Raw genomic sequence first — 72,089 nt, 5'->3', positions numbered from 1 at the left:
CTCTTGATTGGTCACTATCCATCACCTCCTATCCTCCTCTGCTAGTCCTCGCCCCCTCTCACTCTCTATCTCCGCCTGTCCCCTCTGTCCATCTGCTTCGTCCCTTCTGTCCACTCCTTCTTCCCCTTCTGTCTATCTCCTGCTGCCCCACTAATTACATCTCCTCCTCACCTAGGGACCGATGGCCTTCGTAGTCTGGTCCGTTCAACCCCCCCCCCCCCCCCCACCCCATCACCACCCTCAAGCACACCAAGCCAACCTCCTCACCTCTCTGTTTATCCATTTCTTCCTTTCCCGCTCTCTGTTCATTTCACCTGACCCTCTATCCTTTCCTTCCTCCCTCCTATCTATGTCTATCTCCTGCTTCCCCCTCTGTGTCCGTCCATCTACCCCCCTTTCACTTTCCACGTTATTACCGCCACCCCAAAAGGAGACTAGCGGTTGTTATCCCCACAGTATTCTTACAGATCGTAATTAATATATGTACCGAACTCAATTCAAATAGCTCCAGGTGTGTAGGATGAGGTTCTTACCCGTGGCTTTGCTCACGTAAGCACAAGTCATATATACGCTACATATCTTCAACGTATTTCACTGATACTTATACACATGTTTCACTTGTATCTCAAGCGAATTTTACCCTATGTATCGTTTCAAGCAGCGCAATGTTTATGAATTCATATCTCCTGAGCTATGTGTAGTACAACGATACAATTTTGCGGTTGCATCCAGTGATATACATGGATATTATCCGGGAATGCGTTGCGAATAGAGTTAGCAGTAAAAAAGTAATAAACTGAAACGCCATGCACGATGCAGCAGTTTTTCACGTATCTCAGTGTTTATGGCATCATATCTCCTGAGCTCTGTCTCGCACAATGATACTATTTTGGTGCTACGTTCCGTTGCATATGTGAATACTGTGTACAAAATTTCTCGCTAATACTTTTAGTAATAAAGAATCCATAAATTAAAACGTCGCGCTTCATACGACAGTATTACTGCACGTAAAGCGCTCACTGTTTTATTGATCTCCAGAAAAAGAGTTAAATTTTCAGTTTTGGCAAATGCCATGGATTGAAAGCGACAACTATATTGAAGAACTTTAAAGGCACATTTGCGGGATGGGCGTGGATATATAGCAAAAAGAAGAAAAAATAGACGTAAGTTCTGAATATAAATAAAGAACTATGTAAGATATTAATTAGTATAAGCGGTTGTATCAGTTGTGGCGTACAACCGCTGAAACATTAGAATAATTACGCAGTTCAGTTGTCTTGCTGAGAAGACGGTACCTTTTTTGCTATGGAAGCCGTCCCGATCTGACGCTTATCTGCCATCGCTGCAGATAATTATTTGGCACACCGCCATTATTATATATATTGAGACGCAGTCTCACTAGGCGTACTCATAGTTGTACACGGCAAGAGAATTAATGGAAGTTTGTATATGGTATAATTTAGTAAATATTTTGTGAATACAGTGATATTATTTAATTTTGTGTTTCATTTATGTTGTAAGCTATTGTTCCAATTAAACGGCGTCTTGGCGAGTCTAAAGGTTCCATGTTACAAATTATATCAAGATCCAGTAAGAACCAAAGCTTTCGAATTATTTAAACTACGAAGTCCGATATTTTCAGAAAAATCACTCACGGTCAAACTTACAATGACTGGACCTTACGCAAAAAATCATTGTCAAGCGCGCAAAGTTTGTATAAACTGATCACATACTGTTATAATTACTTATTATTAATTGTTTGTTCTTTGATATTCTCAAACCAGACGCGAAAAGCCACGATAAATCAAACTGGCGACTTAGTGTCTGGACCTTTTATTGTATTTGCTACATTATTTTCCTTGTTGCATGGATAATGGGATAATACCTGACGAGCCACTGCCACTGAATATTTGCAAAGACCAAACAAAAAGGACGAACCATTGAGATTGTTGATGAAACCTGCAGTCTGCACTGAATACTTGGATACAAGGTAAGACATCGCATTTTTACATTAGCACGCTAGTCCAAGCGCTTTCAGTAATTGTAGCTTGCTTTCTAGCTTTGTCAAAATTGTCCGTAACCGTAGCAGTCATTTTTGCGCAAGATCGCATATTCGAAATTATTTTTATCGTACAGTTTCTTACAACAATACAGTCATACCATTCCACAAAATGGCCGAATTGTGTCATGTGCAACCCAAAATGGCAACCAGCTATAAATGTTAATTTTTTCACTATTAATTGCAATTCTTGCTCAGTTATACCAACATTGTTGGCATACTGAATTAATTTCATGAATTTATTCTCAAACGAGATTAAAGATTTTTCTTGCAGTGTACATTATGTGTAGCATGGTGGTAACACGTAAACAATTAGCAAAAATGGAACACGGCAGACAACAGACACAAACAATATCCAGCTCGGACATTGAACAAAACAGTGACAGTGACCCCAGAGTTAAGTAGTAACGATCAATCAGCAGTTAACGTGACTAGTGACAGAAATTTCGTAAGTAGGCCGACCTCTATTCCAATAACTACATCCGGCTCAGAGCCCATTCTTGTACGTGACGTCATGTCAAACGACGTGGCGGGGGCAGGGATGTTCGGTTGGCAAATATTGCCAATATGTTTGACGTTATTATCAAGCAAATGGCTGAAAACAAAAATCACACGACGTCAATACAAAATCAGATCACTAAAAACAAGGAAGACGCCGACGAACATACGCTACCAGTATATAATCAGGTGACTGAAAACAAAAAAGACATTGACAGACACATGACAGTTTTAAAAAAGGGACACGACGAGATTAAGGCTGAATTAAGAGCCCTAAAAACTTCTAATGAAACTTTGTGTGAAAGAGTAGACGAGATTAACACGAGACTGAGCGGCCCAGTGTCCGAACTTGACTCAAAATTTTCCATATTGAACTTAGAGCAGGAGAAAACCATAAAAGACGTAAAATTTATTCAGACTGAAGTCTAACATTTCAACGCTACATGCGAAGCTGTTGCCACTCAAGCGAAATCTTATCCGTCAGTTCATGAATCAGTAAAATCACGCACTGCTGTAATTGAAGGCAAAGATAACACTATGGATAAATAACTTACAGACTACAATTACACACTGACATCCATTTTGCCAACATAAATAAAGAATTCCAAGACTGGGTTGATCAGAAAAATAAATCTTTTGACCAATGTATAGAGGAAAAATCACCGACGGTTGTGCACGACACCGTAGCCGAACTTGTTAAAAATAATAATCATGTCATAGCTGAGCCAGCTCAATCTAATGCAGCACGACAGAAACAACTAAACGATGACTTACGACCGGAGTCTAGTAGTATTAATAATCAAAGTGCTCGCTTTGCTAATGAAAACAAATATATGTATGACACGTATCTTCCGTACACAACACACACCTGATAGCAACAACTGTACAGACCCGTGCACATGACACCTAATTACAATCATGACATTTATGGGCAGTACATTCCTTTCCATTTACCAGCCGATCACTAAAATAATTACTGTGAAACCAATCGACATTACAGTGCCAAAGAAGAAGCATGTCTGATTAAACACCGACAATTTCAACATTTCATCCCAGAAAAACGTACTGTACATCCTGCAATTTTTCTGAAAACATTTAGAAATGCGTTCCCAAGAGCATGGAGTGACCGAAAGAGAATTTCTTACGTTGTAGGTTACATCCTGGGTGACGCAGCTGCCTGGGCATACAATGAAGCTGACAGATGCGTGACATATGAGCGCTTTGAAAATTTTGGTCGCAGTCGGTACAAGAACGTCTGAGGAAACAGATTATGGAACCAGAGCCTTTCAATGCTAAACATGGAAATTTGCGCCGGTATTTTGAGAAATATTTAAATATGGGCCACTTTGTTGATGAACCTGTAGCTACGCGCGATATACACCGCGCACTGAACGCCAGATTGCCTTTTGACGTTAAAGAGAAGTTACTGCATATTCCAGACAATGATGCAGAATATTTTCTGTTTGCGCTTGATTCTGATGATATGTTATATGAGGATCAAACAGTTGCGGGAAAACAGTTGCCACAATGTTTACGTCAGTGACATACAAAACGAGCAGACTAGTCAACTTAATCATGGCGCGTCGGCCGCGTCGGTTAGGTAGCGCAGCAGAATCAACGGCTTCCTTCCGCAAACCAATACACTTACCAAAATCGGTAGACACACCCCATTATGAACAATAATCGTAACATATCATACACAACAAGCGACAACCCACACAAGAGACGCCGCAACGATAGTAATGGAAATAACAGAAACGGAAAAGACAAAAACTGTAACAAAAAATAGAAACAATTATTAGCCTGTACAAAATCAACAGCAAAACTGGAACAGTAACTACGGTATGCGTACCAAAGTACTGGTTCACCACCTCAGTACAACATCAACACAGGTCGGTGGCAAGAGCCGCCACAGCCTGTACAAAATCAAAATTGGTCTTTAGCCACCAATCAGCAAGTACATCAAGGTGCTCAGCCACAAAAGCCACAACAGATTGGAGAGTGGAATACACAGTACCCTAATGTAAACATAATACAAGGGTCAAATGAAACTCCACCTCCGCCTGTATCGTCACCTGCACCAATTACAACAACGTTAAATTAAAGACTGTGCCCCAGATCGTGGTTGTAGAAGGTTTGGGGGAGACTTCAATATCAAGTCATTGTTTGATACACCCACTGATAAACAACATAATGATTTTGTAACAAATAGTTTTAAACAGCAACCACTGTTACTTCTACGCTACAATCATGATGAGAGCTTATCTGATGAACTATTGCAGGAAAATACACAATGTCGTTCATCTAGCAATGAAATAGTTTTAGCTACAACTAATGGTATAGCAGGAGGTATTCCAACCAGTGTTTTGGATGCAGGAGCGGCTGTGAGTGGTTGTCGTATAACTTTTATAAGAAAATGAATGCATTTTAGTCTGTACCAGAGTTCCCTGTTCAAAAGTGTAAGATTTTAGCTGCAGTAGGTAAGAAGTCTGGTAGAGTTACGAAACAGGTTTTTCTGTCCGTTAAGATAGGTAATGTAAAATGTAAAATGGCCATTCCTCGTGGTCCAGAATCTAGTTACTAATTGAATTGTAGATTTAGATATGTTATGTGCAAGGACAGTATTATTGGCTTCTCGAAACGTAAATGTTTCCTTAGACATGAGGGCAGTGAAATCACGATTAACTTGGATACTAGGATTCTGAAACATGACAAGTATCATACAGGTTACAAAATTCAGTTTTTGCAAGAGAGTGACGAAACAAACATACAGACACTCGCATCTAACACAGAATATGATGACTTCAAATCACTGATTAGCCATGAGTTAAGTGAAACCACTACTATTACTGGTGATGAACGCAATGAGCTTTATCAAGTATTATCTAAGTATATACAGGTCTTTACTAAACGACCAGGTGTTATAAAATTGAAGTCAAGCCTCACCAAGTTTTCTACCACAAAACCTATAATATACCACTATCTCAACGACCTGCGGCGTAGCAAGAACTTAAACTGATGATAGAGTGGAAGATCATCGAACCTTCCACATCTCCCCACTGTAGTGCATTACTTGTTGTCAAGAAACCTAACGGAAATGTTAAAGTGGTGCTGAACGCATGTGCCATGAATGAAATTATACTACTTGTTTGCGCTAAACCAGAAAATTTAGAGGAGCAATTCCAGAAATTTTTAGATCCCAAGTACTTTTCCTCAATTGACTTAACAAATTCGTTTTGGCAAGTCGCAATAATTCCTGATTCAAGAAAATATACTGTATCATATTCGGGGGACAAACATATAAATTCTGTGTTCTTCCTTTCGGCCTGAAGGTCAGTTCAGGTGTATTTATTACTGCTTTGGATACTGTGCTTGGTGACGAGTTAAATGAGACTGTTAAACGTTAAGTCGATGATCTTCTGATAGCCACTAAGACTTGGAATGAACATCTTGACACCCTTGGAAAGATTCTGGATAAATTTGCACAAGCTGGTGTAAAAACTAATCTAAAGAAGTCAAAATTTGCTTGTAGTGAGATTAGTTATCTTGGACAGATTATTAATGCACAAGGTATACGCCCTGATCCAGATAAGTTGGATGCTGTTAGGAATTTTCCTAGTCCTCACCCTAAAAAACAACTGAAGTCATTTCTAGGACTCTGTTCTTTCTTTCAACGTTTCCTGTCACTACAACTATTGAACAGGAAGCATCTTCTAGATTTACTTAAGAAGAATCAGGTATGGATCTCGTCTGTGCAGTGCCAGCACGATTTTGATAACATTAAGTACGCATTGGTGAAAGCAAACAATTTCGATCATCCAGACTTTATTTTAGATTTTTTGTATGACATATCAAGCATTATGCAGTGGCTTGGTTTGTTGCCTATTTCAAGTAGCTAAGAATGAAGAAGAGGAAAGGCAAAAATCCTTGGATTTGCAAGCCGTAATTTAAGTGAATGTGAACACATCTATTCACCCATCGAACTTGAAACTCTTTCTGTTGTCTGGGCTTTCAAAAAGTTTAACTATTATTTGTATGGTAAACACTCGAAAATTTATAAAGTTCACAAAGGTCTGACATTTTTGTTAACATGTAAGTTAGTTCGTCCTAAATTATCACGCTGGGCTATCTCTGCAGAATTACTCATTTGAGATTGTATACATTAAACATAAACACAACATCATTGCTGATGCTTTGTTCCGTCTTCCACAAGGTATAGAGGATTGAACACTGATCTTAATAATGTGAACGACTACAGACTACTCCTAATGCAGGATAAACAATATTTCCAATGTTACATTGATTTGTGTAGAAATATGGCAGCTTTACAAAAATATGATCCGCACTGGAACAAGATAAGAACTTAAGTCACAGATCAACCTGACCATCCACTGTCTAGCCGTTATCTAATATACAATGTCGTGTTATTCTATCGTCGTCATCCTGATGGCTCTAACTGGTGTGTATGTGTTCCGAAGGACTCGGAACACAACTTAATATGGGACACACCCTTGGTTTGGGGACATTATGGAACGAATAAGTGCCTTGCAAAACTTACCATGTATTGTTATTTCGCTAATATAAGGCATAAATTCACAATGTAGTTAAAAAATGCGTATCTTGTCAGAAAGCTAAACCTCAGAACCTATCTTCAAAGACAGATCTACATTCCATACTACACAGAAAACCCCTGGAGACTATAAGTAAAGACGTAAGTGGCCCACATTCAGCAAGTACTGGTGGTGTGAAGTATATTTTAGCATTTATGGCATATTTTTTAAACATATTATGGCGTACGCAATAAAATCTGCAACTGCTAAGGCAGTCATCAGACAACTCTCATGTGACTACATTTCCCATGTGGGAAAACCCGAGTCAATTTTATCTGACAACGCCACCTACTACACAGGGTACAAATGGCATCAATTCTTAAAGGATAATAGCATTAAGAGCATCTTTATCTCGAAGTTTAGTCCGCAGTCTAATCCTATTGCATGAATTTTCAGAAAACTGAACAGATTCCTGAGGACATATATACCTAAACAGCATTCTAATTAGGTAAGTTATTTCTCACTATTTGAAGAAGTTCACAACAATCTGAATATATATGACACAACCTATACACCTACTGAGCTTATGTTCAACTGCAAAGAATCAAATGAGTGAAGCGATCTGCTGCCAAAGCTTTCACCTCAGCAGCTGTCGCATGATGAAAAGATAAGACAAGTACTAACTTCGCTGACGCAGCATTCTAATGCAAAACACAGATACTACTCTAGTACTATTAAATGAAAACAGGAATTCAAGGTAGGCATGCAAGTACTATTACGTACTCACGACAAATCTTTTGGACTAAATTGGCGCAACACGAAGTGCCATCTGCTGTACGACGGTCCATATGTAACTGCCAACACACCGCATCCTGGTGCATACTTGCTGCAGAACACAAAAACAAATACACTCCTGGAAATGGAAAAAAGAACACATTGACACCGGTGTGTCAGACCCACCATACTTGCTCCGGACACTGCGAGAGGGCTGTACAAGCAATGATCACACGCACGGCACAGCGGACACACCAGGAACCGCGGTGTTGGCCGTCGAATGGCGCTAGCTGCGCAGCATATGTGCACCGCCGCCGTCAGTGTCAGCCAGTTTGCCGTGGCATACGGAGCTCCATCGCAGTCTTTAACACTGGTAGCATGCCGCGACAGCGTGGACGTGAACCGTATGTGCAGTTGACGGACTTTGAGCGAGGGCGTGTAGTGGGCATGCGGGAGGCCGGGTGGACGTACCGCCGAATTGCTCAACACGTGGGGCGTGAGGTCTCCACAGTACATCGATGTTGTCGCCAGTGGTCGGCGGAAGGTGCACGTGCCCGTCGACCTGGGACCGGACCGCAGCGACGCACGGATGCACGCCAAGACCGTAGGATCCTACGCAGTGCCGTAGGGGACCGCACCGCCACTTCCCAGCAAATTAGGGACACTGTTGCTCCTGGGGTATCGGCGAGGACCATTCGCAACCGTCTCCATGAAGCTGGGCTACGGTCCCGCACACCGTTAGGCCGTCTTCCGCTCACGCCCCAACATCGTGCAGCCCGCCTCCAGTGGTGTCGCGACAGGCGTGAATGGAGGGACGAATGGAGACGTGTCGTCTTCAGCGATGAGAGACGCTTCTGCCTTGGTGCCAATGATGGTCGTATGCGTGTTTGGCGCCGTGCAGGTGAGCGCCACAATCAGGACTGCATACGACCGAGGCACACAGGGCCAACACCCGGCATCATGGTGTGGGGAGCGATCTCCTACACTGGCCGTACACCACTGGTGATCGTCGAGGGGACACTGAATAGTGCACGGTACATCCAAACCGTCATCGAACCCATCGTTCTACCATTCCTAGACCGGCAAGGGAACTTGCTGTTCCAACAGGACAATGCACGTCCGCATGTATCCCGTGCCACCCAACGTGCTCTAGAAGGTGTAAGTCAACTACCCTGGCCAGCAAGATCTCCGGATCTGTCCCCCATTGAGCATGTTTGGGACTGGATGAAGCGTGGTCTCACGCGGTCTGCACGTCCAGCACGAACGCTGGTCCAACTGAGGCGCCAGGTGGAAATGGCATGGCAAGCCGTTCCACAGGACTACATCCAGCATCTCTACGATCGTCTCCATGGGAGAATAGCAGCCTGCATTGCTGCGAAAGGTGGATATACACTGCACTAGTGCCGACATTGTGCATGGTCTGTTGCCTGTGTCTATGTGCCTGTGGTTCTGTCAGTGTGATCATGTGATGTATCTGACCCCAGGAATGTGTCAATAAAGTTTCCCTTTCCTGGGACAATGAATTCACGGTGTTCTTATTTCAATTTCCAGGAGTGTAGAATCATTGGGCTTTACGCACCTCGAGACTTAAGAGTATTTCATTCTAAGCAGTAAACGTATATCTGTTAGTGATGAATGAGTAATCTGCATATTTATAAAACAAACATACCTCTCAGTACTACTGCAAGGAAATAAAGTAGCATAAGAAATTTTATTTCAGCTGATCCAGCCTGCAGCAGAAGAAGAAAGAAGAGATTTCCACTTCGCCGAACGAACATAAACATCAGCCTAAATTTTAATGCAAATGTTATGATGACATTTAAGCAAGTGCGATAGAATTATTTTTGAGGCAACATAATTGACTAACTGTAGCTTTGGTCAAGGACTAGTCATGAATGATTGTCGTATACACAAAACCACACGACAATCAAACATTATCACCTAGGAACGGATTATATGCACTTCATAACACAGGTTTATGTGAAGCCAAGGCCATATACACACACTACAGACACTTGTAACGCGAGAATTCTGTGGGTTTCATTGTAGTGAGTTGCTTTAGACATTTGTCCATTAGTATACGTGCGCTTGGGCTTGTTTGCTGATGTATCCAGATGTTGTGTCTAATAATTCCAATTTCACGTGACATCATTGTGTGAATGCAAAATTTGATTAAAAAATCTGTAATGTCTGTAAGATAATGTAAATACTTCTATCCATATAAAGCCAAAATTTGATGTATTTATGTGTAATTATCTATATTGGTGTAAAGCAAAATGTAATATGTTGGTATGTAACTGTGATGAGAATATGTATCAAAATGTGTAAAAACCATTAAATGTATGTGAAAGAGACTGCTTTAAAGATATTCTACAACATCGCAAAGCCTGTAATCGCGATGAAGTATGTGTGCAAAATTGTTAAAACTATTCTTCATATATCGCGATGAAATATTTATGTAAAAATTTGATAACAAACGTTCTTTCTACATCGCCAGATAAACTGTGAGTGCGATGAAAGTGTGTATGTAAAGTGCAATAACATGTGTAGCGCATCGCCTAAGGACGTTTACCGCAATGGAACTGTGCTAAATAAGGAAATGTTAAACCTATGGACCTACGGTCGCGACGCACAAAAGCATTGAAGACAACTCCACGGGTAGAGGAATTTTGAGTGGAAGTCCAAAGAATGTAATGTTCGCGGAATACGACTCTCACTCTTACCTGGACAAATCGAGGATCGATGCCAGCAGTTTGCCGTCCGAAGTCTTGCATCCATGCCTTCACGGTCATGGACTGTGCTGCTGGTCCCGCCGGAGGTTCGAGTCCTCCCTCGGGCATGGGTGTGTGTGTTTGTCCTTAGTATAATTTAGGATAAGTAGTGTGTAAGCTTAGGGACTGGTGACCTTAGCTGTTAAGTCCCGTAAGATTTCACACACCATGCCTTCACGAAAATTATGTCAGGCGACGCATGCCGAGGATGAACAGTGTTATCAGTGAAAAGAAACAGTGCAACGAATGAACATACCCACATATCGGTTTTTAAATCTGTGAACACTAACGTAGATATGCAATAACATTTACGTTGGACAAACTACCAAAACAATGCTCACTTTTGCGCTATTATTGTATATATTGTGTATATGAACTGGAGGACGACACATCGTACAAGGAGAGATAATCTGGAACAGAAATTCATTTTAAATGCTATACTCTCCATGAGAGACAATGACCAATAATGAAATGTATTTTGCTTTAACATATGTTGTAGTTTTAAGATTATTGAACCTGTTTTATATGTTAGTACATATTTCTTGTAAAAACTACTTGGCATGTCCTGTCACAGTGATGTCTTGCGCACACGCACATAGGAACTGTATGTAAAATGTCATCACCGTGTCGCGAGTTCAACTAAACGGCTACTGCCACACTGAAATACACTCGACTGCGCATGCGTGGCAGCCGCAATACCAACAATACTGAAATCTTCTGGACGCACGCGCTTCATTCAAATATTGTGTACCATGAACTGTATTTGGATACATATGTAAATATTGTACTGAATGTGCTTTACAGTGAATTGCTCTCCAGAAGATGCGTTCTTTGGCCTCACAATTCAGAGGGTAATTTAAAGGCACATTTGCAGGATGGGTGTGTATATATAGCAAAAACGTAGATATAAATTCAGAATATAAATAAAGAATTACATAAGATATTAATTAGTATAAACGGTTGTATTGATTGTGGCGTGCAACCGCTGAAACATTAGAATAATTACGCAGTTCAATTATCTTGCTGAGAAGACGGCACCTTTTTTGTTCTGGAAGCCGTTCTGATCTGACGCAAATCTACCATTGCTGCAGATAATTATTTGGCACACCACCGTTATTATATATGAGACACAATCTCACTAGCCGTACTCATAGTTGCACACGGCAACAGAATTAATGTGTCTATATGGTGTAATTTAGTATATTTTGTGAATACGGTGATATTAATGTAGTGTTTCATTTATGTAGCAAGCTATTGTTCTAATTAAACGGCAACCCTAGGGATTCCGTGTTACAAATTATATCAAGGTCCAGTAAGAACCAAAGCTTTGCAATTATTCGAACCACGAAGTCGAATAATTTCAGAAAAATCACTCATGGTCAAACTTGCAATGAGCGGACCTCCCGCAAAAAGCCATTGTCAAGCGCGCAAATTTTGTATAAACTGCTCACATACTATTATCGTTACTTACTATTATTTGTTCTTCGATATTCTCAAACCGGACACGAAAAGCCACAGTAAATCTAAGAACATGCAACACTGGGACTAAAGTTTTCAGGAGAAACTAATGACGCATAGGTGCCGGGACGTATTGCGCATCAGGAATAACTCACATGAAGTAAAGATAGGCAGGCTAATTCGTTGTGTTGGAACTAGCAGGCGTTTTAATTAATCCTGATACAACGCGGCATATACTATTCAACCTGAAGCATTATTAATTTTTGGATGACGCAACTCCCATCAGAAAATATAATCACAACAGAGAAAAAGTACCTTCCCTGTGTATTTATCTGTTGACGGCACGATCGATTCATGCATCGGCACTTCATCCCACTGGCTCTGAAAGCACCAGATGGTGAACCGCCTCTGATGGCCAGTGTGTAAACTTATCTGCTCGCTCCTTACTCCACACGTACTGCAGTGCTGGTATATCAACTTCACGTATGTGAAATAGCAAAACTGGAAATAAAGTAAAATGCGCTCTTGTCTGCAAATAAGTGGAACCCTACAGGCACTACAGACATTTGAATAACTGAAATGTATTCGCAGTTTCGAATATGGACAACCATCAGCCATACAATGGAATGACGACAGTGAAAATTTGTGGCAGAATCAGGACTCGAACTCAGATTCCCGCTTACTGTGAGCGGTCGCCTTACCATTAGGTTATCCGAGTACGCTTCACAGACAGACCTAAGCAACCATATGTTGTCAACCACGTGTATACAACCTGCGCTCGTGTATCCAATGACTATATTCCCATACATGGGAGACATTTTACATGAAATTCGCTCGCCCAGTGTCGTCACATATTGCAGCGCCAGTGTCGTTCAGAAGTACGATGCACTGTTCCCTCGGACAAGAATGTATCTGCAGTCGCCGCAGTGCGCTTTCCTTCGGACAAGCATGAATGTCCGAAGGAACACTGCATTGCCTTCTGAACAACAAATGCTCTGCAATGTTGCATTTATTAGCCGAAGCTGGCAAGCGACCTTCAATTAAAATGTTTCCCCGGCACGACAATATACACTACTGGCCATTAAAATTGCTACACCATGAAGATGACGTGCTACAGACGCGAAATTTAACCGACAGTAAGAAGATGCTTCAGTACGCAAATGGTTAGCTTTGCAGTGCATTCACACAAGGTTGGCATCGGTGGCGACACCTACAACGTGCTGACATGATGAAAGTTTCCAACCGATTTCTCATACATAGACAGCAGTTGACCGGCGTTGTGATGTCTCATGTAAGGAGGGGAAACGCGTACCATCACGTTTCCACTTTGATAAAGGTCGGATAGAGGCCCATCGCGATTGCTGTTTATCGTATCGCGACATTGCTGCTCGCTTTTGGTCGAGATCCAATGGCTGTTAACAGAATATGGAATCAGTGGGTTCAGGGGGGTAATACGGAACGCCGTGCTGGATCCCAGCTGCCTCGTATCACTAGAAGTCGAGATGACAGGCATCTTATCCGCATGGCTGTAACGGATCGTGCAGCCACGTCTCGATCCCTGAGTCAACAGGTGGGGACGTTTGCAAGACAACAACCATCTGCACGAACAGTTCGACGACGTTTGCAGCAGCATGGACTATCGGCTCGGAGACCATGGCTGCGGTTACACTTGACGCTGCATCGGAGACAGGAGCACCTGCGGTGGTGTACTCAACGACGAACCTGGGTGCACGAATGGCAAAAAGTCATTTTTTCGGATGAATCCAAGTTCTGTTTACAGCATCATGATGGTCGCATCCGCGTTTGGCGACATCGCGGTGAACGCACATAGGGAGTGTGTATTCGTCATCGCCATACTGGCGTACCACCCGGCGTGATGGTATGGGGTACCATTGGTTACACGTCTCGGTCACCTCTTTTTCGAACTGACGGTACTTTGAACAATGGACATTACTTTTCAGATGTGTTATGACCCGTGACTCTACCCTTCATTCGATCCCTGCGAAACCCTACATTTCAGCAGGATAATGCAAGACCGCATGTTTCAGGTCCTGTACAGGCCTTTCTGGATACAGAAAATGTTCGACTGCTGCGCTGCCCAGTACATTCTCCAGATCTCTCACCAACTGAAAACGTCTGTTCAATGGTGGCAGAGCAACTGGCTCGTCACAATACGCCAGGCACTATTCTTGATGAACTGTGCTATCGTGTTGAAGCTACATGGGCAGCTCTACCTGTACACGTCATCCGTGTTCTGTTTGACTCAATGCCCAAGCGTATCAAGGCCAGAGGTGGTTGTTCTGGGTACTGATTTCTCAGGATCTATGCACTCAAATTGAGTGAAAATGTAATCACATGTCAGTTCTAGTATAATATGTTTGTCCAATGAATACCCGTTTATCATCTGCATTTCTTCTTGGTGTAGCAATTTTAATGGCCAGTAGGGTACATAATGGACGTGTGAGTGCAGATTGATGGGAAGTTTGGGTCTGGCCATGAATCGTGCTTTGATAGTCTAATTGTAAGGTGATCACTGGCGATAAGTGGGATATCCAGGTTTGAATTCCGATCCGGCTCAAATTTTCATTGTTGTCATTCCATCATACAGCTGTAGATTGTCCATATTTGCAAATGCGAATACAATTCACAACTGGTAATGTCGTCGAACATGTCTCGTAGTGGGCAGCCGCGCATAAGTATCCAGACAATAATAATCTTGTGCCCGTTGGACACTATAGACCGGCAGCATACCCGTGGATATTTTGATTATCAAATACGCCGGGAGAAACTCAAGAATCACATCATACACCTTTACTGGGAGGAAATGTATCGCAGCATGAAGAAATTTGAAAAGTTGCGCCACCGTAGATGTCGTTTGCTAAGTACTCTTGCCTTTCTAAAGAGATGTCGTTCCGAGAATGTTGTTCCAAATGTTGCTAAGGTTATGCATCACATCGATTCTGCAGCAGCTAAGAGAATCAAGAAACGAGCCAGCCTCGCATTGGCACGTGAGAGAGTGCAATTCACCCGCCGGAGCCTTGAGTTTATCTCACAGGAATTACTCAAACTACATTTGCAACTGGCTAGTAAGTTCACTTCTTGTTCCTGGGATTGGATTGATGGTGTCTCCTGGGTGTCAGCTGATTCCGCCCATAAGAAGGCTACGGGACGTCAAACAGCTAAGTTCTCACATCTCCTTGACAAACCATCCCTGCAGGTTCCGTGCAAGACTGTCATCAATTTGAGTGGCATGGTGTTGAGTGATGATGCGGTCTCGGTTTTGCAGAAAGGTCTCAACTTCGCTCCCACCCCCAAGTTCACTCCGGTCGCAGAAATTGTTAGTGCTGTTGAACAGGTTGCAGCTCGACTTCCGCCAGAATCAGCCGAGGAAATACGTCGTGAAACTTGTCGTGCGTTGACGAAATCCAAGCCAATGAAGTCAAATATCAGCAGTAAAGAGAGGGCGGCCATTCGTGATCTGAGGGAGCGCTCTGAAATTGTTGTCTTACCGGCTGACAAAGGCAATGCTACAGTTGTTGTCTCCCATAAGGACTACACTGATAAGATGCAGAGCCTGCTAAATGACGATTCCTACCGGAAGATCAGCGTTGACCCTACAAAGAAGGTGGTGAACAAGACGAGGGCGCTTCTGAAGGACGCAGATTTACCGGAGGGTGACGCTAAGAAATTGTTACCTCAAGGTCCGGTACCGCCTAGACTATACAGACTCCCGAAGGTTCACAAAGAGGGGGTACCATTACGCCCCATTGTCAGCAACATCAGGGCAACTACATATTTGTTGGCCAAATACCTGACGGGAATATTAAGTCCTTATGTGGGTAAATGCCCTCATCACATCCGTAATTCCGTGGATTTTGTTAAACGCCTTGATAGCTTCAGGTTGGATGAGTCAGATATCATGGTGAGTTTTGACGTCGTTTCCTTGTTTACGAGGGTACCCCTGCGAGAGTCACTAGAATTGATTAGTCAGAAGTTTGACGAGAAGACCACTGAACTTTTTAGGCATGTCTTGACTTCCACGTATTTTCTTTTTAATGGAGAATACTACGAACAAACGGAGGGAGTCGCCATGGGTAGCCCACTCTCACCGGTGGTAGCGAATTTGTACATGGAGAACTTCGAGGAGGAAGCCCTGTCGTCATCCGTAGGGAAACCTACTTGCTTTTTCCGTTACGTGGACGACACGTTCGTCATCTGGCCACATGGTATGGATAAACTCCTTGATTTCCTTACACATCTAAACTCCATACACCCCAACATCAAATTCACTATGGAGACTGAAACGGAGGGTAAATTACCTTTCCTTGACGTCTTGGTCAAGAGAAGGGCTGACGGCACCCTAGGTCATGGGGTGTATCGGAGGACTACGCACACTGATCTGTATTTGCACGCAGACAGCTGCCACCACCCTTCACGGAGGAATGGGGTACTTAAAACTCTAGTACATAGGGCGCGCACTATCTCTGACGCAGAGAGTCTACCCCAGGAATTGGAACATCTGAGAACTGTATTTCGAAAAAAATGGGTACTCAGAGTGGCAGATTCAACGTGCTCTCCGCCCAACCACTGCAGCACAACCTGTTGAGATGGATGAAGTCACGAGGGAGGAGATAGGCACTGCATTTATTCCATACACAGGCGCACTCTCGGGGAAAATCGCCCGCATTCTGAAGAAACACCGGGTCGGAACTGTGTTTTGTCCTCCAAATAAAACTCGTGCACTGGTGGGGAGCGCCAAAGATGACCTCGGTTTGAAGAAGGCCGGCGTGTACCAGATTCCGTGTCAATGTGGCAAGTCGTATATTGGTCAGACGATGCGTACCGTCGAGTATCGATGCCGTGAACACCAGAGGCACACTCGACTGATGTATCCGAGCAAGTCGGCGGTCGCTGAACATTGTTTGTCGGAAAATCACGCCATGGAGTATGACCGCACGAGGATTCTGGTATAGACGTCGAGATACTGGTACAGCATTGTTAGAGAGGCCATCGAAATTCGCACCAATGACGACCTCATAAACCGTGACTGTGGCTATAATCTTAGCAAGGCTTGGGAACCAGCGATCGGGTTAATCAAGAGTAAATCGAGCAAACGTATAGTTGTGACGACCACGGCGGACAGAGCCATCACACCGACGTCATCTCAGACGCCGTCGCCGTGGCGTGGGGCGCGGACGGCGGAGGGAGCGCGCCGCGGGCGGAGGGTATTTAAATCGGCCGCCGCCGCGACCGAACCCAGCTCCCTCTGAGCAGCCATAACGTACGGATCTCCGTGCCGGCACGTTCACAGGAGCTCAGTCCGTCAGTTCACCTGATGATGGCGACATGTATGATCGCCGAAATATTGTGCCCGTTGGACACTATAGACCGGCAGCATACCCGTGGATATTTTGATTAATAATAATCTAGTCAGTCCATTTGTTCCAGTTTCAGGATGTCACTCTGGTGTCTCTGCGTCAGATCTTCATGTCTTCTAGATTCATGATCAATGTGTATCTGCGTTCCATCTGTCGAAAGGTTAGTATGTAGACATTTAACTTTATTGATATCATTTTTACAAGAGGCCTTTTAAGGTTTTATTTCCTTTTTCGTTGAGCACCGTAATGGCTAGTCACACTAACTCATTTGAAACTATATACTAGCTTGTGTGCAACGTTGGGTTTGTTCTTGTATGAAGATAACAGAGTAAAAGAAATGAGCAAATACACTTATGTGACAAAACTTATGGGATACCTCTTAATATCGTATCAGACCACCTTCTTCCTGCGTGGAGCAATAACTGTGCGAGCGAGGTGCCGGGGTGGAGAAGAGTTTGTACCTCTTTAACTAAATTTTGCATTAGAAGGAGACATGCGCTCGACACCCTCCTTATCTACCAGCTAATTAATTACGCGCAGAACGGTAATGGAAGGAAATGATGGTGGACCCTGCTAGTTGGTAAAATAAGGAGTGCACACTCACAATAATTTAATAAAAATCGAAATCTACTCAAAAAAAAAGAGAATTTTATCACAATAAACAACAGGAAATGGGACTCTGCATATATCTACGAACTGATATGCGGATTAAATATTACCATGAGATTTATTATACATCAGAATATAAATGCACATTACTGTCGACACAAAAAGTATGTTAAAGGATAGGTGTTGTGGATTGGCAAGAGAGCCAACCCACTATGAGAGGAAGCCGAAAGGCACGCGTTTTAGCTCACGCAGGCTGGCGTGAGGTCTGGAACAGGTCAAGGAAATTATACTAGCAAAAAACGTACGTAGCTGCTGGAATACTTAACTTTAATCCATAATCGGTGAACATAGCTCTTGACGGTACATGTTTTACAACATCAATAGTAACTGGTAATGGCGCCTTGCTAGGTCGTAGCAAATGACGTAGCTGAAGGCTATGCTAACTATCGTCTCGGCAAATGAGAGCGTAATTTGTCAGTGAACCATCGCTAGCAAAGTCGGCTGTACAACTGGGGCGAGTGCTAGGAAGTCTCTCTAGACCTGCCGTGCGGCGGCGCTCGGTCTGCAATCACTGATAGTGGCGGTGCGCGGGTCCGACGTATACTAACGGACCGCGGCTGATTTAAAGGCTACCACCTAGCAAGTGTGGTGTCTGGCGATGACACCACAATAGGGTATACCGAACTATTATGAGAACAAGAGTTGGCTCGAGAACAAGGGGCTCCTACTTTCTGTGATGCAGTAGATTGAAGATAATGACTGGAGGTCCTAATGAATCAAATATTATCTTTCGACTATATAGCAGTATCGCAATTAGTAGTGAGAGCTCAAATGGGATCACATGGAGAAACAAGGAAGGTGGACTTGTAGCAAAGCGAGCGCATGTGCTGCTGAGGGATTCAGTACAGAATTGATAAGGTCCTACAAAACCCTAGCCGCAAAATACTGTACCAGTACTGAAATCTGCAGCACGTTGTCGGTAGGCAGCGTCCTGATGATGTAGGCACCGACTTCTACCATGCAGCAACTCTGTGTCAACCCCTGGCCTCGAAGGCTGTTCGAGAATTCTAAGTTCTTCCGAAAAAGAGCAACCAAGTCGCAAGACCGTCCGACTCCAACGGAGGTCAGATCCTGAATCCTCTGCCCGCGCAACGCAAGAGCGAAGCCAACATTGCTCTGCTCCCTACTCTCTTCGAAAACCACGAATCAGCATTCATTTCTAATTCCAAAATTCCCCCACACTGTCTCAGAACATCATTCGCGCCAATAGCGACCGTTCCCTCCCATTTCGAGCAGGGCTTTATGACGTCAACTAGCCTCAGTTTAAGTTGACCAATCATGCCTCTGCTATTTAGCTGAGGGCACTGAACTTGCCATTTGACCGGCTACGAAAACAACCTGCCTAGACCACCGGCCATCCGGCGCCAGACAGTCGCACCCAGCAGGGCACGGTCCACAAGTATTCTCAGAATCAAGAGGACAATGCAGTCAGCTGGTGCCAGGAATCTTCGTTCCAGACGCGCCGGAACGTTAAAGACTTATGCGACACTCAGCCGTCTCGCAGGTCGTTTCGCCCTGCATACGATAGGCGAAACACGACCGACGTCAGTCGTTCCGCCAGGCGCTTAAACCTACTGTACGAACCCCTCAGAATTCAGGGAAGTGCAGCCCCCAACTGGAAATGCGGTGCGCCGCGTCCTCCAATACTTGCACAGGCTACGCAGGGAAGTAACTAAACATGTATAGGAATCAAGTGAAAACTATTTTTTTGAGCTATCAGTACAAATACTCTCATTAGAATAACCTTATTAGGTCTGTTACTACCATGCAATGACATAGAACATTAATAAAATTGATGAAAATGAGAGGAGACATGCAAAAGAGGGCATGGAACTTCTAAACTGGATGTGACATGGAGTCAACATGTCGTTGGAGGGTTCCTGCAGAAATACTGATCCATGCTGCCTCTATAGCCGACCATAACTGGGAAAGCCGGCTGGAGTGGCCGAGCGGTTATAGGCGCTACAGTCATGGAACCGCGCGACCGCTACGGTCGCAGGTTCGAATCCTGCCTCGGGCATGGGTGTGTGTGTGTGTGATGTCCTTAGGTTAGTTTGGTTTAAGTAGTTCTAAGTTCTAGGGGACTGATGACCTCATAAGTTAAGTCCCATAGTGCTCCGAGCCATTTGAACCATAACTGTGAAAGTATTGCCAGTGCAAGATTTTTTGCTTGAACTGACCTCTCTATTACATTCTATACATGTTCGATGGGATTCACATCAAGTCACCTGGGTGGCCAAATCATTCGCTCGAATTGTCCAGAATGTTCTTCAAAGCAATCGCTAAAACTGTGGCGTGATAACATGGGGCATCGTCATCCATAAAAATGGCATCGTTATTCGTGAACATGAAGTCCATCATTGGCTGTAAATTGTCTCCAAGTAGGAGAACATCCAGGGTACCCAGTACATTTCCTGTAAAAACAGCCCACGCCTTTATGGAGCTAGCATGAGCTTGCACAGTGTCTTGTTGACAACCAGGCATTCGAACCTTCCCATCAACTCTCACTGACTGAAATTGGGGCTCCTTTGACCAGGCCACAGTTTTCAAGTCGTCTATGGTCCAACTGATTCGGTAACGACCCCACGAGAGGAGATGCAGGTGAAGTCGTCCTCTTAGCTAAGGCATTCGCGTGGGTCATCTGCTACCATAGCCCATGAACGCCAGTTTGGGCGTACTGTCCAAACGGATACACTCGTCGCACGTCCCACATTGATTTCTGGGGGTATTTCACACAGTCTTGATTTTCTGTAAGCACTGATAACTCTGCAGAAACGGAGCTGCTCTCGGTCTTTAAGTGAAGACCGTCAGCCAATGCGTTGTCCTTGGTAAAAGGTAATGCCTGAAATATGGTGTTCTCGGAACGCTCTTGACACTGTGTAGTATCGAATTCCCCATCGATTTCGGAAACAGAATATCCCACGCGTCTGGCTCCAACTACGATTCCGCGATCAAGGTCTGCCAATTCACGTCGGACACTTTTTCACTTGACTCACCTGAGTACAAATTACAGCTCTGCCAATGCACTGCCCTTTTATACCTTGTGTGCGCGGTACTACCGCCATTTGTGTACGATGATATCGATAACCCATGAATTACATCGCCTCAATGTAAATAAATGTAACTTATACTAGCTGAATGCAGATAGTAAAACAACGATCAGATTCACTAACCAGAATTTGCCTGAAAGGATGGAATGACATGAAGGAGGAAGTATGAGGAAGAATTCGAAATACGAAAAACCCCACTTGAAACTAACAAGGATTGATGTGATGACGTTGGAGTCGTGGAACGCTGCCTTCCATTCGGGTGAGTTGCAGCGTATGAGCTGCTAACAAACTGTGCTGCAGGTACAGCAGCGGCTGCCAACTGGCTCGCTTACGCCGCGTGCCGAGTACGACGCCTACGGAGGAGCTCTGCACGCTTCCAGGCTGCGTCAAAGGCGCGCCCGCCGCTCGGCTGCCGCAATCGGCTTAGCTCTGTGGCTCACCTTCAGGCACCGCTACATAGCGGAGCGGTGGCGCTCATTAGCACACCTCTAGACGCGTCAGGTGCTCATTACACACGCCACTCGGCCGACACGGCATTCCTGTGCAGTGGCACACTCCGTTTCTTGAAGAACGTTTGAAACTTTTACAGTCAGCTGCAGACGGATTACCGAAGTACAGACTTCTAAGAGCCAATATTACAAGCTTATGCCGTTTCTTATTCAACACAGTAAGCCGTCCCTTTCTCATGGAGCACCTTCACTTCATTCGGTTGGACCAATCTAGGCAGTGTATCTTGGAAGTCCTGAAACAGCTGTGATTATCTACCCCCATGATATGGGTATTTTTGAGGATAAAACGCAGAAAAATAATTTCAGCGTTATTTATCTGCGGCAGGAGGATCAGTTTCAATAACAATGTGCTTTGTGAACTAAGGGATAGCGTTCACTTCTTGTCACATGGAAATCTCCTTTTTTGTTCTCTCGGATTTGTCCATAGAACTATTAAAAACTTTCCTTTGTGCTTATAAATACTAGAACACAGTGAATTAGCCGACAAGCGCTGTCATTAATATAGAGACTACATTAGTGAGCCAAGTTTGTCGTCCATGAAGCCTACGCTGTCCATTCTGTAACACTCGTTCTCGAAAGCATTGAGAGCCACTGTCTCGTTTCGCCATCTTCATTTTATTTACTGGTGCGGTTCCTTCGGTTGCAGTTCACAATTAAATGTCTGGCAGACGATTTACTGAACCACCGTCAAGCTAGTTCTCTACCGCTCCGATTTAGAACAGAGCGCAGGAAAAACGAACAATTAAATATTTCTGAGCGAGTTCTGACTTCTCTTATTTCATTACGATGATCATTTCTCCCTATGTAGGTGGGACTCAACAAAATATTTTTATCTCTGTTAGTCCATTACTGCCAGGGGACATCGGCTGGCCGCACGACAACTACGGTCGCAGGTTCGAATCCTGCCTCGGGAATGGATGTGTGTGATGTCCTTAGGTTAGTTAGGTTTAAGTAGTTCTAAGTTCTAGGGGACTGATGACCTTAGAAGTTAAGTACCATAGTGCTCAGAGCCATTTTATTTAATTCTGAAAACATCTGTTTCCGTAATTCATTTTGCCATCTTCAGGCCCCATACGCTTTTTTCACATCAACGACCTTATCGTATAGCGCCATAAAAGTGGATATCGTGAATTCCAATCATTGTGCAGCAGATTCATACGAAAGCATGACAGCAACTGTCCTATGATCCGGCTGCACAACGATTGGAATTCACAATATCCAGTTTTATGGCGCTATGCGATAAGATCGTTGAATTGGAAAAAGCGTTTGGGGCCCGAAGGTGGAAAAATGAATTGGCGAAATTGGTTGCTTTCAGAATAAAATAAAATATCTTAAAGTGTAAAGCTGTTGGTAAAGTTTATTGAACTGAAAAATATTTTTATATTCGGAGGAAAAATTTGTGACTGACATTTCATTAGAAGATCCTGCCAAAAAGAAAAACGCCTTTGCTTTTTAATGACTGCCACCCCAGTTCGCGTATCATATCCGTGGCACTCTCAAATTATTTCGCGATATTATAGAACGAGCTGTTCATCTTTGAACTTTTTTGATGTCCTCCATCAAACCTATCTGTTCGAATCTCATACCGTGCTGCAGTATTCCATTAATCCACGGACAAACGTAGTGCAGAGAGTATCATCAGTAGGCCTGTTGCATTTTCTGTGTTGTGCCAATAAATCGCAGTCTTTGGTTTGCTTTTCCCACAACATTATCTATGTCATCATTTCAATCTAAGTTCTTCGTAACTGAAATACCTAAAAATTTTGTTGAATTCACAGCCTTTAGATTTGTGAGATTTATCGTGTAACCGAAATTTAGCGAATTCCTTTTAGTACTAATGTGGATGACTTCACACTTTTCATTATTTAAAGTCAACTGCCACTTTTCTCACAATACGGACATCTAAAACATTTTGCAGTTTATTCTAATCATCTGATGACTTTCCAAGGTGGTAAATGACAGCATCATCTGCAAACAATCTTACAGGGCTGCTCAGATTGTCTTCCTAGGGGAACGCCAGATATTTTACTCGATGGTTTCTGTCAATTAATACGAGCTGTGACCTTTCTGACAGTAAATCAGGAATCCAGTCGCACAACTGAGACGATAATCCGTAGGCACACAGTTTGATTAGAATTCGCTTTTGAGGAACGGTGTCAAAAGCTTTCTAGAAATAAAAAAATGGAATCGGTTTCACATACCCTGTCGATAATAGTCATCACTTCGTGAGAATAAAGAGGTAGTTGTGTTTAAGAAGAACGATATTTTCTGATTTCATGTTGGCTATTTGTTAATAAATTCTTTTTTGAGATAATTCATTATATTTGAACACAGTATATCTTCCAAAATCCTAATTGAAATCGTCGTTGTTGACTAGGGTCTGTAGTTACTCCTACTTTCCTCCTCGGCTATTGGTGTGATCCGTTCAGCTTCTCACCTTTAGTTACGGATCTTTCGACGAGCGGTAGTATATGAATGCTAAGTACGGAGCTATCGTATCAGCATACGCTGCTAGCAACCTAACTGGTATGTAATCTGGACTGGAGGCGTTGACTTTCTTGAGTAATTTAAGTTGCTTCGTTACATCCTTGTCTCTTTTCGTAGTTATATTAACTACAGAGAAAAGTAGTGGGTTTTACCAGTAGCATCGTAATTCTAACATACACAAAGTCAACGCCATTTCGCTCTTCATAATAAGCTTAGAAATTGCAGAGAAGCTGCTGCATTTAGAAATTAAGATTTATCTGTTCTGAACATGAAACCAATTTCTGTCTTACGGGCAAGTTGGTGTTGTATGGGAAGTGTCGCGTTATGCTGCTTGTGTGCTCCAGCTTGATACGGCTGCTTATAAAAGGGAAGAGTGGAGAGAATTTAGTTTAAAACTGGCTAAGTATTGTTGGAAAGTAGGATATGCCATCTTACGATGATTGGCTAGTTAACTGTGGTAATAGTCTTTCTGTTGTTTCTGCCAGAGCCTTGAAAGAAAGGTGGTCGTTAAAAATTAAATGACTTTGTAAAATAGGTAAGTGAGGCATAAATCCTTTTAAATAGTAGCAGTGCGTCATGAGTCTAATAACATGAAGCACACTCAGTTTGTTTCATCAGAACAGCAACAAAATAGAAACCACAAAGTGATGGGTCATAAGCACTTCCATTAAACTCTGTTAATCTTACAAAGTGCTGGAAATACCCGCCCTATACTGCAATATACATTTGCAGCCTATGATGATGGGACTTCTGGGCTGACGAAATACCTTAGATATCATTGCGCATGCTGCGACAGGACGCTGTTGTGAATTCCCTTGACCCATCGGAACTTGTGCGCAGACTTCATCTTTTAGTTGATCCCAAAGAAAAAGGCGAACGTTCAGGCCAACTGATAAGTATTCGCGTCCCATCCAAGAATTGCATGATCACTTCGTAGACATAGGCGTATAGTGAGCCACACATTCGTCATGCTTATATCATACATGTCTAAGTATTTCACGTAGTCTTCCTTTTGGAGAGCCGATACAAGTTACGGGTATTTTACCCGTTTCGGTTTCTTCAATGAATTATAGACCAGTCACATAGTCTACAATAATCCCACACAAAACGCTCGAACTTTACTACCTATGGCGCTCAACCTACCTCAGCTAGTGCGAATCCCTATCTGCCCAACAACCCATAATTCTCACATTCACCTTTCCACGGTTTGTAAAGGTAGCTTCATCGGATAGCAGAAGTATTTAAATTGAAACTATTGTCCTGATGTTGCTTTAGAACCAAGCGACAGAATTCCTTGCGTCTTCGTCAGTTCTCCTGATTAATCCACTGGTGATGCGACATTTGGCACGAATGGATGTTGTTTGTACGCAGAACGCAGACAACATTGGGATGAGTTATTCCAGAGGCACTCGCAGTTTCTCTGGAACTGACACTTGCATTATGAGCAACTGCCACCACAACATCTAAATGGGGTTTCACGAGAGACACCAGGGAATTGTCCGTGGCTCACGCGACAAGGCCGCCGCCGCAGCATCCGTCTCCCGCGGCTCAGCCCAACTCTCGTACACTAATCTGCAGCCGGCCGTTGTGGCCGTGCTGTTCTAGGCGCTTCAATCCGGAACCGCGCTGCTGCGACGGTCGCAGGTTCGAATCCTGCCTCGGTCATGGATGTGTGTGACGTCCTTAGGTTAGTTAGGCTTAAGTAGTTCTAAGTCTAGGGGACTGATGACCTCAGATGTTAAGTCCCATAGTGCTTAGAGCCATTTGAACCATTTGAACTAATCTGCAGGTAGTCGTATGCGCGTGCGCTTCCCTTGAGTGAAGTATAAGCAACGTTGCCGTCTGATTAACTTAAGCTTACTTTATTTGCAGTTGATGCTCGAAATGATCTCCCTCTCTTGTAAGACAAGCCTGACATCTCCTGAATACATTAGCAAACACTCGGCGACTTTTGGCTGGAAATGACTAACCGAACCCTGAGTTCCATGTCTTCGAGTGTTTGGAGATTGGTTGCATACAACTTGTCTTTTAACTTTCCCCAAAGAGAAAAATCGCACGGATTTAGATCTGCAGTATGAGGATGCCAGTCAACCATTCTATCATCAGAAACAATTCGTGTTGCTGTCATAGAAGCATTGGCGATGTGTGGTTTTAAATTGTAATGCTTGAAATAAGCGTACATTTCTCGATTAGGCGTCAGTTCACGGAAAAAAAAGATGCAGTATATTGTTCACGTGCCAACGGGCTTGCCGCAGTGGTAACATCGGTTCCCGTCAGATCACCGAAGTTAAGCGCTGTCGGGCTGGACTAGCACTTGGATGGGTGACTACCATCCGCTCTGCCGAGCACTGTTATCAAGCGGGGTGCACTCAGCCCTTGTGAGGCAAACTGAGGAGCTACATGATTGAGAAGTAGCGGCTCCGGTCTCGGAAACTGACATACGGCCGGCAGATCGGTGTACTGAACACATGGCCCCCATATCCGCATCCAGTGACGCCTATGGTCTGAGGATGACAAGGCGGTCGTTGGGTCTTCATGGCCTGTTCGGGAGTAGGTTTTTATATTGTTCACATATCTGTCAGAACGTATTGTTTCGTGATAAAAGATTGGTTCAATAATTTGTCTTGCACTAATTGCACACCACACTCCTGTTTTCAAATCATGCAGAGGTTGTTGATGGGATCCATGAGGATTTTCGGAACTCCATCGTCGATTGTTCTAAAAATTTACGTACCACGTCAAATGCAGATATGATTCATCAGGAAAAAAGTATCTCAGAATCAACTTCCCCATAGTGCACAGACCGTAACAGCCAGCTGCAATAACGACGTCAGGGAACAGTTTCTGAGTTCCTCAGTTGACGCACTACCATTATTTTGTATGGATCAATTTCAGTTTGTGCACAGCTCTGTGTGCAGATGCTCTTGGCACACCAGTCTGAAGTGCCAATTGGTGCAGAGATTTTCTTGGACTTCTTTTGAAGGCCTCTCGTCTAATTTACTTTCGGTTAAAACACAAGGTTCTCTAGAACTTAGTTTTTGTAACACGGATCCAATCTCTTGAAATTATTTTACTAATCTGCGTATCTTCGAATGATTGGGAACACGCACACCGGGCAATTTTCGCACGAATTCAAGCTGACATTCCACAAATGATTCTGTTTTCGCACAAGAAACACTCGCTTGTCCTTAGTGTGTACCATAGAAACTCGACGGGAAACTCAAAAAAAAAAAAAAAAAAAAAACACAGCCGCACAGTATAGAACACAACCGTTTCTGGCTGAGAACCAGGGCTTGGCGCAGTTGCAATAATGACGTCTAGTAACAACATTTGAAGCGATTAAATTTGACAAAAAAACTCAATAGAAAACAGCAGTACACTCAGTCGCACAATGTGGGAGGCACGAGCAAATTATTGGTGTTTGAGAACTAACACGAATCGCCGACCCGTGCCGGGCATCTTCCGTGAGACACACTGTATTTCGTTGACTCGGCTCTTTGCAAGATTTCCCTTATCCCCTTCGTTGTATTCCAGTGCCCCTGCAATAAGAATGTTGTGCACATTCCTTGAATGGCCATTCTTGTAGGACACTGTTTGTCGGGACAGAGTCCGCGCAGGGTACGATGGCCGACGCGCAGTGACCAGTTGTCGTCAGAAGCAATGGACGAGACCGTTCGTTTGTTTTGGAGGGGAGGCAAACATTGTCTGCCCGCTTTCGACCGGTCTTCAACGCGCTGCGATGACGGAGTTGAAGGTGCAATCCCTGGTCTTTACTAAAACCATTCGATGACAAATTTCTTTTTCGCGTTACTTACAGCTTTGCATGTCAGCTTCATGCTGTCGTGCCCATGATTTAGTCAACGGTCTTAGTTATTGTGACATCTGCATTTAACTAAGACACCACTCGAAATTCGCAAAGGGTAAACTTAGGGTTCGCTATGATCTTTCGTTTGGTGCCTATTACATTGGTACGTATGAAATTAAACTGACATATTTAATTTTTCTTTAGACCTGTGTCGAGGTCTCTGTTTATGACCAATCTTGAGAAAACTAATTTGGTATAGCACATACATTTGCGATCGCTCGCGCTAGCGATAAAGCCAGAATGAAATATCCATAACATTCCTAAATTTCGTAAACGGTTTGAGATATCGAAAAGAGATATTGGCAAATAATAGCACGCAAAGAGGAGATTATTTCGCCATATGGTTATTATGTAAAATTTTATTATCTACCGTGTTATCCCATTAATTACAGACTTTTTCAATAAAAGATTGTAATTTTCAAGCGCCATCGATAGCTGGCGAATTGGAAATAGCTAAGGGTTTTGGAAAAACATAAAGACGTTACACGTTTATGGCTCTGAGCATTATGGGACTTAACATCTGTGGTCATCAGTCCCCTAGAACTTACAACTACTTAAACCTAACTAACCTAAGGACATCACACACATGCATGCCCGAGACAGGATTCGAACCTGCGACCGTAGCGGTCACGCGGTTCCAGACTGTAGCGCCTAGAACCGCACGGCTACACCGGCCGGCATTACACGTTTACTTTTGTACCGAGGAAGTGCGAGTAAAACATGTTAGTGAGTGACGTTGTGTAAAACCCGCTGCTTTCGCAAGAAAACAAATCTCAACATTGCAATAAGAGAAATGTCCGTTTACTCAAAATTCTTCACTCATTACGCTTCTCTGAAAGTTGCAAATCGTTAACTAGCCAAGATAAAATAAATCGCTGCTTTTGTTGAATTTTCAGCGGAATTCTTTTTAGGTAGTAACTGAAGCAGAAGTGACAACAGAAATTTTAGATTTGTCACCATGCAATTGTGGGTGCGAGGGGCTGCACCTAATATTTACAAAAAATATGAGTGTAGGCTTTGGTTTAGAACGGCACTTCCCCTTCAGCGCTTCATATTTCTCCTACAGTGCCTGCCCGTAATAGCTCCCCCCGCCGCCCCCCCCCCCCCCCCGCGTTACTAAAACTACCGCTCTCCCCACCCCACACCACGAATGCTCAGCCAACTGGGCATCGCATCTACTGGCCATGTTAATCTACACGCACTCTGCCTTTGACTATACAACTCGACTGTATTCCTTTTGTATCAACACTACTTTATCTTGATTTGTGAAACTTGACACACGCTAACAACACAGACAGTTAGCTACATTTCGTCTGTGCTCATTCGACGCCAACATCGCAATGATGCTACGTATTGTTTTCAACCTATCCAACGTGATGTACACTGGCGTGCAAAACTTAAGATGAATGTACCTTTCTCAAGAAGTCTCACTGACAAGTACCATAGCTAGATGAAGCTTGGACGACACATAAAAAGAACTATTACAATATAGTACAGCAGGTAACTGAAAGAAATAGGCAATGAAAAAAAACAGGAATGACACTTTTATTCAAAGCTGATAACTACACTGAAGTCAGTGTGATATATGATAGATATGTTGCATGCCAGATGAGGCGCAGTGAGCCGTAAGTTACGTGCAAATAAGAGTTTGTTTGGTATTATGAGTCCCAACAAGGATTACAAATAGCAATAAAGTGACCTAAGACTGCGATGCGAGAAGTGTCCAGGTTCATCTGGCATGTTCTACAGTTAATAACACAGCCGTGGCGTCATCAAATGGAGGCCACTTAGCTGGTGTAAAGCCAAAGTGCGAAGAAGTGACCTCGCTGTCGTTATCTCGGTAGGGATTAGGTAAACGCAGCAAGCCGACCGTCCAACTCAGCGAGACTCCGACTGAAAAACTGCTAATGCTAATAGGTGCCGGGTCCCAAGAACTCGAAGGAATGACTGGTTCGATAACTGAGACGGAACTTACGTTCCGTTGTCACGCGCCCCCTCAAATACTATCGTTGCGCACAGGTACGACATAAGCTGTTAGCGGCATGCGGCATCACGTAGAAAACCGTGCCTTGGTCGTGGAGGAGCGCACTACAGGTAGCGGACCTGGCGCCTCTGGTGGCGACTGCCAGAGACTGTGGACCAGAAGTCGGCGATTAGGTTTTCTGGAACATTTGTCAACATACGAGACGACCTCAGATCGATGCTTGGCTTGGAGATAGTTATGCCCGTTAAAGTACATACATACATGCACACAAAATGGAGACTGGCGCATAACTTCGTAGCGTGTTTGTTTTGCATGTTGGTATTCCAGTTGCTATGGGTTTATTTATAGATTGTCGTCCTTTGTGGTTCACTGTTGCTTTTGGAGTCAGTGATAGTGAGTGGAGGTGGGAACGCTAGAAAAGTGAAGTGTAAAAATCGCAATATTTGCGATATATTCTTTTGTTTGAGTTCAACAGAAGGCTGACAGCAGCGGACACAGACACAATCATTTGCGCCACATATGGGGCAACGCCACTGAACACAGCACTCCAAGAAAACTGTTTCGTCGTTTCAAGGAGGATCGTTTTGCCAAAAGTGGCCCCCCTTTTTCAGGAAGACCTTCGGGGCTTGATGAAGATAATTGAAACGCATTATTCTGAAGTGATCCACGTCAGTGAACTGGAAAAATGAGAAATGTGATGAAATGTGACCATTCCACCAACGTGTGACATTTACGTGCAATGTAGAAGGATAACAAAACCGGTGTATAGGTACTGCAAGATCTAAGATAACATAACAAAAATCAGCGAGTGGCCATATGTGCGTCTCTGCTTGCTCGTCGTCAATTGGCTCGTGAACAACACCGACCATTCCTATCCTGTATCGTTAGGGTAACAATCTACATCTACATCTATACTCTTGAAATCACATTTAAGTGCCTGGCAGAGGGTTCATCGAACCACCTTCACAATTCTCCGTTATTCCAATCTCGTATAGAGCGCGGGAAGAATGAATACCTATACCTTTCCGTACGAGCTCTGATTTCCCTTATTTTATCCAGGTGATCCTTACTCCTTATGTAGGCCAGAGTCAACAAAATATTTTCGTATTCGGAGGAGAAAGTTGGTGATTGGAATTTGGTGAGAAGATTTTGTCGCAACGAAAAACGCCTTTCTTTTAATGATGTCCAGCCCAAACACTGTATCATTTCTGTGACACTCTCTCCCATATTTCGCGATAATACAAAACGTGCTTCCTTTCTTTGGACTTTTTCGATGTACTCCGGCAGCCCTACCTGGTGAAGATCCCACACCGCGCAGCAGTATTCTAAAAGAGGACGTACAAGCGTAGTGTAGGCAGTCTCCTTAGTAGGTCTGTTACATTTTCTAAGAGTCCTGCCAATCAAACGCAGTCTTTGATTAGCCTTCCCCACAACATTTTTTATGTGTTCCTTCCAATTTAAGTTGTTCGTAATTGTAATACCTAGGCATTTAGTTGAATTCACGGCTTTTAGATTAGACTGATTTATCGTGTAACCGAAGTTTAACAAGTTCCTTTTAGCATTCATGTGGATGACCTCACACTTTTCGTTATTTAGGGTCAACTGCCACTTTTCGCACCATTCAGATTTTTTTTCTAAATCGTTTTGCAGTTTGTTTTCATCTTCTGATGACTTTGTTAGTAGATAAACGACAGCGTCATCTGCAAACAGCCGGAGGCGGCTGCTCAGATTGTTTCCAAAATTGTTAATATAGATAAGGAACAGCAAAGGGCCTATAACACTACCTTGGGGAACGCCAAAAACCACTTCTGTTTTACTCGACAACTTTCCGTCAATTACTACGAACTGTGACCTCTCTGACAGGAAATCACAAAACCAGTCACATAACTGAGATGATATTCCATAGGCACGAAATTTCACTACGTGCTGCTTGTGTGGTACAGTGTCAAAAGCCTTCCGGAAATCCAGAAATACGGAATCGATCTGAAATCCCTTGTCAATAGCACTCACCACTTCATGTGACTAAAGAGTTTTGTTTCACAGGAACGATGTTTTCTAAACCCATGTTGACTGTGTGTCAATAGACCGTTTTAAAAAAAAGGATTCAAATGGCTCTGAGCACTATGAGACTTAACTTCTGAGGTCATCAGTCCCCTAGAACTTTGAACTACTTAAACCTAACTAACCTAAGGACATCACACACATCCATGCCCGAGGCAGGATTCGAACCTGCGACCGTAGCAGTCGCGCGGTTCCAGACCGTAGCGCCTAGAACCGCTCGGAATAGACCGTTTTCTCCGAGGTAATTCATAATGTTCGAGCACAATATATGTTCTAAAACCATACTGCATATCGACGTTAACGATATGGGCCTGTAATTTAGTGGATTACTCCTACTACCTTCCTTGAAAATTGGTGTGACCTGTGCAACTTTCCAGTCTTTGGGTACGGATCTTCCGTCGAGCGAACGGTTGTATATGATTGTTAAGTACGAAGCTAATGCATCAGCATACTTCGAAAGGAACCTAATTGGCATACAGTCTGGACCAGAAGACTTGCTCTTATTAAGTGATTTAAGTTGTTTCACTACTTCGAGGATATTTACTTCTACGTTACTCATGTTGGCAGGTGTTCTCGATTCGAATTCTGGAATATTTACTTCGTCTTGTTTTGTGAAGGCATTTCGGAAGGGTGTGTTTAGTAACTCTGCTTTGGCAGTACTGTCTTCGTTAGTATCTCCATTGCTATCCCACAGAGAAGGCATTGATTGTTTCTTGCCGCTAAAATACTTCAAATAGGACCAGAATCCCTTTGGATTTCTGCCAGGTTTCGAGACAAAGTTTCGTTGTGGAAACTGGTGTAAGCATCTCGAATTGAAGTCCACGCTAAATTTCGGGCTTCTGTAAAAGATCGCCAATCTTGGGTATCTTGCGTCTGTTTAAATTTTGCATGTTTGTTTCGATGTTTCTGCAACAGTGTTCCAACCCGTTTTGTGTACCAAGGAGGATCAGCTCCTTCCTTTGTTAATTTATTTGGTATAAATCTCTCAATTGCTGCCGATACTATTTCTTTGAATTTAAGCCACATCTGGTCTACACTTATATTATTAAATGGAGATTGTCTCTCAGGAAGGCGTCAAGTGAATTTTTATGTCCTTTTTTGAATAGGTATATTTTTCGCTTATATTTCGAGGTTTTGGAGATTACAGTATTCACTCTCGCTACGACAACCCTGTGTTCACTAATTGCTGAATCGGTTTTGATGCTCGTTACTAACTCGGAATTATTTGTTGCTAAGAGGTCAAGTATGTTTTCACAGCCGTTTACTATTCGCGTGGGCTCATGAACTAACTGCTCGAAATAATTTTCAGAGAATGCGTTTAGCACAATTTCGGATAATATTTTATGCGTAACTCTGGAATTAAACATGTATTTTCGCCAACATATCGAGGGTAAATGGTGTATTTATGCTAACATAAGAAAAAGAAAGGAATGGTTGAGCCCAAAGAAAGCAGCAAGTCCCCGGGAAAAAACTGGCGCGCATCAACGAAAGATAATGTTATAAGTGTGATGGAGTCATCCCGCACCCAACTGATTCATCTGATCTTGCGACACCAGATTTTCACCTTTTTCGCTCTGTATCGAACAAACTTCTTGGAAGTTCGCTTCAAACCAACGTGATTTCTACAGTTGTGGAATCGAAAAGATATCTCACTTTGGCAGATTGTTGTAAGCGAAGGAGAATATATTATTGATGAGTAAAGTCTCTGTTATGTGTATGTGTTGTGTTTATTATTAAATTTATGGAAACATGCTGCGAACTTACGCACCAACCTAATATACAGACATGGCAGACGGACTGTCTATAGAAATGTAGCTAGGCAATGCGTATAGACAGTCTAGAGACTTCGTTGAGTGTTCACATTTAAAGCCTTGTTTCTAGATATTTACTAAACGTGGTTGACCGTGCTGAGACCGCGTTTTATGCAGTGACAGTAACGGATGGTCAAAGAAATCGAAAGAGGAGACGTTGTTGGAAACTTAAACCGTTTGCAGGGAGAACTCTTTTCGGCTGTAAATTACTTTCGATTTTGAAAACAGATGACAGCATGGCATGCGGAAACTTCATTCGTTTGAGTTCAAGTTTCTTTCAAGAACAGCTTCATCTTTTAGGAAATGAAGTCGAGTTAGAGAAATAATTCCACCATCACTGAGATTGGCAGTGTCACTGTATTATCTGGCAAGTGGAGAATCGCTCACGAGCCCAAGGTAATCGTTTAGTGTCTCGAAGCAAGCTATATCACAGATTTCCCGTAATGTGAGTGAGGCCATGATAAAATTTCTAAAGAGATTCGTGGTGGTATGGATAAATAGTCACAAAATAATTACAAATAAACATTTATATATATGAAATTGCATGTAATGCTGAAACCTGGTGGTCAAAGAAGGCAGGATTCGGTTACGATTGTGGACGAGGCCGTAATCAGTTACTATTGGTTGCCTTTTCTTTTAATCACACACAATTTATTTAAAATCAACAACAAATTAAAATAATGGCAGTAATTTAAGAATTGTTTCACGGCTGATGGTCTTAATGGCAATAAATTAAGAATTCATTAAAGTTTCTGTAACTTACAATTACAGTTATTAAAATATAAAAGATCAGTGACCAAGGTATTAAAACTCGGTGCAGAAATACAATTGGTAAATTAAAATTTTAAGACAAGTAACGACACTCACGGCTGAAGGCCTTAATCGCAATAAATTAAAAATTGTTTCACGGCTGAAGGCCTTAATGGTAATAAATCAAGAATTGTTTAACTTGTTGCAATTTCCAAACTACAGTTATTAAAATATTGAAAGCAAATCACCAACATCTTAAAGGTTAACTGCTAAAATACAATTGCCACATTAGAATTTTAAGACAAGTAACGACAGTCACGGCTGAAGGCCTTTAACACCAAGAATGGCAATTATTAAAAAAATTTAACAAACATACTGTCAACAGCAAGGTAATAGCAAAAGTTAATTTAAAAGACAGGCAACTGATCACCAAACATGTGAGACAAAATGATAGTAAACTTGATAGCACAACCTTTTAAACTTGCTGTAACGCTTAGAAACATACAATAAAACAACAAATATAATAACAAGGTTAATTCAAAAGGGCAAGCAACTGATCACCAAACAGGTGATAGTAGCTTGGTAATACAATAATAAAATAGTAACACAATAATAAAACACAGGGGCTAGTCACGGACGGTGCTCCAGGAATCGACCTCTGAGTAGGTCAGGCCAAAAACACTTCCGCGAGCGATGAGAAAGGCAGCCAAGAGTTGCATTCACTTCACAGGATGGTAACTCAGACTAGTGGCAGTCTAACGAATGACTAATGATAATCTGCTGAAGCTACCTAACGTCCGATAACCAGTGGAACACCACGCCAAAGCCGGAACCGGCAGTCAGCACTACGTCCTCAGAATCCTCTGTTTAGAGCGTCGGAAAGGAGAAAGGAACCACTACTACCAGAGTAGAAGAAACACCAACCAACCTACAAATCAAGGAAACTGTTAAAATTAAACGCCTTACCGGACAGCAGCGACAATCACGGATGGCAGTTCAGTGCAGCCCAGATAAACAGTGCATTGCTAGATTGTGCTGGATAAGGCTTATTAATAGTATGTGTGTGTCACATAAGTCCTAAACAAACATTTATTAATTAACATCCTTTTAAGCTGACTCAGACTTCCTTTAGCTTTTGTTTTCAAATCCAGTACCATTGGAATCCGTTTCTCAGTCGCGTCGAGAGGTAACAATGAATCTGCCTCATCATGATCGCCTCACTGATACTTTTGATAATGTAAACAGCTGAAGCGGTCCAACCATAATGAAAAAGCACATCAGTATGTCGTACCTGTAAAAGTGGACCTGTTAAATTCGAAAATATCTTGCTGAAGCAACACTAACACATTGAAAAACATTATATCAGTGATTTTAAATTACTAAAGTGAATGTGTCAAATTTTAAAACATACGATTTGAAAACGTCGAAGGAGGTGGGTTACCTTCTTGCGCTACAAGTGGTATGAAAAACGTCTTATTTATGCTCTCATTCCTAAGCAGAACTTCAGGACCACATCTCTGGTAGAGTTACCTTTACTGAAATCACCTAGAAATATTGCCTATCGTTCGGGAGCACATCAGTTGACATCTCCGCCCAGTCATCCAGATTAAATTTTACTGTGCTGTCCCTAAAACAATTATGTGCGTATCACAGCTTAAAATTCTGTGCATACTGATGCTCTACTTCTAGTGAGCTTCTGGAGTGAATGGAACAGCTATAAAAATACGTAACAACAGAGAGGTCCTGCATGCACTTGTTACGTGAAGTGAGAAACACAGTGAAGAAAGGTAAAAATACAAGGAGCTTCTGGAAGGCTGCAAAATACTTGCAATTTTATGCACTCAAAGGCGACACTGCGAGTTTTCTCGGCGGCCCGCGTGGGCGTGATATGACGTATACGTAGACGGAAAGCTGGAAAATTTTGTTTAGGAGACCTGAAAAGTTTGATATTCACAATCTGAGTTCCTCCTTTGAAGAGCGAAGGCGTGTGGGAGCTAAGTTTGTAAGAAGCTCGTCTGAACAGCAAGGCTAAGGGAGAGGAAATTGAAGCACACGGGGGCACCATAGCTGTCTGAAAGCTTCCACAACGATATGCCAGACGAACACGGTGCTGAGATATTGATAAAAGGCAAAAATTATTTTTCCGGTTTTTGGAAGACATAAAGAAATTAAACAACAAAAACACGTGTCTCCGTAGTTTTAGCTAAAAAACTCAAATGATCAAAATGTTAGTCCTTCCCCTTACCCCTGAAAGAACGCACTGGCCGTTTTGAACCGCTGTAGATGATGCAGGGATGGTGTGGGGCGGTCATGTGACCCTACACACATGACTTAAGTAATGAGTGTGAAGTGTCACGTAGTCGATTGAATGGAATGAGCAGTGTAAGATGTACCGAAGTGGAGACATGACAGAACAGCAGAAGGAAGCTGTCATGTTCGAACGTGCCTATGACTACGATACACCATGAATGAAGCTTCACGATTGCTTGAGATATTATTGCGAATTGGCAAACAGTGAATGCCGGGTCGTCTCAACCAGTTTATGAACTACTATTGCGAAGGGATGGATATGCAATGGACATTTGGATTCGGGTATCTCGCAAAAGACCATTGCTCCCATGGACATACAAAGCTGCAAGGTTCCAATTGGGTAAACAACACGGGAACAGAATACTAGCTGACTGAAGATGTACAGTACGCTACGAGGAGTCGCAGTTTTGCCCCTTTTCAAATAATGCAAGACGTTGAGTGCACACACCGCCGAATAAGGCAGTTAACACGGTGAGTGTGGAGGGTGTAGTTCACGCTGGAGGTGGTTCTATGATGTTTTTATACCATGATTCGGGCGCAGTTGCTCAACGTTACCGTGAATATGAGGCATGATGCTATCAAGCTTCTCGGGTGTACTGCTGAATCCAGTGGTGGACGGTCCAAGACGTTACGGCGAAGAGCGGTTCCTTCATCAGCAGGTTGTGCTGATGGGATTATGTATCTCCTGAGTGCTGTTGGTATTTATACCTGCTGATCCAGAATTCGGGCCTCGCCGATCTCGACCAGTTCTGGGTGTTGAGGGATCATGCTGCTGCGATGGTGGTGGGAAGAGTCCCAATTGCCTTCTCTCCATCTGTCTGGACAATGCTTTCATAGGCTCCCACGCCTTGCTCAGTTGTAAGCCCATGTTCGTGTTGATTAAGTTATCAGTGTGCAAATCACCACAATGCTGTAACGTCTACACACATCAAAAAAGTTTTTCGTCACCCCAGTTCCCAGAACTCCTAAAGATAGACGTTGACTGTGGATATTGTATCTCAGACACAGTCCCTCTGACTATTGGGAGATGTAACTAAAACCGTCAAAAGACGTAAACAACCATGCATGAGCAGCGTCTATTAGACGGAGGGGTCCAACAGCCGATCAGTTCTAGTCATTCCACCAGGAAGAAGGTACACAGCTCGTGCTGTCTGTAGTTCAACCATGCCTAGACGCTCAATACCGCGGTTAGATCGCGTCTGCATTGTTTCTTTGTGCCAGGAAGGGGTCTAGGCCTACGGTGTGAACCAAAGCGATGTTGTTCAGACATTGAGGAGATGCACAGAGACAGGAGCTGTCGATGACATGTCTCGCTCAGGTCATCCAAGAGCTATTACTACAGTGGATGACCGCAATCTACGGCTTATGGCTCGGAGGAACCCTGACAGCAACGCCACCATGTTGAATAATGGTTTTCGTGCAGCCACAGGACGTCGTGTTTCGATTCAAACTGTGTGCAATAGGCTGCATGATGTGCAACTTCATCCTGATGTCCATGGGAAGCTCCCTCTTTGCAACCACGACATCAAGCAGCATGGTACAGATGGGCCTAACAACACGCCGAATGGACCACTCATGTTTGGCATCATGTTCTATTCACCAATGAGTGTTGCGTATTCCTTCAACCAGACAACCATTGAAGATGTGTTTGGAGGCAACCCAGTCAGGCTGAACGCCTGAGACACACTGCCCAGCGAGTGCAGCAATGTGCAGGTTCCCTGATGTTTTGGGGTGGCATTATGTGGTGCCGATGTATACCGCTGGTGGTCATGGAAGGCGCCATAATGGCAGTAGTGAAACAACGTTTGTTCTGGACTATTTTGTTGGTGTGGGTTGCCTACATAAGGGGCAGGTATGAGCTCAGGGGCAAATCTACTGTTGTTTTTTGATTGACAGGAACTTAACCTATTGTTCTACTAAAAGGATCCTTCCTTTTGACTGACAGCCACTTAACCCATTGTCCCCCAACCACCTCCCACTACCCTCCCCCTCAGGAAACCTCACTGCTCGCTGCTACAGGTACAGTTTCAGTAATCGGTTATTGGATACCCCCTCTCACTTTTATCAATTTGATTGACTACTTAATTAACCTCTCCCCATCTGGTAAATCCCACCCTCCTCCCACCCTCTCCCAGAAAATGTAGGGAAGTTCAAATTCAATCAGGACAATGCAACATATCACACCTACATCCACTAATATAGGAAAATGGCGTGAAAAAAGGGCACTTGAGCTACCTCCACTAACCTAAGTGGTCCGACCACCACCTCTTCCTAGGAATTGGTGGGAAAAGGACTCAGCCTGTGCTGGACATAAGTCTTTATTTTCCATCTTTATTTGAACAATTAGAGGCAGTACTGCGAACAAGTGGTTTGCCCTGAGGTCTGGAGTCCAACTGACCTAGTACACAGTACTGCCACCAGAAGGCACTGTCATCCCTTCCATGACAAAATCCAAGAAGGCGGTCTGGTGGTGGAGAGGAAAGATCTCATAACAGGAAATTCAAGAGTTTATTGTTTATTTATAAAAAAATTCAGTTTGTGGATGTTGGATTTCTCTAGCTCATCTTTCCCTACTGTTTGGAAACATGTAGGTCTTGTAAGAAGAAATTACATAGGGCAAACATGTTGCATAACCTAATGTTTTTCACTGTACTCTATGTGTCTTAAAATAATGTTTGGCTCTTTGTCGGCACTTAACCTATTGCTCTTTTAAGTGGTTTTCCATGTTACCCTCATTTCCTTAAACTATTGTACCGCCTTTGATACCAAATTAAGTAATTAGTTATGTTCTCCCACCATTTTCTGGTACAGTTTTCGAATGTCACATGCTTTTGAATACCATTTCTGGCGCATTCTTCTTTTCCACCCACCCCCTTAAACTATTGTACGGAGTTTTACATAAAAATTATGCAAATTAACCTAGCATTCTGCACTTAACCTGCTGTTCTGCTCCATGCCATCCACTCACTAACACCCTCCATTAACCATTGTACAGCTAACATTACCTTCAGACAAAAAAAATGTACACAAAATAATTAAATCGATGTCCTTCACATGTATGTGGTAGTTTTTTAAAATTCACAGCATGCTACTGATCCACAAAATCGATGAACATAGTTTAAACTAAAGACCGCTAGAAAAAAAACACATCCTGCCACTCGATGCCTGACACCAACTCAGCACACGTCCCTCAGGAGTCTGGATGCACCGACAGTCCCCGTGAAGTGGCGGTCGACAGCTGACAAGCGATGCATAGGTGTCAGTTCAGGTGCCGCAAGGATGAGGTGGTGGCATATCTTTCATACTGCACACCTGAGAAATTCCTGTCGAAATACGTGTTCACCTAGGCAATGTTGCTGGCATGATGATGTATAGATGTGGTGTGGGTCCAGGGCCGAGAGAGATGTTCCAATGCTTCCAGGATAGCACAGGGTGCATTGTTCCTAAAGATCCTAATGGGACAGCCTGTTTGTCACTGAATTTACCCATCGAACTACTGCTGCTGATGGTGTGGGAGCACCGTCTACCATTGTTTTCTGCAGATGAGACTTTCAGTGGCAACATTATTTTGTACAGATTACTACATTGCACTGACAAACCCTGCAAAAGTTGTCTACAGATCATCAAAAACACATAAGACTCACAAGAATATTGAGTCAGGAACATATTTGCAAGTGTAACTAAAATTAAATATTATGATTGGTGCTGCATTCTGACACTGACCGATGTACAGGTAATGTCTCTTCTTGATGATTCAAATGGCTCTGAGTACTATGGGACTTAACATCACAGGTCATCAGTCCCCTAGACGGCTCCCATGACCAGGTCCTCCCTCTGGAGGGCATAACTTCGAACAAAGAACACATCTTTGGACGTAAAGCGTGATTGGTGGACCTGCGAGCCCTGTCCCAAATGTAACGTGTGGTGGATCCGCCTCTGAACTTCAGTCTGGATATGTAGTGCTTGGCAGATCCAGACTCGAACACTAACTGAGATGTGGTATATTGTGGATCTGCATCCCAACATCGCTCCATACATTGTGTGTGGCGGATAGACCATCAAATCCCATCCCAGACGTGGCACATTGTGGATCCGCATCCCAACATCACTCTGGGTATAACACACAGTGGATCCACAGTCGAACATTAACTCTGGTCTACAGCAGGTCCTGGGACCCATCTGCCACACATGCACATACACAGATATACAGAAAACAGAGCAGATGATCTGCAAATGTGGAATATGTCTAGTAGATGCAACTGGATACAATCAAGTACAGTGCTATACTATACCTCCAGATCAGTGCATCTGCACTAGGTGTTGGCAGCTGTACTACATTTACAAATAACTTCAGAACATGGAAAGAGAGGTTATGTCATGATCGCATGGGTAGAACTGACGTAACAAATCGATAGAATTGTGGAAAATAATGTATATATTGATGGAATATACACCAAATGCTGTGAAATTGAGAAGGTAGTTGCATGTCTTCTGCTTGGTGCAGAACAATTTGTACATGAGAACAAGCATGTGACAGCAAGAGGTATCTGAGAAAACATCGACATGGAAGTGAAGGGAATCAGGAAAACAGTCACTTTTTTCCGTCGAGGCAGCGTTCTGCTGCATGTCTATTGAGGTAACAGTGATACACGTGAGTTGACTACTGTATTTGACGCTTTACAGGAAGACAGAGAACGATCTGCCCCTAAACGTACTTGCATGTGCGTTAAAGGATGACATTGAGTGGATGGATTGGTCAGTTGAGATGGATTTGTAACGAGGTATGATTTAATGGTAGACTGATGATGCATTCGAGAGAGAGAGAGAGGGGAAGAAGTTGCTGCAGGTCATTTGACCACTTTTTTCCTGATGTTCCATCAGGACGCATCAGTTGTGTGACAGCCAGCCTTCGACTTGTATACAACTGCTTGTTCTGTGTGGTTCTTGGAGCAGTGTCTACTTGCGATCGTTAAAAGTATACCTCTCGGTCATCAGAGGACTTCCATCTCACGTGTGATGAAACGTGACACATTCCTGTAAAACAATGAAGATTTATATGATGTTCTCCATTCCCCTGTCGCATCTTAAGAGTAAAATCGATACTTCAGTTTCGTAACTAAGTTAGCGATAGGTGTTTGTGAGACACTGAAATGCCCTGTGTACACATCTGCTTAACAGTTGTGCTGTTTACAGAGTTAGTGGCGGCGTGACTTGTAATTTCACACGTCGGACACCGCTGCTATGCATTTATCTGTTTCCTTGTAAAAGGTATTCTCTGTATCTAACGATCATTTTATACAGGAATGATGTGAGCATAGTATAATTTCTGAACCATGATCAGATGTGGAGACTAGACGCTATACATCTCTGGAAAGCTATATTGTGCATGTATCACACATAACCACTGTTTTAAGGAAGTAGTTTCCTCGTTTTACAGTTTGATACCATAGTTTATTGTAGAGAAACCTTCGAGAAGGACGTGTGGCATGAGCTGGAAATATATTTGTTACATTGGAATATTAGCAGCGCTGCATTCCACACGACTGATAGGTCAGAAACTCAAATGTTCTAACATTAAAGCCTGTTTTAAGTGCCGGCCTGAGTAGCCGAGCGGTTCTAGGCGCTACAGTCTGGAACTGCGAGACCGCTACGGTCGCAGGTTCGAATCCTGCCTCGGGCATGGATGCGTGTGATGTCCTTAGGTTAGTTAGGTTTAAGTAGTTCTAAGTTCTAGCCGACTGATGACCTCAGAAGTTAAGTCGCATAGTGCTCAGAGCCATTTGAACCATTTGAACCTGTTTTAAGTGCGGAACGTTGTAGCCTTAGGAGTGCCTGTGTTTATGTTCCCTCTTACCAATACCTTCCAGGTACTGATCCTAGACTTTAGAATAATACTTTAGAGTTGATAGCATAGTTGATTTACGTAAAATTCTTCGAACTCCATTCATCTGGAGCTCAAAAAGGATTCAAATGGCTCTGAGCACTATGGGACTTAACATGTGAGGTCATCCGTCCCCTAGACTTAGAACTACTTAAACCTAACTATGCTAAGGACATCACACATATCCATGCCTGAGGCAGGATTCAAACCTGCGACCGTAGCAGCAGCACAGTTCCAGACTGAAGCACCTAGATCCACTCGGCCACAACGGCCAACTGGTCTGGAGATCCATCATGCATAGAAATCACTTATTGTTCTTAACTGTCTATTATTACATCACAACACTTTCCAATCCGTTATTATACACTGATCTGGAAAATTTTTGTGAACTTGGATGGGCGAGGACTCGGCGAGCTCCATTCATTCATGAGACGTGGAATGTAGCGGTCTACTTCTGGTCGGCTGCTCATTAAATCGGTAATGGTGCTGCATGTAGGGCGCTGTCTAGTATACTTCGATGATGTACGTTTTCGACAGTTAACAATGAATGGACGTACTGCACAGTCATCTATCTACATTCGTAATGATACTTGCAAAGTAGAGAGGGGACGGCTTAGCTATGATACTGAAATTGGGAAACATGCTGTCGCATCATTGCTCAGTGTTGAAATTACTGTAAAATTGCTATAATTGTTCCCACCATCAACTGTGATGCTTATTATTAGAGTATATCTCTGGCATCTTTTCCATCCCATCGGTCCACTGGTGTGCTTTTGTTTATCACACAATGATCGACTGACATCGCTTGTTTCAGTTGGAGAAAGAGGTTTGGTGGAGGGACAACACCTTCTGGGGATGGATAGCACCGGAACAGTGATCACATACATGACTGCGGTATGAGGATTGAGTCAAAATGAAATGCAGAGCCAGCAGCTACTGCGTAACTGTCACAGATGAGTTTAATTGTAAAGTTCATCAAGCACTTTTGGACCACAGTTTGGAATCTCTCCACAACGCCGCCAAACTCTTCCAGTTTCCTTATGTTGTAACTGACTTTTATTTAAAATCATCCAGTGTGTTTGGCATGTTATGGTAGCCACAGTAACAACATGAATTGCACCATGCGATGTCTAGTTTTCTGCGGGAGGTAATGGATAAGAATGTGTTAATGTCAGCTTAGAACCTGACACAAAGTCATGGCGAAAATACCAAATGTATGGCAATGTACAAAGCTTGTTACAGCAGAAAAAAAACAATGTTTCGAACAATGACACACTCTCACAGGGAGCGTCCCTTGCGACTCACGGTATGGTCTGTGGGATACGCTCATTCCAGTACAGTGCAGGTGATGAAACTGTAAACTGGTCTGTGCATTGGATCAATACCTGTATATATAATAGGATTGTCAAATGTGCTCGATGCTGGCATGCATGCGGTGTTTGCTTTCCATATATGGAAGCAGAGAGATGCGGTAAAAATCTTATCGAGTTCTCTATCGGATGAAGTTGGTGGAGCTTTTATAGTTCGTAATTTTCCTCTGGTGGATGGTACAGAATGACGATTATAGAATGTTGCGATGATAGACGTGAATGGGCCCGAGGGCCTGTGGGTCTGTAGTACCTACTTGTAGTTTGGAGAAGCACTACAAGCAGTAGCAAAATTCATGTCCTTCCCTCAGTTCCTGTACTGTCTTTTGTACCACCTCATGTTGCAAGAGCAGGCTCCATTTTCGTTGAATGGTCAAAACACAGTTTTGTCACAGTAACTCAGCAGCGCCTGTTTCTACACTTGTTGCAGAAGGTGGTGGATATAGTTTTCTCCGACTTCTACCCAATTCTGACTTACATTGGAACGATCACTTACACAAAGTTGCAGGGACGGTAGCGCAGAGTCTGAGGGGTAGTCGCAAGATGCATAGGGCCTACCTAGAACCATCTTGGAATTTTGCTGTAGCAGGTAGGTACGAAAAAGGTGGCTCGTTTCGAAATATAAGAGTGCCAGAAATATGATTCACTAGTGCCTGTAATCATTAAAGGACTTCTCCATAGGATTCCTACGCAGGTATGTGGTTAAATGGAAAGACTTGATTCCAAGCCATTTCTACCAAAAGCGTAGCACTAGAGCTGTAATAAGCTAGTGTACATTTCTTATGACCTCAATCATCACATCGTCTACTACTGTTTGTCATCCTTCTCAATCAATCATCGCCTATAACACAGTGGATATATCGCAGAACCTCTGACATGACATCGAAACAGAATGCGTTACAAATACTTGAGTAATATCAAGTGGTGGCGCTTCACATTCCCTGTTAACGGTAGGAGTTATCCGAATGGAGAGGCCTGTTAGAGTGTAGCACTGTAGCTCATTTAACGGTGTAGTCCCCTAGACGGCCGAATGGCGAACTAATATTTATTATGGCTTGGATAGCTTTCGTGATCACGTGGAAATTTGAGAAGATTCAATATGGACTTGTGTTTTCACTGTACCATTATTCCCTCCCATGTAAATTGTCCGGTTGACTGTTTCTGCACATTTCGCACATTTATTTAGCTGATGGAATATCGATTGTGGTGTGTGTATTTAGCAGGTGGAAGACACGTTTGCCAGTTCTCTAGACATGAGAAAGACATTATTTGACTTTGTAAATTATAGGGGGGTGGTTTGGTATCTGTTACACCACCGACATTACTATTCACGAGAGGAAATATCAGTTTCCTCTATTTTTCGAGTTCTTACGTAAAGGTCTTCGCAGATAGGATGAGTTTCTAGTTAATTAGTGTTTTACAGCATGCTCCACCTCGCTAAAGTTTCGGGTTTGTAGAGAAATAATTTCCAGTCTATTTCTTCAGAGTTATGTTGCGCAAGTGATCGGTAGGATACTGCCATGTGCTTGATATGTATCGCGTAAATGGTATAAAATTATGGCAAACCATGCGAAAATACAGGTGTTCTTATAACCCCATAGTCTTGAGGTGGGTGTAGAAAAGCAAGCAAGCAAGCACGTCTGGACCAGAAACAGTAACGCGTTTGTACCGACCCAGAAGTTGTGGAACAGTTCTGAGAGTAACTTTGGTCCACTGAGATGGCTCTGGTTACACATTAGGAGTGGATGTCCTACTGGGAAATATCTAGTACAGCGAGGAGTATACTTACTGTGTATGTGCTTCTGCTGTCTGTCTTCACAGTATATGTAGGATTGCCTGTCGCTCGATAGCTGTATGAATGATGTAAAAGAGGTGATTTTGTATGGTGTAGAATACGAATTACATGTTAACTACATCAACACGGTATGCAGTGGTATATTGCCAGGTTGGAAATCAGTTTCACGCTCTAATATAGAAACTCCCGCCCTCAGTGGCAGAGTGGTGTAATTAAGAGACTTTCCGCATTTGACGATCTGTAGGCCACTTTGCAAGATGTCCCCTCATCGGCACCCCTGAGTGTACCCTCGCATTTTCCTTGTTCTATAGATAGTGAGGTTGATTACAGTACGCCAACCCACAGCGGTGATGTCTTTCCAGGCATTACGTCCACGGGTGTGGCATTAATTATCACATGTAGTACCTGACGTCTGTCCTTCATAACACATGTTTGGGAGAATCTTGGCAGGATGCAGCACCTTCCAAAAGCACTGATTCGAAGACTTCGTTTGATAATTTCCTAGGACTGAGGAGAATCGAGACATATAGCTGGTGTGACTGTAGGCATACCATAATTGTTTTGGGCGCTGTACAGATATAAAAAGATAACTGCAATGTATGTGTAAAATGCGTGTATATCGCAGTGTAATGTCACTGTGGCACGACTAGAGAAGATGAATGTGTGGCCTATCGTGAGGGACTTATAGATTCAGCACATTGATAACAGCGAGGGTATGAGAGCGATTCTTACGTGGAAAATTATGTGCACTGTAGATACTGAGAGTCATTACAGACCACAGCTGTCAAGGGCAGAGCTAGCCACTGTGGCATAGATGTGTGTAATGTCCTTAGGTTAGTTAGGTTTAAGTAGTTCTAATTCTAAGGGACTAATGACCTCTGATATTATGTCCCATACTGTTTAGAGTCATTTGAACCAATGATTGGTGTCAGAATGCAGCAACAATCATAATATTTAATTATAGTTACATTGGTAATTATGTTCCTGGCTTCGAATATTCTTGTGAGTCTTGTAGGTATTTGCTGATATGTAGACAACTTTTGGGGGTTTAACTGTCAGTGAAGTGTAGCAATCTGTGCAAAATAATTTTGCTCCTGAAAGTCTTGTCTGCTGGAAACAATGGCGGATGGTGCTCCCACACTGGCAGCAGCAGCAGTTTGACAGGTAAATTCAGTGACGAACGGGCTGTCCCGTTAGGATCTCTAGGAACAATGCACCCTGTGCTATTCTGGGAAGCATTGAAACATCTCTCTCGGCCCTGGACCTGCACTGCAACTACGCATCATCATGCCAGCAACAGTGTCTAGGTTGGTTGGTTGGTTTGGGGAAGGAGACCAGACAGCGTGGTCATCGGTCTCATCGGATTAGGGAAGGATTGGGAAGGAAGTCGGCCGTGCCCTTTCAGAGGAACCATCCCGGCATTTGCCTGGAGTGATTTAGGGAAATCACGGAAAACCTAAATCAGGATGGCCGGATGCGGGATTGAACCGTCGTCCTCCCGAATGCGAGTCCAGTGTCTAACCACTGCGCCACCCCACTCGGTGGTGTCTAGGTAAACATGTATTTCAACAGGAATTTCTCAGATGTCAAGTATGAAAGAGATGCTGCTGCCTCATCCTTATGAGACCAAACTGACACCTGCGTCACTTGGCAGCTGACAACTGCATCGTCACTTCGCAGGGACTGCCAGTGCATCCCAACTCCTGGGAGATATGTGCGGAGTCGGGTGTCTAGTGGCTGTATGTGTTTCGTATTAGTGATCTTTTGTTTAAACTATATATCGATTTCACCAACCAATAGGATGTAGCGAATTAAACAAAACTACTCATACATGTGAAGATCATCGATTTAATTATTTGCATAAATTTTTATATCAAGGTGGTGTTAGCAGTACAGTAGTTAACAGAGGGTGTTAGTGAGTGGATGGCATGGAGCAGAACAGCAGGTTAGGTTAAGTGCAGAACACTAGCTTAATTTGCATAATTTTCATGTAAAATGCAGTACAATAGTTTAAGTGGGTGGGTAACAAAGAAGAATGCGCCAGAAATGGTGCTCAAAAGCATGTGAAATTCGAAAAGCGTACCAGAAACTGGTGGGAGGACAAAACTAATTACTTAATTTGGTATCAAAGGCGGTACAATAGTTTAAGGAAATGAGGGTGACATGGAAAACCACTTAACAGTACAATAGGTGAAGTGCTGAGAAAGGGCCAAATGCTGGACGGAGTGGGTGAGCGGTTCTAGGTGCTACAGTCTGGAACCGCGTGACCGCTACGGTCGCAGGTTCGAAACCTGCCTCAGGCTTGGATGTGTGTGATGTACTTAGGTTAGTTAGGTTTAAGTAGTTCTATGTTCTAGGGGACTGATGACCTGAGAAGTTAAGTCCCATAGTGCTCAGAGCCATTTGAACCATTTGAAAGGACCAAACATTATTTTAAGACACATAGAGTACAGTGCCGAACATTAGGTTATGCAACATGTTTGCCCTATGTAATTACTTCTTACAAGACCTACATGTTTCCAACCCCCGGAGAATGATGAGCAAGAGAAATCCTACCTCAAGAAACTTTTTTTTTTATAAATAAATAATATACCCTTGAATTTTCTGTTATGAGATCCTTCACCTCCACCACCAGACTACCATCTTGGATTGTGTCATGGAAGGGATGATGGTGCTCTCTGGTGACAGTACTGTGTATTAGGTCAGTTGGACTCCAGACCTCAGGGTGTACACATTTGTTGGTGGTACTGCCTTTAATTGCTTGAATAGAGACTGAAACTAACGACTTATGTCCAGCACAGGTTGAGTCCTTTCCCCGCTAGTTCCTAAGAAGAGGTAGCTTTTGGGTGACTTAGGTTATTGGAGGTAGTCCAAGTGCCCTTTTTTCCCGACATTTTCCTAGGTTAGTGGAGATAGCCATGGTATGTTGCATTGTCTTGATGGAATTTGAACTTCTCACAAATTTCTTGGAGAGGGAAGGGAGGGGGTGCTTTACAAGTGGGGGAGGGCTTAATTAAGTAGTCAATCAAATTAATAAGAGTGAGAGGGGGTATCTATTAACTTAGATTTGAAAGTGTAAGTGTAGCAGCGTCGGGTGAGTTTTCCTGAGTGGGAGGGAAGTGGGAGGGGGTGGGGGACAATTGGTTAAGTGCCTGTCAATTAAAAGGAAAGATACTTTCAGCAGAACAATGGGTTATGTACCTCAGGCTACGTTCCATTCAGTAGGCTGTTGCACACAGCGACTGTTATACTGACTTGTAGATAACAGATTTCAGCAATCAGTTGTCCTTTGTAAATTTTATTCGCAGATCTAGATCTCAGCTAGAAACTAGCCATTCTCAATGCACTATCATTTTTGATCAATGTATGTAATGCCTGGTGGTCGGGGTTCATTTACAGTTCATTGCATTGATCAAAAATGATAGTGCATTGAGAATGGCTAGTTTGTAGCTGAAATCTAGATCTGCCAATAAAATTTAAGGAAGACGACTGATAACTGAAATCTATTGTTGTTGTTGTTTTTGGGGAAGGAGACCAGACAGCGTGGTCATCGGTCTCATCGGATTAGGGAAGGATGGGGAAGGAAGTCGGCCGTGCCCTTTCAGAGGAACCATCCCGGCATTTGCCTGGAGTGATTTAGGGAAATCACGGAAAACCTAAATCAGGATGGCCGGACGCGGGATTGAACCATCGTCCTCCCGAATGCGAGTCCAGTGTCTAACCACTGCGCCACCCCACTCACTGAAATCTATTACTTACAAGCTTATGTACCTGTCAATCGTATGAGAGCAAATGGTTAAGTAGCTGTCAAAGGAGAACAATCGGTTGCTCCTGAGTGCATACCTGCCCCTGATGCAGGCAACTCGTACAAACAAAATGGACCAGAATATACTTTGTTTCACTACTAACAGCTGTATGATACATGAATGCGATTCTCCGACTGATAGTACAACTATAATGGCAGCATATTGGCGAGGCATTTGTCTTCATGGATGACAATTCACGCCCACATCTTGCACATCTTGTGAATGACCTTTTTCAGGATAATGACTTCGCCCGACGAGAGTGCCGGGAAAGATTGAAAAGGCTGTTTATGACCCACCAACTTCTCTGAGGGATCTGCACCAAATCGCCGTTGAGGAATGGGACAATGTGGACCAACAGTGTCTGGACCAATAGCGCCTTGATGAACTTGTGGATAATATGCCACAACGAATACAGGCATGCATCAATGCAATAGGACTTGATACTGGGTATTAGAAGTATTGGTGTGTACATGAATCTGCACCATCACCTCTGAAGGTCTCTCTGTATGGTGGTACAACATGCAATGTGTGGTTTTAATGAGTAATAAAAAGGGCGGAAATGATGTTTTTGTTGATCTCTGTTCCAATTTTCTGTACAGGTACCGGAACTCTCGGAACTTAGGTGATGCAAAACTTTTTTTGATGTTCGTAGCAACGCTTTCGACTTACATTGATCAACAGTGGGACATGGACAAATAATACCAACGAGAAGTTCAGCCCTAAGCTGACACAACTTTTTAGCGGTATTCTGATATCGAATTATTTTATTTTCAATGGATAATATTATGAGCAGACCAATGGCGTAGCCATGGAGGCCCCTACTCGTCAGTTGTAGAAAGTTTGTTCCTGGAGTACTTCGAGGACAGAGCACAGGAAACCGATAGCTAAAATCCTCTTCAGTACGTCGACGACACATGTCATCTGACCTCATAGGCCCAAAAATCTACAGAAATTATTAGAACATCTGAATTCCACCCATGAAAATATCCAGTTTGCTATGGAAATAGAAAAATATGGCAAACATTATTCTCTCGGCGTCCTAGTTGTATCCTAGAGTAGACGGCTCGCTTACCCACAGTGTATATCGTAAGCCAATACATACGGATATGTATACTCAAGCCTCCCACTGCCATCATACCCTGCAGAACAGAGTGTTCAACACTTACGGACACAAGAAATAATCCGCTGCAGACGAATAGCGTCAGATGGCAGAGCTGCAGCACCCGGAATCCGTCTTCCAAGTGAATGGATACAGCAACAGACAGATTCGGAATACCCTGCGACATAACCGCCCCAAGAGCGACACAGGGGCTGAAAACAGGGAAGAAGACGATAAGAAGACCGCTTTCATACCGTTTCCTGGCAATGTATCGTCAAAAATTGGCAGACTACCTGCGAAAAAATCATCACATAATGCCAGTTTCCCGCCTGCCAATCAAAATACAAGCTTTATTAGTCAGTGAAAAACGACCTTGGTCTCAAAAAATCAGGGTGTACCAAGTTAAGTGTGAATTCGGAATACTTTATAATGGACAAACTATTTACATAGTCATAGATCGAAATACAGAACACGAGCGCCACACCTGCCTACTGTAGCCCAACAAGTGTACAATACGAGAACACTGCATTGAAAATTGACGTAAAATGAGTTGTCAGTAAATGAAAGCCCTAGCTACCACCGATAAATTTAGGGACTGCATTTTCGAAGAAGCAAATGAAGTCCATGTGACTGATAATTTAATCAACAGGGACACAGACTTCTAGCCGAGCAAGGCATGGCAGCCTATACTACGCTTCGTCAACATCACAGCAGAACGCAACATTCAGACACGGGATGTGAGAGCGACGGCGGATGGAAGGCAACCAGGGGTGAGCAAGAAATCGCGTATCAGTTATAAATCACAGTGATTGAGAAGTCACAGATATTGCAATAACACCTTTATAAAATCTGACTGTGATTTCAGTCACAACTAGGAGTCGCAAGTAGCCTTTAACATTCTATGCCGTGTGCCATCTGTTGGCCGATTTTCGTACTTCTTCCTGTGAACCTTTTGCCTAGCAGCGATTTCAGTGACAAGTCGCAGGCAGAAGTCGCAAGTAGCAACTAAAAAGCGCAGTTAACATTCAACGACTTGTGCCATCTGTTGGCGGAATTGAGAACCTCATCTGTAGCTTCGATTTCAGTGACAAGTCGCAAGTAGCAACTAAGAAGCGCAGTTAATATTAAACGCCACGTACCATTCGTTGGCCGAATTTCGTACTTCTTCCTATGAACCTCTTGTCTAGCTGCAATTTCAGTGACAAGTCGCAAGTAGAAGTCGCAGGTAGCAGTCACAAGTAGGAACTAAAAAGCTCAGTTAACCATGTCCATACTTCTTTCTAAGAACCTTGTGTCTCACGATATGGATGTGTTACATGCTTATGGTCGAAGAATTGAAACAAGAAGCTAATCTGCTCTGAGAAAAATTTTATATTGGGTTGAGAATTGGTGCAGCCGAGAAATCTGAAGACCAAACAAGGTTGTGCTAATATACAAACCTATAGCATAGCCTGTAAGTTTCGTGACATATTTAAACACATTCTTTATCATAAAACCTAAAACTGCACGGTGTTTTCAAAAACAGATAATTGACAAGTGCTGAATGGGCATTTTGATGCGTATTACACGCATACATCGTACATAAGCTACCAAAAATGCGAACTGGTGTCTACTATCTTAGTTTTACCAGATGTTTAACTATTGTATTCAAAAGACGGATATTTTTTCTGACAGTACAATACGGACTTAAACTTTTCTCTGTATTTTCAAATATTGCATTAGTACTATTCCCAATGCCAACTTGTAACTGTGAGATCAGTGTTTCGACTGTTTTCACTTGGACATCACCAACCCTAAGACACGAAACCTTGCTACCTAACCTAGACCTTGGGCTACGCTACAATTCAGTCTGTAATCAAAACGAACATTCAAGGCCGGAAACGTGGTCGAATCAGTATCACACTTTAGCAACTCTTCATCACCAAAAACACGGCAGAAAATTTTGGGGTACACTCACAGTGTAGTTCACATTAATTTATAATCCCTTTCGAAGCAGATAATGACTTGAATGACACACTGTACCAATACTCATTTTGCACACTTATGTTATCAATTATGGCTCTTATACGCAGCGAATTCTTGAAGGATCGTTTTGAATCTTCTTGATTATCTCTTCTAGATGTGGATGAGTACATTGACCAGTCAGGAATCGAAATGGGAACTGTGTCTGGAAAATCACGAGGATTATTATGTTTTTTTACTGCTACTGATTACTACCAATATAATTCACATTATACAACTGCTAATACTTCTCGGAATGAAAGCAGCTGAGTGGGGGAGGTTTCACTCGTTTATTCACGAACTTAGAAACTAATATTATTTCTGATGAAGACGGTGTAAAGACGCTGTGGCAACTTTTCCAGTTCTGTTGGCACTGGTATTTTGAATTACTGCTATATCGAGTGACAGACAATGTGGTTCAGATACTTGTGAACGTAACAACGTGGTTAGAATCCGTATTCTAAACATGAACGTCTACGGTGTTATTTGTGTTACGGTTCTCAATATCGTACTATCAGTACTTTCACACTTGTTCCATTTATATAAAACTGAAGCCAAAGGAAGAACATACGTAAAACATACTTAATACTGACTGTTTTCTTGAGACGAAATTTTTTCTGTGGGTGAGCGTTTCTTTCGTATATTATTGTAACAACTGAGGCAGAAGCGTTGGAAATATTAATAATACCACTTCAGGTAACTTTTTGTCAGTTGGGTTACTGAAAAGTCACATTAGGTCCCCACAAATAATAGCCTATAGAAGCGAGCACATATTTCTCCGTTGCACTGACACAGTTAACTACTTATTGTGCCTAATGACAATGTAACATCTTCGGTGATGAACATCAGATAACGCGTAAAGCGCAGAAATCACAGAAGTCACAGAAATCGTGTAAGTCGCAGAAATCGAGTAAATCGCAGGAGTAGCATAAGTCGCAGAAATATCGGAGGGGTACAAGTTGTGAATTGGCTAACTGCGATTCTTAACTGTGACAAATCGCAGTTAAGATCGCAGTTACCGAAAAGTAGCATTCACAGAAATCTCTAATATCGGGAAATTGCAGTTTAGCCCATCCCTATTCTCCCTAATCCTACACCAACGCATTCCTCTCACTAACACCTCGGAGTACGGCGCGGCGCCGGCGATGGTCGAATTCTAGACCGGTAGGTATAAACAGCACCAGCACTCAGCACACACATCATTCCAGCAGTAGAACCTGATGATGGCAGAGTGGTTGTTCGCCGAAACATCGAGGACCTTCGACGATTAGATGCGGCAGTATATCCGAGAACCTCAGAAGCAGCTTATCCTCTGGGAAGCCTCTGCTCACATGAGCCACGATGATTATTTCAACATTATTGGTGGCCAAGTGCAGCCCTTTCATATACATCTTCATGGGAAGTCTGCTGATAACAACCGCTGGGTTCACAGGCTACAAGCAAACATTAAAAAGTCTCTCTGGGTTTGTTCTGAGTTCTTAGCGGGACTCATCAGCGGACAGTTGTATCTCTGAAATATTGAACGAGTTGATTGAAGGATCCGGCAGAGACTTTCAAGACTTATTACGCCTGGAAAGCCTTAAAGTTACACGCTTGCCTTCCTCATTTGACGCTTGTGCACCTTATTGTATCTCTATTGGCCAGCTAAATCACGTGACCGTAGTCTTCTGGAAAATTTATGGGGCTATTTAGAGCACTGTGTGATACGCACCAATCAACATCCTCGCAATTTGTTTACTGTATGGAATCTACCCATGAATGAGTGCGTTCAGATGCATCTTAAATACCAAAATAAACTTGTGGATTTCCCTCTTCGCCGAATTGACGCCATTATTTTGTCCTGTGTGCTTATGTATCTCCTGTACATTCTTCAAGCACTGTATGTTGTGTGGCATTAGGTAGCAACTATCACTAGCGTGTATTTTTTTTCTGTTCTGTTCAAGAATGGATAGACCACATCAGATGTCTGTCAAGTATGCTGGATAGCGATACAGTGCTAGTGTTATCTCAAGATGAAAACTTCGAAATTCCTCTATGATATCACTCGCGTAGTGTTATCTCAAGATGAAAATTTCGACATTCCTCTGCGATATCACTCGCGGAAGAATTTTAGTGATGACAGACTCTCGAAATAATCCAAGTCCTAACACATGCACTACATGACCACTTGCCACCCAAAAACGCAGCATTCGGTACTGGTACTATGGTTTAGAAAATAATGTGTTCCACTTCTGCATACTGTGGTGTATGCATTACATGTTTGTTAATGTGAATTGGCGCAAATCCCCACACACCTATCCTTGGCGTGATTTACATGTGAAGATGTACTGGTGCTTGCTGACTAACAAGTAGACCACACGGCATTTGTATTTTCGTATATTTTTGTATTTATGGTACATGAAGTTCAGAACTCAATTATCAACCCGCCAAAGTTTTTTGTTTACTGTATGGAATCTACCTATGAATGAGTGCGTTCTCGAGAAAATCAAATTTAAGGTTTGCCAAGTCTTCTGAGCGTCTCTGATATCCTAAAACAAGTTGCTTTTGCGTTGGGTTGCTTGGCTCTGTGGTAGAATGCTTGTTTACATGGTCGTCAGAAGTCCTATTTCCGACAATGGTAAATTTTTAAATAAAGGTGCATATTCCAGCAGCACCTCCGTGAAGTATAAAATACTGAATAAATAAAAAAAATTAATGTTTAATGTTTTATCTTAATTTAAGCCAGCTTTTATAACAGACCAGAAATTAAGAATTTATGTTCACAATGTGCGCGATATGTAATTAGAAATAAGATGTGGAGTTTTCAAGGATGTTACAATTACATACGTGTTTATTAGCATATACTTGATGAGATTCACATCTGGATGACGTAGGTATTCGGTCTGAAGGGCAAAGACCGGAAAAACAAATAATGAGCGAAACGAGACTCGAATCAGCGGTCTAGCAAATACCAGTCTCAAGCACCACTTATTTTTTTGCCTTTATCTATGTTTACCCTCCACAGAAATGCTGGTAGAACATGCACTTTTGTTTAAACATTGGCATGAGTTGGGAATCGAACCTCATCCCGATGAGTAGCAGGTGAAACCTCTGCCATAGAGCCACGTGGCTTCTCGAAAAAAGGTTACATTTCTTTAGAGTGTTAATTACGCTTGGAAAATTTTAGAATCGATTTTCTCGACACCTTGTGAGAGCTGTTTCTAATTGCTAGAGAGAGACTGTTATTTGACTTTTAAATTTCTCTTATCATACAAAAAATTACCAAAATCCGTTTGCCATGTGGTGTCGTCGTGAGCCACGTGAGATGTTGTAGATTACCTGCTTTGACCATTCCTAACAGTATATCAGAGCGCGTCTGTTTTACGCCTATTAGCGTTGCAGTCTGGAAATACCGCGGCCTCAGTTACACTCGCAGACGTCCTGTTCTCCAGATTTCTGACGAAAAGTTTTGAAAGCGGGCCTGCGAGCTCACAGCTTGAAATTCGTACTGTTCAGTGTTTATTATTCTGCGCTCCTCGCGCGAATTCTACAACACAGTAAACCCACACTCAGGAGTGTGACTGTTTATATGGCTTGGAAAGTCTGTACAAGCTATTCAGAACCTCCACTCTGTAATTACCACTCCTCTCAAATCAAAATGCAGGTGTTCCTTCTGTAATCCTTCAAAGTATCAAAAGTTACTTCGAAAGTAACAAACAACATTTCAATTATTTGATACGTGATGCTAATTTTGATGTTTGCGATCCAAATAATATTGAGATGTGTAGCATTTAATATGAAGGACTTACAATAATATTATTTGACTTCTTGATTTATTAATCCTTCTTAAAGAATAATGCCTAATTAGCCGTAGTCTTTGACGATATAACTGGCATTTCGAATGTTAAACTCAACGCCTGTTATTCCACTGTAATTCCACTCAACACAAATTTAATTTGTTTGTGTATGTCCACAATCATCTTTATAAGCGATAGAAATAGTTTCCTTTCTCTGTGGCTTATTTGCGGACACGTGTCTTGGGTTTATTGATGTAGTGTGAATAGTCATTGTGAAACATCTCCACGATGATGGTCAGATAGCGACAACTCTTAATGTAGATGATTTGAACCTATACGTTACAAATAAAGCCAGAAGCCTTTTATGGCATCAGCACTAAACAAAAATAGAAAACTGGATTATGGCTTAATTTGTACGAATTTTTGTACGGGATAAATGAAGTAAGAGAGGAACTTACGTAATGTTAGGAGGCGTAGGTGAAATTGACTTACGCCCTGTTGAGATACCGCTCTTGTAAAAGAATTACGAGGAAGAACATTTATAAACATTATATTACTTAGTTTTTATTTTAAAACGATTTTTTATTCCATGTGTAATAGTGAATAAATTTGGTAGGCTACGAACTGAAAAGGCAGTGTGTAAAAATTACGATGAATTATAGAGAGTTTGTGGCGAGGTTAATGTAGTATCTTCTGTACCTATTTCCTGTGGATTGAGATATGAACCCAGAGTGGGCGGGACTGCCGCCATCTTAAATAGCCCAAAACATCAGCAGACTACTGCTTACCATTGCTTCTTTTTCACATTATTTCTGTCGTGTGCACGAAACAACTGTTTTAAATACTAAAAATTGCAGTGCTTACGTGAATAACTTATTGTCAGGAAGGCAATTTCGAACGTTTTTCTGTTCTCAAACGGATATTTACTGTGACACATTTTGCCTTGTTAATGTAACTTTTGTTTGTTAATATATTTTGAATAATCAAGAAGAGAAGGAAGTGATGTGAAAAGGATGCTTCCGTAATCCACTCAATTCCACTTTAACTGTATTTTTATCGATAGCAAATGAAGCTGAAACTCCAAAAGCAATGCTTGTTTCCTGATTAGTACTGCTTCACTGCTTCTTGTTCATTACATTTTAAGCTTTCAACTCGTATGCACAGCATATTTAATGATGGTGAAAGAGACGGCCGAAGTGGCCGTGCGGTTAAAGGCGCTGCAGTCGGGAACCGCAAGACCGCTATGGTCGCAGTTCGAATCCTGCCTCGGGCATGGATGTTTGTGATGTCCTTAGGTTAGTTAGGTTTAACTAGTTCTACGTTCTAGGGGACTAATGACCTCAGCAGTTAAGTCCCATAGTGCTCAGAGCCATTTGAACCATTTTTTGCTGGTGAAAGAAAAAGAGAGAGAGAGAGAGAGAGACAGAACTTACCGTTGTGTTCTTTGACAGCCCATGAACATGAACAACGAAGGAAGACACAAGACAAGGTATGCTATGGTATCTTGTGCATGTCAACGAAGTGAACGATTATTGAAATGTCTATGAAACGGTAGTGCGTAGAGATGTACCTCCATGCAGGATAGAGTTCTTACACTACTGGCCATTAAAATTGCTACACCACGAAGATGACGTGCTACAGACGCGAAATTTAACCGGCTGTGATATGCAAATGATTAGCTTTTCAGAGCATTCACTCAAGGTTGGCGCCGGTGGCAACACCTACAAGGTGCTGACATGAGTAAAGTTTCCAACCGATTTCTCATACACAAACAGCAGTTGACCGGCGTTGCCTGGTGAAACGTTGTTGTGATGCCTCGTGTAAGGAGCAGAAATGCGTACCATCACGTTTCCGACTTTGATTAAGGTCGGATTGTAGCCTATCGCGATTGCGGTTTATCGTATCGCGACATTGCTGCTCGCTTTTGGTCTACATCCAATGACAGTTAGCAGAATACGGCATCGGTAGGTTCAGCAGGGTAATACGGAACGCCGTGCTGGATCCCAACGGCTTCGTATCACTAGCAGTCGAGATGACAGGCACCTTATCCGCATGGCTGTAACGGATCGTGCAGCCACGTCTCGATCCCTGAGTCAACAGATGGGGACATTTGCAAGACAACAACCATCTGCACGAACAGTTCGACAATGTCTGCAGCAGCATGGACTATCAGCTCGGTGACCATGGCTGAGGTTACCCTTGACGCTGCATCACAGACAGGAGCGCCTGTGATGGTGTACTCAACGGCGAACCTGGGTGCACGAATGGTAAAACGTCTTTTTCTCGGATGAATCCAGGTTCTGTTTACAGCATCATGATGGTCCCATCCGTGTTTGGCAACACCGCGGTGAACGCACATTGGAAGCGTGTATTCGTCATCGCCTTACTGGCGTATCACCCAGCGTGATGGTATGGGGTGCCTTTGGTTACACGTCTCGGTCACCTCTTGTTCGCACTGACGACACCTTGAAGAGTGGACGTTACATTTCAGATGTGTTAAGACCTGTGGCTCTACCCTTCTTTCGATCCCTGCGAAACCCTACACTTCAGTAGGATAATGCACGACCGCTTGTTGCAGGTCCAGTACGGGCTTTTCCGGATACAGAAAATGTTCGACTGCTGCCCTGGCCAGCACATTCTACAGATCTCTCAACTATTGAAAACGTCTGGTCAATGGTGGCCCAGCAACTGGCTCGTCACAATACGCCAGTCACTACTATTGATGAACTGTGGTATCGTGTTGAAGCTGCATGGACAGCTGGACCTGTACTCGCTATTCAAGACCTGTTTGACTCAATGCCCAGGCGTATCAAGGCCGTTATTACGGCCAGAGGTGGTTGTTCTGGGTACTGATTTCTCAGGATCTGTGCACCCAAATTGCGTGAAAATGTAATCACATGTCAGTTCTAGTACAATATATCTGTCCAATGAATACTCGTTTATCATCTGATTTTCTTCCTGGTGTAGCAATTTTAATCGCCAGTAGTGTATTTTATTAGATTGTCAGTACATTGGTTTCAATATAGTTTACACATCTTCTCAATTTTAATTCTTACCTGTGATGTGTCATTCAGTGTGTGACAAGTAATAGCAATTTACACAGTAATAAAAAAAGTGCCATTTAAAATGATCCGGAACTGTGAAATATTATAAATGTGAATAAGGGAATGGTCTTAAACGGTTAAACCCCAAAAAATAGATACTTTGCTTTGACATGTATGTAAGTCATTTTTTAGTAATGGTAGCCTAACCAGTGTAACATTTAGGCTTATGTTTCCAACAGTAGCCTGTTTACTTATTTTCCCGGAATACTTCTCGCCAGTGACTGAGTTTTTTCAGAAATAACCAAACAAATCACAATTGGAATGTATGTCTACTTGAATCATTTACTTCATTTTACTTTCGAAATTCATTTCGAAGTTTTACAAAGCATAGAAGTCTATACCAAGTTTTTGGTACACCAACAATTAGTTAGTCAGATAGTTTCATGTCCCACGTATCATTTACACGATAAATCTTAAAGATTTAGAGCAAGTCATTTTATATTAACATCAATTTTTTTTGTAAATATGTCTCCATGCTGCTCATTTACTACTTTTCTTCTTTTTCAATTGAAGACTGAGAGATGTTAGTCATTAGTTCCTTATTATCACCGTTTACACATTACAATAATAGAAAGTGAAAAGTTTTCAGTTTAGTTTATAATTTTACTTTGATGTCTGTCAGGCATTGCATAACACTGGATACGTGATAAAAACTTTTTGCTGCAGCATTGTGAACTCCTGATTGTGCTACTGACAACCCTAATGTGGCGTAATGAATGTCATTTTCATTCGTCTGTGATAATAAGTAGAACACTGTTCGATTTGAGGGGCAGTTGATTACTTACAACAAACATCACGAGGGAATTACTATACCGTGGAGCAGTTAGATTGCTACTTACACACCGAGCACGACGAAAAGACTGTTCAAGTAAGTTTCCGGCCAAAGCCTTCTTGAGCAAGGAAGCAGGGCCCGCGCACACGCCCGCACACATGTCCGTATAGTCATACACACAAAACTCACACACACATGACCGCTGTCTCCAACTGTACTACCCAATATCTTTTTTAATGAGTGCGAAAATGAGTACAATGAACAATTATCGGCGGGAGGAAATTAGGATACGAGACGCTGCACTAGCGACCTAAGGGGTCACGTAGCAGTGTGTCGTACGGAGACGAGGCCGTTGATACAGCGTGGCTCTGGCGTCGGAGCGTTTGCTGTTTGAAAAGCAATGAAAAATAGAGGGAGGAATAAAAGTAAACAGTGCAATCATAATTCGTGTACAAAAAAGAAAATATCGCTCGATTGGAGCCTCTTACGAATGAAATGTGATTCCTTATAACTTTACATTACGGTCGAATCGACTAATATACCCGTAAATGACGCAAGCTGACAATTCTGATGAAACTACTACCCCTCCACATAATAGAAGCACCAGATGCTATTTGAGATACGACCAAGAAAGTCGATGGATATCCCAAAGTGTTGAAACGGACACGGGCACGTCACAATGACGCCACTGTGGTGGATCATGTAGGTGATCATGTGGTGAACCTCTTGTTTTGGGCTATATAAGATGGCGGAGATGGGCTTCAAGTTTTTGATGTAACGAAAACTCCCTTCTTTTTTTTATCTCCTTGTATGAAACATTAAGCCATGGGCGAGAAGGATACAGATTTAAACTTCATCAAGAACACCGATTCATTGCGATATGTTACTTGTATGAGTAATGTACAAGACGAATATGTAATTATATTAATAATTTATGGACACAACTAAATCGATATCGTACGTTGGAGAATCATTTCCAAGTCTTAGTGTTTTTGTACTAAGAGAATGTGTGACTGAAGGAAAAAGTCGACAACAACAAAAGAAGATAACAAAAACTGCTGTTAGTTATAGAGTTTGTTATTCTGTGAAGTACTGCGTAACTCAGGAAATCTGATCACCTCAGGTATTTTTGGAACTGTTTAAGGTCCCTTAAAACAACGATAGATGAGGTATATACGCCGGCGTCGCAACCTGAAGATGAAGAGATAGAGAAGGTATACGAGGATATTGAAAGTGTAATACAGTACGTAAAGGGGGACGAAAATCTAATAGTAATGGAGGACTGGAATGCAGTTGTAGGGGAAGGGGTAGAAGAAACGGTTACAGGAGAGTATGGACTTGGGTCAAGGAATGAGAAAAGAGAGAGACTAATTAAGTTCTGTAACATGTTTCAGCTAGTAACAGCGAATACTCTGTTCAAGAATCGCAAGAGGAGGAGGTATACATGGAAAAGGCCAGGTGATACGGGTAGATTTCAATTAGATTACATCATAGTGAGACAGAGTTTCCAAAATCAGGTACTGTATTGTAAGGCGTACCCAGGAGCAGATATAGATTCAGATCAAAATCTAGTAGTGATGAAGAATAGGCTGAAGTTTGGGACGTAAGTCAGAAAGAATCAAGACGCAAAGAAGTGGGAAAAAGAAGTACTAAGGAATGACGAGATACGCTTAAAGTTTTCTAAGGGGATAGATACAGCAGTAAGTAATAGCTCAGTAGGCAGAACAGTTGAAGAGGGATGGACATCACAGCATTCGGAAGGAAAAAAATAGGTACAAAGAAGGTAACTCCGAAGAAACCATGGGTAACAGAAGAGATACTTCATTTGATCGATGAAAGGAGGAAGTACAAAAATGTTCCGAGAAACTCAGGAATACAGAAATACAAGTGACATTAGAAGCAAGGGTGGTAACATTAAGAGTGCAATGGGAATTTCACTGCTAAATGCAGAGGAGAGAGTGGATAGGTAGAAATAATATATTGAACGTCTCTATAAGGGGGGGGGGATTTGTATAATGAGATAGAAGAGGAAACAGGAAAGGATAAAAATCAAATCAGATGGCTCTAAGCACTACGGGACTTAACATCTGAGGTCTTCAGTCCCCTAGACTTAGAACTACTTTAATCTAACTAACCTAAGGACACCACACACATCCATGCCTGAGGCAGGATTCGAACCTGCGACAGTAGTAGCAGGGAGGTTCCGGACTGAAGCGCCTAGAACGGCTCGGCCACAGCGGCAGGCGAAAGAATACATTGAAAGCCTCTATGAGGTGAAAAGTTCGTATGATGTGATAGAAGAGGAAACAGGAGACGATTTTGAAGAGATAGGGGATCCAGTATAAGAATTTAAAAGGGCTTTGGAGGACGTAAGAGAAAATAAGCAGAAGGCATAGACTACATTCCGTCAGAATTCCTAATATCATTAGGGGAAGTGGCAACAAAACGACTATTCACGTTGGTGTGTAGAATGTATGAGTCTGGCGACATACCATCTGACTTTCAGAAAAATATCATCCACACAATTCCGAAGATTGCAAGGGCTGACAAGTGTGAGAATTTCTCATAATCAGCTTAACAGCTCATGCATCCAAGTTGCTGACAAGAATAATATATAAATGAATGGAAAATAAAATTGAGGATGTGCTAGATGTGGATCAGTTTTTCGTAGAAAGGTAAAGGCAAGAGAGAGGCAATTCTGATGTTGAGGTTGATAAAGGAAGAAAGACTAAAGATATTCAAGACAAGTTCATAGAATTTGTCGACCTGTAAAAAGCCTTCGACAATGAAAATTGGTGCAAGATATTCCAAACTCAGAGAAAAATAAGGGTAAGCTATATGGAGAGACGGGTAATATACAATATGTACAAGAGCCAAGAGGGAATAATAAGAGTGGGCGACCAAGAATGAAGTGCTCGGATTAAAAAGAGTGTAATACAGGGATGTAGTCTTTCCCCCCATTGTTCAATCTGTACATCGAAGAGGCAATGACGGTAATAAAACAAAGGTTCAGGAGTCGAATTTAAATTCAAGGTGAAAGGATATCAATTATACGATTCGCTAATGACATAGCCGTCCTGAGTGATAGTGCAGAAGAACTACATGATCTGCTGAACGGAATGAACAATTTAATCAGTGAAGAATGTGGATTGAGAGTAAATTGAAGAAAGACGAAAGTAATGAGAAGTAGCAGAAACGAGAGCAGCGGGAAGCTTAACATCAAGATTGATGGCCGCGAAGTCGATGAAGTTATGGAATTCAGCTACCTAGGTAGTAAAATAGCCAACGACGGGAGGAGCTAGGAGGACATCAGAAGCAGACTAGCAATAGCAAAAAGGGCATTCTTGGCCAAGAGAAGTCTACTAGTGTCAAACATAGGCCTTAATTTGAGGAAGAAATTTCTGAGGACGTACGTCTGGAGTACAGCATTGTATGGTAGTGAAAGATGGACTGTGGGAAAACCGGAACAGAAGAAAATCGAAGCATTTGAGATGTGATGCTACAGACGAATGTTGGAAATTAGGTCGACTGATAATGTAAGGAATGAGGAGGTTATGCATGTAATCGGAGAGGAAAGGAATATGTGGAAAACAGTGATAAGGAGAAGGGACAGGGTGATAGGACATCTGTTACGACATGAGAGAATGACTTCTATGGTACTGTAGAGGAAGACAGAGATTGGAATACATTCAGCAAATAATTGAAGACGATGGTTGCAAGTGCTGCTCGAGATGAAGAGCCTGGCACAGGAGAGGAATTCGTGGCGGGCCGCACTAAGAAAAAAATAAATAAATAAATAAAATTCTCCTCAAATCAATTTTAAAATAATTGCCATTAAATGAGATATGTATCTTGTCTTAGCTATGCTAGTTACGGAGATTCGGGTATTAAATATTTTTCTTTTTCCCAAATGGAACTACTGACAATAAGTAGTCCTAAAAGGGAGGAGTTTAACCGTTTACACTCTCCGGAAACCGATAGGCGTAAATAGTTTCCGAGAAATTGCAATAATGCGAACTTAGGATTTATCCACTGGGAAATATTTTCTTATAATTTTGTACTGCAGATCTATGTTGTCGTTTACTTTGTCCTATGCCGAGAGCAAAGGACAATGTAAAAATAAAGCACTTACGCCAGAAGGCTATTAGGCTCATTACTAGCATTCACTTTACACTGATGTCCAGTGGGTTGCATAACTAATTACGACGAACCATCTCCCGATTTTTTGAAGAGTCGATCTGCCGTGTATACTCGTAAAACAGCCTCAAGCGTCTGGTTGCTTTGCAAATGAGTTATTGTGTTAAATATGTGACGTTAAGCACATACGTGCTGAAAATCTTAGAAAACGTTTGAAATTATATTAAAAATTAGTTGGAAGTCTCTAAGTGCTCTCATTATGAAACGCTGCACGAATACAGTCCGGATAATTAGGACTCAATTTTAAGCAATATCTAGTTTTTGACGATTCTGAATGTTTATGCGTCGTTGCTCGTGAACTATCTGTCGCACAATGACATAATTTGGCAGGTACTTTCACTAGAACGTCTGCTTACTGTCTACAAATTGTGTTGCAAATACAGTTAGGAGTAAAGAAGTAATAAATTAAAACGTCATGCCTATTGCTGAAGTTTTACTATAGGAACAGCGACAGTGTAGTCAGTGATGAAACCTTTACCTTTCATTATTTTGAGACGTCTGTCAGCGGGAAAATATTTCCTAAAACTTTTAAATTATGTCCAAAGTTGGAAGTCACTAAGAGCTGAAAATAGTCTTTATGATTTGCGCGCCGTGAGCGACCCTGCCTCAAGACATATACACAATATCTGACTATAATACTTGGCTTAGTGTGTTAAATCTTTAACGTAAGTATACTCTCAAAGCATTTTAAAGTTTTAAATGCTGTCAACATTTACATGAATTACTGAAAATCAAATTTTTGTTGCCCGTGTACGTCATTAGATAGGCTTCCTGCAATAGAAGTGGGTGACCGTGCCACGGGTTAACTCTGTATCTATAAAGATTAGGAATACAAACCAGCTAAATGCTAACGTCAAAATTCCCAATCTTCGACGCCCCACAGGATCCAAACTGTGCAGTTGTGGACAGGTTTACTTCTTGAAGGGACACCTGTTTACCAAACAGGAAAACGCAAAACGCATTGATGGTATTATTTATATACAGGGTGATTATAATAAAGTTAAACTTTCAAAAAACGCTTTGTAAATAACACCACTGGTGAAAATGACGTCAAATTGCAACAGAGTGTTATCGGAGAAGGGCGAAAACGTATGGCAGAAGAAAAGTGAACAGGTACAAAACGAAGCAATAGATGGCGCTTTAAGCATCATAATTTAATAGTGGTCGCCTACAACTGAAAAATGAATCATACAACAATGCCTATGGTGTGCGTTTGACGTTAAACAAATTGTGCTACTCACTGTGCATGGGTGTACCGGTGTGATACTGTTAGCTACATAAGCCCATCCACCACGGCAAGGTCATATCACGTCGGATGGGAAAAATCGGTTTTTAATCGTCCTGAAGCCAAAAACCGCATAAAAAGCATCAATCAAATTCAAATCGGATTCTGTCCACCGTTTTCTGAAACGAGTTGAAATCGCGAAACAGCCTGTTCCACAACCGATCGGAGTGTTTCCGGGGTCACGTTCAGAATGTGTTGCGCAATGTGTGCCTTCAATGCGGCTAAGTTTGCAATCGAAGCACTGAACACAACATCTTTCATATTGCCCCACAGCCAGAAGTCACACGGATTAAGATCATATGATTGGGAGGGGCAGGCTGTAGGTGAACGGCGGCTCATAATTCTAGCATTAACAAAATGGCGCTTCGTCAGCAGCTTAACTGGATTTACAATGTCCGGAGGTGCGCCATCTTGCATAAAAATGATCCCATCCACACATCCACGCTTTTGCAGAGATGGAGTGATGCGGTTGCGCAAAAGACATTCATAGCGCTCACCAGTGACGGTGCAGGTAACAGCACCGGAGCACTCGTCTCTTCGAAAAAATATGGCTCTGTGATAAGGGATGCCGTAAACCAGAACCACACAGAGACCTCTTCAGGATAAAGTGGTACTGGTTGATTTGCTTGTGGATTTTCCGGTCCCCATATTCGACAATTCTGTGTGTTGACATATTCTGTCACGTGGAAGTGGGCTTCGTCTGTCCACAAAATCTTCCACCGCCAATCATTGTCTACTTCCATGCGAGCAAGAAATTCTAAAGCAAAGGTCTCTCTTGCTGGCAGGTGAACAAGAAGCAACTCGTGCACATGGGTAATTTTGAATGGATAGCAAAGAAGGATGTTTTGTAGGATTTTACGCAGAGTGCTTACGGGTATGTCCAATGTTCGGCCAGTTCTCCGTGCACTACACGTTTGCACACCGCCACTCGTCTCCTCCTACATTGCTGTGGCCACTGCTTCCACTGACGTAGAATCAATTCGATTTATCCCTCTACCAGGTTGCACACCAAAAGAAACGGTCTTTTCGAATTTCTTAATCATTTTCTCCAGACCCACAGCAGTCATCCGACCAACGCCTTTTTTCAAATCCTTCAGTGTCCGGAACTTCTGCAGAGCGACGTGTGCACAGTCATCATTCTTGTAATACAGCTTTACAAGCAGAGCGCGATCCTGCATCGAGACAGTCATGGCGAACGTCGCAGACGCGAAAGGAGGAAAAGCCGTGTACCCAGCGTGTTTATACCAACTTTAATGGGTCGTGCGCATGAAACGGGTTTTCATTTACGTACTCAGACTATAGCGCCATCTCTTGATCAATTTTCACCCCATTTGTTCTTCTACCACACATTTTCCTCTTCTACGATAATATTCCGTTGCAATTTGACGTTATTCTGACCAGTGGTGTTATTTCTACAACGTTTTGATAGTTTAACTTTAATTATAATCACTGTACAGCCTGTAAAGATATAACCCATAAGATGTCCATGACAAACAGCCATCGCAACTTCCTTTCTTAAAATTGACATCAGAAATTTTTATCCAGTCGCATATTCAGACAGTTATTCTATTAGTACGTTCAGTATCATAATTGGTAATTGTTTATTTTGCTAGAGATCAGTATGCAACCATAAGATTTTCGATTGTAAACAATTTCATTAACTTCTCATAACGTTAAGGCCTGTTGAATGTATGGAACGAATATGTTGATTTCCATGCGATGTGGTTTTGGAAGTTCTGTGTTCATTCATTGTTTCGTTGTTATCATGTAATAATGTATTTTCAGATAACTATAGTCATTCACGTTTACAAGTCAGTTTACAACAAAAGGAAGTTAAGTTATTAATATTGACTGAAGTCAGAGAATAAATGAAATATAAAAATGATTAAGTAGTCACATTTGTATACAGCAAACAGGTAGCACGTGTTCCAGTTTCATGGTCCGTTGGGTTCGCCTCTTTTTCGGACTCAACGTTATTTGCAGCGTCCTCGAATGGTTTGTACATTTTATGAATGTAATTCAGGAAGCAGAAAATCCAGTAATTTCTTTGAAACGACTATGTTGCACTGGTTCCGGAACGATCGTTTCGGTCCGATGCGAAAAGGTACGAGAAACAAGACTGCGCCTGCATGCTTGAGTGCTTCTGTGTGTACGTCTGAGAGACATTTTGTGCGGAGAAATTGGAAATAACCGGAGAACAGACGCAATGTTAGGCAAAAACACGGAAACAGAATGACGTCACAAGCGTTCACAGTGGCTCTGGGAGGGACGCTTCTCCCCGTTAAAGGAAGACGTTGCCATTCCGTTTGACGCAAGGGGTGCATCTGCTTCCGTAAATAACATTCAGCGGTTTGAAATACAGATATGTTTTGTGTTAGGAAAATCTGGCTTCAGTGCAGTTACATGGACAGTAAAACAATCATTGTTTAAATCGAAAACATACACTCAACAACTTCATCATTGCAAGAGCTGTATTTGCGTAGAAGCAGTTACGCTTTTCGCAGAAAGTTAAAAGCAGAAATTTCGCATCCCCAGTGGCTGACGCTGTGTAGTACTAACTGCATGTAAACGTCATTACGTCTCACCTAGAACAAGCAAATTACATTGACAGATAACAGCCAAAACTTACTGTATGCTACATACTATTACTAACTGTACCTTACGTCAAGGAAGTCGAAACTAAATGAAGCATTTCGGCCAATTTATAATATCTTCGAGTGCTAAAGAATCTGCTTCGCAACTGTTTGTATGTTGACCATCTTACGTTCATATAGCCATGATCTGTGCAAATGTAAGTTAATAATAGGCCATAAGGGGCGCAAATACAGTCAGTCATTGTGTAGTAAATTATGCAGTGATAGCCTCTCTTAAAAATACTAGAGAAAGTGAAACGTGACAGAAAAGAGCACAGAAAAGTGCTGCAATTGATTAAAACAGATGAACGGCCACGGCAGCATTCGGTCAACATACTTGCGTTGTCACCAGCATAATATCATTAAAAAAGCTTGTCTTTTGACAGGAAGATCTTCATGCATATTTCCATTTCTGTGTAGGGGGGCGTATGTTCTGCACGTAAGCAACACACTGGTACGAAAGAATTGGAACAATCTAGTTAAGTGTTAGCAGCGTTAGTAACATTTTAAGTGATTTGTACGCCTTGACACCTGATGATGAGCACCAGTCGCCAATGAATTGCGACTGATTGCGTTATGTACGTTTATATCCTTTCTCAGAAATGATTAGCAGAAACTTCAGAAATGTAGCTAGTACGCAGCTGTGTTCTGAAAGCATAATATCATTAAAAAATAATTATTATCATCCGATCAGGCTCAAGAAACTAGGCAATGCCGACCGATTAATATATTATCTTCTGCCGAAAGGCGTCATTGTTCTCTAATAGGATCAGACATTTAGTTAGCACTACAGTACTGCCTGGCCCATTAATGTCGGCTTTCGGAGACCGAATCACTTGTTCTGCTTAACTAATGGTCCTCACGAGACACAGCACATGTCTTTTCAGTCTTTCCATGTCGATCACATATTTTTACCACTTAGATTGAAGGGCGAATATTCATAAGTATACCATAATGACACCACATACTGGTCAAGGGACGAATTTCCTAAACTGTTGTCCATTCGTACTCAATAGACTCAGATATGGAAAATGTACGATGGCTCTCTAAGGCATTTACCTACTTTCACTTTTAACGGCTTCTCCACTCCTCAGCAGTTGCACTGTATTCCAGTTTGCCAGCTTTCGAGGTCAAGGCAGCCTTCTTCTTTCAGATTTCTCTTCCTTATCATTGTAATTACTCCTGCTCTCCATCCTAATCTCGCCCGTCCTCCAGAGTGGTTTTTCCACTGTCCAGTAGATATTGGTTGTATTGCGGGTGCGGGATTACTAGCAATTTTCATCTTCCTTATTATCCTCCACACCTCTGCCGATCTCCTATATCCAAGCGAATGCTCAATTTTCCATACGTCTTTCTTATACTTTCTTGTTAATTTCGTATCTCTCTTTTTATATAGCTTCCACCTATGCCAATCTTCTTCACTGCCAGAGTTAAACCATGTATGATGTATTTGTTTTCATGGGCCACCTCCATCCAGTTCTTACTCTTCTCTACCTTTCACTTTCTATGGCCTCCTCCGCTGCTTGATAACTGACTGTACAGGAAACTGTGTAACTCATTAGCACTCCAGTCCACCCCCACTGCATCCAGTCTTAATCTTTTCTAACACAAATTTTTTCACAGTTTTTTCTTGTAGCAGGTATCCTATATTCTGGATCCTTTACAATTGTGCTTCCATCATGCATCTCTCCCTCGCCCTGGTTTATCTTGGTCTTAATCGAAGTAGGAATTTTTGAAGTAACTATAAAATGAATGTACCCACACATTACTCCTGTTTTCATCCTTACATCTTCCACTTTAATTATCCTATGGCTCCTCACAATTACATACCGATTTTATATTCCTTGATGGGTTGACCCACGTGGACTTCTGAACCGTACAGAAGATAATCAACCTCCTGCCATTATCGTTTCCTACATTCTCTCCCCACGATCCTACAACGTCATCATTTAATCTAGTTCCACTTCTTCCATTTAAGTCCCCCATTATTAACAATTCATGACCGTCTGGACATTCGTCAGCCACTTTTTGTAAGTCATTGAAGTAATCCCTTTCCTTCTCCTCAGGCACATCTTCTTTAGAGCCAGACACCGCAGTTAATTCCAATTTCATTCCATGAATTTTTGTTATTATTATTAACTCACTTCCTTCCAGTTAATTAGTCCTTGTTTCCATTCTAATGAATTTATCTTCAGAAAATTTTGGCAAATAACTGCCGATATAAAGGGAGGGAAGTTTATGTACAAGTATGTGTTTTTTGTAAGCATGATTTTAAAGTGAGTGGTATTAACGACTATCTCACTATTTCGGCTCTTATGAAATTTGTGTTAAATTTCCACCTCGGGAAATAAGAGTGGCATTTATAAACTCTACGCTATTGTACCTATTACCCATCGTTCGTAAGCCAGAGAATTATGCACGTATAAAATTTAACAAGAGCCTACGGTTCGAAATGGATTGCGTCGCATAGATATTAATAACTAAATGCATCTAAACTATTTCTCCGTGACTTACTTTCGGTCTATTTGGTAACTCACTCTATACTTCTTTAGTTAAGATAAAGGAAGAAAATGATTATACAGTGCTTCACTGGTGAAGATATACGTTCTATATGGATTGCTGAAGATACAAGAGTACAGAATGTTTTAGACTGGTTATTTTATTTGATAATTTAGTGGGCAGACGGGTTACTACGATAATATGAAAAACACAGCAACAAAGATAGATGTGTTTTTGCGGCGAAAGCTACGAAGCAATTGTTCCTTATTGACAGGTATTCGCAATTCCGGTGCTTGAATTACGGTAGTAAAATATCTAAAATGGTTTCAATGCTGACAAATGAGACTCAAAGGCAAAAACTATTTTAGACAAAAATTATTTTCTTAAGCAAAGCAACATTCTAAAATAATTCTTTAGTTTTAATAAATCTTCTCTCAACTTTTTTTCTTTTTCAAGCCTTCGATTTGGCTATGCAGGGAGGAAATTTTGGAACAACTTGCATCAGACGTAAATTTTGTTTTTGGTTTGATGGTAGACGTGGAGAAATGATGTAAATTTTACTCAAACACATGCATTGGAACATTTTTGTGTGTAAGGTTTTTATGGAAAAAGAATCAAATCTGTTTTCTTCATTGAGATAAAATCCTAAACTTTGCGTATATAAAATTCTCAGTTTATTGTCGTAGTCCATTCATAGAAAGTTTTCAGAGATAAGGAGACTGTTCTTTCACAGTTAAGAAGTTGAAGACAGATATCGAAATCGCCTTTTGCGTGCATACGATCCACTTCAGTGATATCGCATTTCTGTAGAACTAAAGAGAGGATACAGTATGGTTTGGAAATCGGTGAGTAAAGGTGTATGAAATGTGAGAAATACAGTACAACTTGCA

Source organism: Schistocerca americana, chromosome 4 (genome assembly GCF_021461395.2).
Source record: "Schistocerca americana isolate TAMUIC-IGC-003095 chromosome 4, iqSchAmer2.1, whole genome shotgun sequence".
NCBI lineage: Eukaryota > Metazoa > Arthropoda > Insecta > Orthoptera > Acrididae > Schistocerca > Schistocerca americana.
This window is presented reverse-complemented; position numbering follows the sequence as displayed.